The 65,529-nt window shown below is 44.2% G+C and overlaps 2 protein-coding genes across 2 annotated transcripts; both read left to right on the top strand.

Moving 5' to 3' along the window:
- The first annotated feature begins 28,501 nt into the window (after nucleotides 1–28,501).
- On the top strand, nucleotides 28,502–52,225 carry LOC141148271 (microfibril-associated glycoprotein 4-like). The gene is made up of 6 exons (XM_073635540.1): nucleotides 28,502–28,650; nucleotides 28,892–28,979; nucleotides 34,210–34,355; nucleotides 34,445–34,541; nucleotides 48,454–48,636; nucleotides 51,153–52,225. Exons 1-6 carry the CDS (start codon nucleotides 28,645–28,647, stop codon nucleotides 51,398–51,400), a joined length of 768 nt encoding a protein of 255 aa, XP_073491641.1. The 5' UTR covers nucleotides 28,502–28,644; the 3' UTR covers nucleotides 51,401–52,225.
- A 3,671-nt stretch (nucleotides 52,226–55,896) lies between these two features.
- On the top strand, nucleotides 55,897–59,639 carry LOC141147937 (microfibril-associated glycoprotein 4-like; the record flags this gene model as incomplete). Its single annotated transcript, XM_073635097.1, has 3 exons — nucleotides 55,897–56,073; nucleotides 58,217–58,313; nucleotides 59,202–59,639. Coding segments are annotated over 3 exons (492 nt in total), but the record flags the coding sequence as incomplete, so codon positions are not given.
- Between the last annotated feature and the right edge of the window lie 5,890 nt (nucleotides 59,640–65,529).

The raw sequence follows: 65,529 nt of genomic DNA on the forward strand, positions 1-65,529 counted from the left end.
GCAAGAGTATGAAGAAAAGTCCAAAAGCCAAGAAAGTGATCGGGGGGTATAGCTCAGTGTCAGAGCTGCAGCCTCATCTCTTAAAGTGCCACTAAACCCAGGTAGCGGGGCCGATGTTCTGCTCATCCCGCTCATGCAGCGCCGCTGCCACGGGAGGACACACACATAGGCGGCGGCACTGAGGGACACTACAGCCGCCGCTGCTGACTTTTCTTCCCCTCCCTCTCCTCCTTGCATTCCCGTTCTGTCCCTCCCCCCCCATTTGACAGAGGGGAGGAGGACCAATCAAAAGGAAGGGCTGCAGGAGTAAGGGATCTTGGGACATGTAGTCCTGAAGCCAGGTGGCCCCATTGCAATGGATGGGCAGTGGACTGCAGTCCCCAGCAGGCAAGAATGGGGGGGGGGGGCAGAGTAACTCAGTTTGCTGGTGAGAGGAGACCACAAGGAGTCTTGGGCAAACAGGAGGAGACCACAAGGTATCGCGGGTGGATGTGAGTTTCTTATGCCGCGTACACACGAGCTGACTTTATGGCAGACTTTGCCTGGCGGGCGGGATTTGGTCGGACAATTCGATCGTGTGTGGGCTCCAGCGGACTTTGCTCAAAAGTTGGACGGACTTAGATTTGAAACATGTTTTAAATCAATCCGTCGAAATCGAGTCCGGTCGAAAAGTCTGCTCGTCTGTGTGCTAGTCCGACGAACAAAAAGCCACGCTAGGGCAGCTATTGGCTACTGGCTATGAACTTCCTTGTTTTAGTCCGGTCGTACGTCATCACGTACGAATTCGACGGACTTTGGTGGATTGTGTGTAGGCAAGTCCGTTCATTCAGAAAGTCCGTCGAAAAGTCCGCCGGGCAAAGTCTGCCGTAAAGTCCGACCGTGTGTACGCGGCATAAATGTTGAACCTTCATTAAATGTAACCACACTGCTACACTTAGAGGCGCCTCTCTTCTCTTTTAGTAGGTGTATGGGGGTAAATCCGCGCAATGAATGGGGTATTTTAGTTGTGGATATGGCTGCTGCCTCTACACATACAATACCACCTAAGTGGAAAGTATTAGAAAATGGTAAAAAAGCAGGAGTAGTATGGCGCTGCCCTTATGGAGACAAAAAGATATTTTTCTTCTTTGTAGTAAATGTGTTACCTAGTGACCTTATTCCTAAAGAATTGCTTCTAAAACCCGTATGTGTCAAAAGGTTGAATAGAAACTGTGACTGGTGACGGATTTTTTTCTATTAAAAGTGAAAAATGCAACATAGGGTGCTCCAATTATTCAGCAAAGGTGCATTGTGCGCTTTAAATTAGGTAATAAATTAGGTAAATAGTTGTGGATATGGATACAATACCACCTAATTTATTACCTAATTCTCTTTTATTCTCAGTTGTGATGTGACGCTACTTGTATATCAAGACATCGCTTGTATATCAAGTCAAAATTTATCAAAAAATTTTGCTTGTCTTGCAAAACGCTCTTAAACCAAGTTACTCTCAAACCAGGGTATTACTGTATTGGCATTTTTTTTTTTTTATGTAAGGGGAATCTAAAATGTAAAAAAAAATTTAAAAAAATACATATGGAAAAAAAACTCCTTAGTTCACCTCCCTTATTGCCTTCAATGCATTTTGCCAAAATGGCTAAATTTGGCAGAACCCCCCCCCCCCCCCCTCCAACTTTTTGCAGAAGGCTCACTCATCTCTCATTGTCAGCGGGTTGGATGGTGAAGTCTGGATCCACGCTATACAATGGCCAGCTAACATTTTCTGGAAGTATCCAGCCGACATCTGGATTACATTACGGGGCACACAGCGCCTCCGTGTTCTGTACGGCTTGGCAACCATTAAATTGTACCTATGCAGACAACAATGGGTCCCTACAATCACCAACCACTGCATGTGTACTTCATTAGAGAGAACTTCTTGTAGGACTTCTACAAACATGAAGTCAAAGTAGATAACAGGAATAGAACAATGTTACATTGTAGCCGGGACTTCCTATAGAGAACGCACCAACTGGTACCATACTGACAACGCAGAATGCTGATCTGAAGAGCGTCGCCCTCTTCTGGAAGGAATGGAAACGCGTCAGTAGAAGACCTCAGCTTGTAGATCACATGGGGGGGGGGGGGGGGGGGGTCAATATTTCCTTCAAAGTGTCTGAGAAAAAAGAAAACGCACACTCCCCACCATTGTCATTACATTTTTCAGGATTCCTGCAGAATTTTGCTTACATTACAATTTTGCTTACATTAAAGTTAGACTTTATAAAGAAAGTTGCTCTGGATTTTTAATGACCTCCTTTATATTTACAGCTCCGACATACACCTCAGTGTTAGACACAGAGCTAGTCACATTGGTCTCTGTACACGAGGAGCTTACACTCTCATGTCCCCCCACAGTCATATACTATTATTATCGTAGCGCGATCCCCTAAGGCAGGGATCTCCAAACTACGGCCCTCCAGCTGTTGGGAAACTACACGTCCCATGGGGCATTGAAAAACTCTGACATTCACAGACACGACTAGGCATGATGGGAATTGTAGTTCATGAACAACTGGAGGGCCGTAGTTTGGAGACCCCCTGCCCTAAGGGACTTCCTGGAATTACCTGCTCATCTGCACTGCCATGACCTCAACCCACCTGACACTCTGGGTTCCTACATCCTTGCACCACCTTACAGTAACAAGTCACACAACTCTGTGTTTTTATGTTCAGATAATATTTACTAGAACAGTTCAAAAAGGATATTGTCACAAAGAGGGGGTAATAGATCTGCAGAGTTTTGGGCAGCAGCGCCAACTCAGCAAAAGGAATTCCTCCGGCTAACACAAGACAAGATATTTAGAGATAAAACAGTCTATTATATACACTTACACAATGAAGTACTGCTGGCACCTCTAAGGGTAAACACAGTTAACTGGTTATACTGACAACATCTAAAGGGTTAACCTTGGCCAGCCTATTAACTGTTACCTTAATGAGAGGTCAGACTTAATGGAAATGGTATAAGGGCCCCTATAGCGGTATTGACAGCAAAGTCCTCATTGCAGATCTGATGGTCTTCACCGGCAGGTAGGAGCTGGTTAACTGTATCCAATAAGGTGTAAAGGTTTCTTGAAATAGTGGATGCTAAAGGTGTCTATGCACAGTGTTCAAAGTAGGTTCAATAAAGTATTCCTAATGCCGCGTACACACGGGCGGACTTTTCGACGGATTAGGTCTGGCGGACTTTTCTACGGACCTTCTGAACGAACGGACTTGCGTACACATGATCACACCAAAGTCTAACGGATTCGTACGTGATGACGTATGACCGGACTAAAACAAAGAAGTTCATAGCCAGTAGCCAATAGCTGCCCTAGCGTCATTTTTTTGTCCGTTGGACTAGCATACAGACGAGCGGACTTTTCGACCGGACTCGAGTCTGTCGGAAAGATTTGAAACATGTTTTATTTCTAGGATCGTCGGACTTTTGGGGAAAAAAAGTCCGCTGGAGCCCCCAAACGATCAAATTGTCCGACGGAGTCCGGTCCGCCAGACCTAGTCCGTCGAAAAGTCCGCTCGTGTGTACGCGGCATAAGGTAGAGATGACTGTGCAAAGTGTCCCAGTAAAACCTTGAGAAAGGATTTGTAAAGATTGGGCGATTGCCCTCTCACCAACAACCAGGCCGATTCGATGCCTTCCGGACAGTGGCTCATGTAGCGACACTCGTGCAGCGGATCCGCCGTATCGATCTTCCGATGTGAAGCTCAGTACACAGGTTGGCAGATGACCGGAGTGGTGCTGGATGGATGTCAGAAGAACAGCAAACAGAGCGAGGTTCCTCTCATACGAGCTGGAATGTGGTACACCGCGTGGTAGGCCGCGACTTCTCTCTCCGTGCACGGAGAGGTCCGTTTCACATCAGCCCCAGGAGGAAGAGAGCTCCGCGCACGCTTCTGCTTCTTTATAGCTACTCCCGATGGTAGCAAAGATCCCTGGGATATGTAGTCCAGGTGCATAGTCATGTGAAGCAATTATCAGTCTGAGGAACTAATCATCCTGCAATCCCCTTTTTGGCTCACAAATATGATGTCAGTTGATAACACTGAGCACTAGAGGGAAATGCGATGTCCCCCCCACAGTCACACACATATTATTATACATTTATATAGCTCTGACATATACTGCAGTGCTGTACAGGGATCACTAAGCCAGTCACTTCAGTCTCTGCGCCAGAGGAACTTACACTCTAATGCTCCCCCACATTTTCACACTATTATTATTATTATACATTTATATACTGTAGCTCTGACATATACCGCAGTGTTGTACAGAGATCACTAAGCCAATCGATACAGTCTCCACGCCAGAGGAGCTTACACTCTAATGTCCCCCCCCCACAGTCACACACTGATTATCCTTCATTTATATAGCTCTGACATATACCGCAGTGCTGTACACAGATCTCTAAGCCAGTCAGTTCAGTCTCTGCACCAGAGGAGCTTACGCTCTAATGTCCCCCCACAGTCACACACATATTATTATACATTTATATAGCTCTGACATATACCGCCATGCTGTACAGAGATCCCTAAGCCAGTCATTTCAGTCTCTGCACCAGAGGAGCTTACATTCTAATGCTCCCCCACAGTTACACACTATTATTATTATACATTTATTTAGCTCTGACATATACCGTAGTGTTGTACAGAGATCACTAAGCCAATCGATACAGTCTCCGCGCCAGAGGAGCTTACACTCTAATGTCCCCCCCCCCCCAGTCACACATTTATTATTCTTCATTTATATAGCTCTGACATATACCGCAGTGCTGTACGGAGAACACTGTGCCAGTCACATCAGTTGCACGTATGGCTTTTATTACCGTGATGGATCGCCTCCTCACAGTCTGTTTTAACCCTTAAAATGGACAAGCCCCTAAAGTGTGCTGCAACCCTTTCGGTTTGGAATATATACTGTGTACTGTATATTTCCATATGTATAAAATGGCCAATGTTACAGCAGTTACAGTTGCTGCCATCCTGATCACTTTCAATAATCTACCTATTCCGATAGCAAATCCTCCATTGTCCATTTTACCATTAGTTTGACGTCTTGTCTAAAATCCTCATATTCCCACGTTAGCCCACAACCCCCACATGGCACAATGTTATAATAAAAGGCGGAAAACGAGGTTGAATCTCGGCTGAGAATGTCTTTGGATACTTTTTAATAAAATATACCCCTATGGGTTCATTTGTCAGATGGCGTCTTTGATTGGATGTCCATGTACTAATGTATGGAGTGATGGTGTGTCCATGTACAAATGTATGGAGTGATGGTGTGTCCATGTACTAATGTATAGAGTGATGATGTAACCATGTACTAATGTATGGAGTGATGGTGTGTCCATGTACTAATGTATGGAGTGATGGTGTGTCCATGTACTAATGTATAGAGTGATGGTGTGTCCATGTACTAATGTATAGAGTGATGGTGTGTCCATGTACTAATGTATGGAGTGATGGTGTGTCCATGTACTAATGTATAGAGTGATGGTGTGTCCATGTACTAATGTATGGAGTGATGGTGTGTCCATGTACTAATGTATAAAGTGATGGTGTGTCCATGTACTAATGTATAAAGTGATGGTGTGTCCATGTACTAATGTATGGAGTGATGGTGTGTCCATGTACTAATGTATAAAGTGATGGTGTGTCCATGTACTAATGTATGGAGTGATGGTGTGTCCATGTACTAATGTATGGAGTGATGGTGTGTCCATGTACTAATGTATGGAGTGATGGTGTGTCCATGTACTAATGTATGGAGTGATGGTGTGTCCATGTACTAATGTATGGAGTGATGGTGTGTCCATGTACAAATGTATAGAGTGATGGTGTGTCCATGTACTAATGTATGGAGTGATGATGTGTCCATGTACTAATGTATGGAGTGATGGTGTGTCCATGTACTAATGTATGGAGTGATGGTGTGTCCATGTACTAATGTATAGAGTGATGGTGTGTCCATGTACTAATGTATGGAGTGATGGTGTGTCCATGTACTAATGTATGGAGTGATGGTGTGTCCATGTACTAATGTATAGAGTGATGGTGTGTCCATGTACTAATGTATAGAGTGATGGTGTGTCCATGTACTAATGTATAGAGTGATGGTGTGTCCATGTACTAATGTATGGAGTGATGGTGTGTCCATGTACTAATGTATAGAGTGATGATGTAACCATGTACTAATGTATGGAGTGATGGTGTGTCCATGTACTAATGTATGGAGTGATGGTGTGTCCATGTACTAATGTATAGAGTGATGGTGTGTCCATGTACTAATGTATAGAGTGATGGTGTGTCCATGTACTAATGTATGGAGTGATGGTGTGTCCATGTACTAATGTATAGAGTGATGGTGTGTCCATGTACTAATGTATGGAGTGATGGTGTGTCCATGTACTAATGTATAAAGTGATGGTGTGTCCATGTACTAATGTATAAAGTGATGGTGTGTCCATGTACTAATGTATGGAGTGATGGTGTGTCCATGTACTAATGTATAAAGTGATGGTGTGTCCATGTACTAATGTATGGAGTGATGGTGTGTCCATGTACTAATGTATGGAGTGATGGTGTGTCCATGTACTAATGTATGGAGTGATGGTGTGTCCATGTACTAATGTATGGAGTGATGGTGTGTCCATGTACTAATGTATGGAGTGATGGTGTGTCCATGTACAAATGTATAGAGTGATGGTGTGTCCATGTACTAATGTATGGAGTGATGATGTGTCCATGTACTAATGTATGGAGTGATGGTGTGTCCATGTACTAATGTATGGAGTGATGGTGTGTCCATGTACTAATGTATAGAGTGATGGTGTGTCCATGTACTAATGTATGGAGTGATGGTGTGTCCATGTACTAATGTATGGAGTGATGGTGTGTCCATGTACTAATGTATAGAGTGATGGTGTGTCCATGTACTAATGTATAGAGTGATGGTGTGTCCATGTACTAATGTATAGAGTGATGGTGTGTCCATGTACTAATGTATGGAGTGATGGTGTGTCCATGTACTAATGTATGGAGTGATGGTGTGTCCGTGTACTAATGTATGGAGTGATGGTGTGTCCGTGTACTAATGTATAGAGTGATGGTGTGTCCATGTACTAATGTATAGAGTGATGGTGTGTCCATGTACTAATGTATGGAGTGATGGTGTGTCCATGTACTAATGTATAAAGTCATGGTGTGTCCATGTACTAATGTATAGAGTGATGGTGTGTCCATGTACTAATGTATGGAGTGATGGTGTGTCCATGTACTAATGTATAAAGTGATGGTGTGTCCATGTACTAATGTATAGAGTGATGGTGTGTCCATGTACTAATGTATGGAGTGATGGTGTGTCCATGTACTAATGTATAAAGTGATGGTGTGTCCATGTACTAATGTATAGAGTGATGGTGTGTCCATGTACTAATGTATAGAGTGATGGTGTGTCCATGTACTAATGTATGGAGTGATGGTGTGTCCATGTACTAATGTATAAAGTGATGGTGTGTCCATGTACTAATGTATAGAGTGATGGTGTGTCCATGTACTAATGTATGGAGTGATGGTGTGTCCATGTACTAATGTATGGAGTGATGGTGTGTCCATGTACTAATGTATGGAGTGATGGTGTGTCCATGTACTAATGTATGGAGTGATGGTGTGTCCATGTACTAATGTATGGAGTGATGGTGTGTCCATGTACTAATGTATGGAGTGATGGTGTGTCAATGTACTAATGTATGGAGTGATGGTGTGTCCATGTACTAATGTATAAAGTGATGGTGTGTCCATGTACTAATGTATAGAGTGATGGTGTAACCATGTACTAATGTATGGAGTGATGGTGTGTCAATGTACTAATGTATGGAGTGATGGTGTGTCCATGTACTAATGTATGGAGTGATGGTGTGTCCATGTACTAATGTATAAAGTGATGGTGTGTCCATGTACTAATGTATGGAGTGATGGTGTGTCCATGTACTAATGTATGGAGTGATGGTGTGTCCATGTACTAATGTATAGAGTGATGGTGTAACCATGTACTAATGTATGGAGTGATGGTGTGTCAATGTACTAATGTATGGAGTGATGGTGTGTCCATGTACTAATGTATGGAGTGATGGTGTGTCCATGTACTAATGTATGGAGTGATGGTGTGTCCATGTACTAATGTATAGAGTGATGGTGTGTCCATGTACTAATGTATGGAGTGATGGTGTGTCCATGTACTAATGTATGGAGTGATGGTGTGTCCATGTACTAATGTATGGAGTGATGGTGTGTCCATGTACTAATGTATGGAGTGATGGTGTGTCCATGTACTAATGTATGGAGTGATGGTGTGTCCATGTACTAATGTATGGAGTGATGGTGTGTCCATGTACTAATGTATGGAGTGATGGTGTGTCAATGTACTAATGTATGGAGTGATGGTGTGTCCATGTACTAATGTATAAAGTGATGGTGTGTCCATGTACTAATGTATGGAGTGATGGTGTGTCCATGTACTAATGTATGGAGTGATGGTGTGTCCATGTACTAATGTATAGAGTGATGGTGTGTCCATGTACTAATGTATAGAGTGATGGTGTGTCCATGTACTAATGTATGGAGTGATGGTGTGTCCATGTACTAATGTATGGAGTGATGGTGTGTCCATGTACTAATGTATGGAGTGATGGTGTGTCCATGTACTAATGTATAGAGTGATGGTGTAACCATGTACTAATGTATGGAGTGATGGTGTGTCAATGTACTAATGTATGGAGTGATGGTGTGTCCATGTACTAATGTATGGAGTGATGGTGTGTCCATGTACTAATGTATGGAGTGATGGTGTGTCCATGTACTAATGTATAGAGTGATGGTGTAACCATGTACTAATGTATAGAGTGATGGTGTGTCCATGTACTAATGTATAGAGTGATGGTGTGTCCATGTACTAATGTATAGAGTGATGGTGTGTCCATGTACTAATGTATAGAGTGATGGTGTAACCATGTACTAATGTATGGAGTGATGGTGTGTCCATGTACTAATGTATGGAGTGATGGTGTGTCAATGTACTAATGTATGGAGTGATGGTGTGTCAATGTACTAATGTATGGAGTGATGGTGTGTCCATGTACTAATCTATAGAGTGATGGTGTGTCCATGTACTAATGTATGGAGTGATGGTGTGTCCATGTACTAATGTATGGAGTGATGGTGTGTCCATGTACTAATGTATAGAGTGATGGTGTGTCTGTGCTCAGACTTGGCCCCGGTGTTTAGTCTGTGGACGCTGGGCTGCCTTCCCAGACATTTGGATTCTTGAATCTCATTACATCATATAGTACGGAGGGGGATCAGCCTCTCCCCCCTTTTGCTCTCCTGAGCCTGTAATGTGTTATTCCATTAACTGTGTGCCTACCGGACATATGATACTCGTGTTGTGTGCTTAACATGTCAGTCCATCTTAAGTTCTTGGTGGATGCTGAAGAGTTAAACCACCTGGCTGGTTTCCGGTGATGAGAGGCGATGATGAGATCCTGGTGCTGAGTTCCCAGGTTCACACACCCATTCAGACCTTTACAAGGGGGTCCCGCCACCCCTGCTGGATTTGGGATTTGTTTTATGTTATGGGGAATGTAACAGGTGCAGTAGGAAGGCCCCACCAGGGAGTGGAGCACGGCCTAGAGCTAGGGTGGGGATATCCGGCTGATGGAGTCCATGAGATCCATAGAGAAGCCAGAGAGATACCTACATGACTTCACCCATAACCGCAGTCTGACTTTCGGGTGGAATGACCTCAAAAGCAAAGTTTTACTTTCTTCATAGCACAATCCTGTGGAGTAGGTTCTACATCACTGCCTTAAGATTCTGGACTTTTGTAAGGTTCACCCTTCTTGTTCTCATATTTTATCTTATGTTTTCAGGGAGTGAAGGTTGACTGTTCATGAATAGTGGGCACCTGAAATACCAGTATGTATGGTCACTTACCATGTAGAGGTCCTTGGGAGCCCCAAAGTTCAGGGAGCTCTAACATGCAAACAGTGATTTCAGAGGAGAAACCAGTAAAGTAAAATAAAGGAGAAGAGTGGAAGGAAAGGGAGAAAAGAGGAGTGGAAGAGAGAGGTGAAGGAGAGAGGAGAAAAGAAGAAGGAGAGAGAAGGTGAACGGAGAAGGAAAGGAGAAGTAGACAGGAGAGCAGAAGGAGACAGAGAGAGTAGAGGAGAAGGAGAAGAAGAGAGGAGAAGGGGAGAAGAGAAGGAAAAAAAGAGAGAAGAAGAGAGATAAAGGGAAGGGGAGAGGAGAGGAAAAGGAAAGAGGAGAGGAGGAGAAGGAGGAGTTGAAAGGAGAGGAAAGGATAAGGAGGAATGGGGGGAAGAGACAGAGAGAGGAGAAGGAGCGAGAAGGAGGGAAGAGAAGGAGAGGAGAAAGAATAGGGGAAGGAGAAGAGAAGGAGAAAAGAGAAGGAGAGAGGAAAGAAGGAGGAGAGGAGAAGGAGAGAGAAGAGGAAAAGGAGAGAGGAGAGGAGAGATAAGAGGAGATGGAGAGAGGAGAAAAGAGAGTGGAAAAGAGAAGGAGAGAGGAGAATGGGGAGAGGAGAGGAGGAGGAGAGTGGGGAAGAGAAGGAGAGAGAAGAGGAGAAGGAGAGATAAGAGGAGAAGGAGAGAGGAGAAGAGAAGGAGAGAGGAGAAGGAGAGAGGAGAGGAGAAGGAGAGAGGAGAGAAGAGAGTGGAAAAGAGAAGGAGAGAAGAGAAACTGGAGAGGAGAGGAGGAGGAGAGTGGGGAAGCGAAGTAGAGAGGAGAGGAGAATGGAGAGTGGGGAAGATAAGGAGAGAGGAGGAGAAGAAAAGGAGAGTGGGAGGAGAGGAGAATGGAGAGATGAGAGGAAAAGGAGAGAGAAGAGAAGGCGAGGAGAGAAGATGAGGAGAGTGGGGAAGAGAAGGAGAGAGGAGAGGAGGAGGAGAGTGGGGAAGAGAAGGAGAGGAGGAGGAGAGTGGGGAAGAGAAGGAGATAGGGAAGGAGATGAGGAGGAGAGTGGGGAAGAGACGGAGAGAGGAGAGGAGGAGGAGAGTGGGGAAGAGAAGGAGAAAGGGAAGGAGAGGAGGAGGAGAGTGGGGAAGAGAAGGAGAGAGGAGAGGAGGAGGAGAGTGGGGAAGAGAAGGAGAGAGGAGAGGAGGAGCAGAGTGGGGAAGAGAAGGAGAGAGGGAAGGAGAGGAGAGGAGGAGGAGAGTGGGGAAAAGAAGGAGAGAGGGAAGGAGAGGAGAGGAGGAGGAGAGTGGCGAAGAGAAGGAGAGAGAGGAGGAGGAGAGTGGGGAAGAGAAGGAGAGAGGGAATGAGGAGGAGGAGAGTGGGGAAGAGAAGAAGAGAGAGGAGGAGGAGAGTGGGGAAGAGAAGGAGAGAGGGAAAAAGGAGGAGGAGAGTGGGGAAGAGAAGAAGAGAGAGGAGGAGGAGAGTGGGGAGGAGAGGAGAATGGAAAGAGGAGAGGAAAAGGAGAAAGAAGAGAAGGAGAGGAGAGAAGATGAGAGTGGGGAAGAGAAGGAGAGAGGGGAAGAGAGGAGAGGAGGAGGAGAGAGGAGTGGAGAGAGAAGAGGAGGAGGAGAGAGGAGAGAGGAAAAAGAGAGAGGAGAGGGAGATAGGAGAAATTAGGGAGAGCAGAAAAAGAGAGAGGAGAAGGAGATAGGAGAAGTGAAGGAGAGAGGAGAGAGAAAAATGAGAGGGGAGAGGAGTGGAGAAGGAGAGAGAAAGGAAAGGAAAAGGAGCAAGTTTCAGTGAACTTCGATTTTTCGAAGTTCAGATGTCAAACCTGAACCCCACTGAAATCGATGGGAGTCAAAGTTGTCAAATCAAAAAAAAGTTTTTTTTTGGGCTAATAAACAAAATGTTGTAAAAAAAAAAAGCATGGGGGGGGTGGGGGGGTAGGTGGGCAAAACCCTGGGAAACAAGTACCAGTGCAAGTAAAACATTTTAGAATTGCATTTAGCCGAGGGCAATGATTCCTTTTAAAGTGCTGACAATTACAAAGAAAAATTGTTCAGTTTAAATTGCTGGGAAATTACATTTCCCTTCTGGCTTCTATTTAAAAAATGGCCCACAGACCCACAGATTATTTAATAATAATAATATTATTACTGGACTCTATTCCAAGTAACGTCTGCCGGTCAGTGTCCATGGCTCTGGTCATTATGGACTATACTCACCTGTTCTTCTCGGAGGAGACTTGCTCATAAATGACATTTCCTGGCCGGCTCTCAGCTCTCCTATATGACACCGATGTCTCACATCACTAACATTAGTATTAGACGGGGCTTGGATGCAATTACTGTACACTGAATTTAGGAGATAGGCGCACTCTGCAGCCAAAGAAGGAGGCCAAAAATGGGGAAGTTGGAAAGAATGAGGGACGGAGGGGGGGGGGTGGGTTGAGGGGTCCAAATACTGCATATTTGCATCCTTTTCCCTGACTCCCCCGAGTTATTCTCCTGCTTGGCTTTTCCTACAGCTGATGTCAGTTTTCAGAGGAACCAAGCACATTCTATAGGGGCCCTGCTACGTGTGAGATCTTTAAAGGGGATCTCTCACCAAAAAAAGTACATGGACACGCAGCATTCCACCAATTCCCTAAAGTAATATACTTTAGGTGGACTCTGGATTAAAGTGGAGCTTTACTCAAAATATTAACATTTTCTACATTTTGAACAGAACAGAGAATGTTTTGGGATGTCTTTTTTTTTTTTTTTTTTTTGTGAGTGTTTGTTTTTTGTTTACAAACTATTTTTATTTGGTACAAAAGAGGGTACAAAAAAAGCTTCGTCATATGCCAGATGAAAGTTTGTGAGTGTTTGTTTCATAGGAAAGGCTTCTTTACAGTAAGAGCTTTGAAAAGGTGTTAGAGACATCCACAGGAGCTTTGTCTAACCAACCCTGACTCAAAATTCAGGAAACTATTAATTTCACCGTAGTTTGAACCGGCTTCAGACGACTAAAGGTGCAGCTCCAAGCTCCTTGATCCCAATTCGGTGGCTCACACCTGGTGCATTAACTTCAGCAAAAGATATGTCCTGAACACAGCAGCACACCAACATACCCCGCAGTTGTTTGGGTAAAAGTAGCTTTAGCCCAGCTCCATTCATGCCACGCCCCAACATGTTTCGTCCATTGGGCATAGTCCATGACTAAAGAAAAAAAAAAGATATACCTGTGCTCAGATCCCTATAGCTTGTACATGCATATAATCTATCAGGTGCTAAAGGGGTGTGACCACGTGAACACTAAAAATACTGGGTGAACCCTCTGCACACTGCTATACACTTTCCAGCAAACTATGCAATAAAAAAATAGGGATTTTTAGTTTGCACTTATTGCAATACATGTTTAAAGTGATTGTAAAGGCAGGGTTTTTTTTTTTCATCCTAATGCATTCTATGCATTATTAATAGCCTTGTGCATGCAGCAGCCCCCCTAATACCTACCTAAGCCCCATCTCGATCCAGTGATGTCTACAAGTCCCTCGGCCGTCCAGGACTCTCCCTCCTAAGTTGGCTGAGACACCGCAGCGACGCCATTGGCTCCCGCTTCTGTCAATCAAAGTCAGTTAGCCAATGAGGAGTGAGAGGGGGCGGGGCTTCATGTCTGAATGGATTGTCAGAAACCATGAAATCAGACCGAGACAGAAGTACAGTTAAATTACACGTGTTTAATAATAAAGGTAAATAGAACAAACATGGTCAAAACATAGCCAAAGTTCAGTAACCAGAACGGATAGTCAGCCAAGCCAGAAGTCAGGGATCAAAGTAGTGGAACAGCATGCAGGATCTGGAGCCAGAAGGGATGTCAATCAAGCAAGTCTTTAAACAGGAACGCAGGAGATGTGATGTTGACCAAGGCAAAGGCAGAGATCCTCTGGGCTGGACGGCTTAAGTAGGCAGGACTGACGAGCAGGATATCATCAACAGGTGAGTTCCTGTAGAGAGATAGGATCTGGCAATTAGCCGACAGCTTAGCGGCCAGCTCAGGGAAGGAAGGGCTGAGCCCAGCCCTGACATGGATACATGGAGCTGCGGCTCGGCTCGGGTGCCCCCATAGCAAGCTGCTTGCTGTGGGGGCCTTCAACAGGAGGGAGGGGCCAGGAGCACCGAAGAGGGACCCGAGAAGAGGAGGATCGGGGCTGCTCTGTGCAAAACCACTACACAGAGCAGGTAAGTATAACATGCGTGTTGCTGTATTTTTATAGAAAAAAAACTAAAACTTTACAATCACTTTTAAGCTGACCAGCTGTGTCAAAGTAATCCCTCTACTGTCCAGTCCTACTTTGCTCTGCCACTTCAAATGCTACTGTGGGCACAATGCCAACCTGGGGCAAACACACACAGAATAGGGGAGAGCTACAAGGTATAGCTCTGGCCACTGACCTGCAATACAACTAAGCAAGATATACCTGTGCTCAGATCCCAATAGCTTGTACATGCATATAATCTACCGGGTGCTAAAGGAGTGTGACCACGTGAACACTAAAAATACTGGATGAACCCTCTGCACACTGCTATACACCCTTTCTAGCAAACTTTGCAGATATTTAGTTTACACAACTTTGTAGCTCTTCCCCATTGTGTGTCTGTTTGCTAGAAAGGGTATACAGCAGTGTGCAGAGGTTTCATCCAGTACTTTATGTCCACGGCTAAGCCCCTTGGGCAGGCCGAAACGCGTCGGAAGCGCAGCCTCGAAGCCGCGCTAAGGCTGCTTTTACGAAAAGGAAAGTCGGGCATGTAGGCGTACTGCGTTTTGGACATCTCCTTTACTGAACCATTTTTTTATATGGTTTTTTTTTTTTTTGCCTTTCTCTGTATCAACCATGGGTTTTGGATTTTGAATGTGTAATTTTTTTTTTACATTTTTTTCTCTTTTTTTTTTTTTTGAAGTTGGTGGATTTATTTGAATTGTGCGAGCAAAATTTGCAAATTTCACCAAATGTAGTGGAACTGGTGCTTCAATGTCTTGTGGAACTGCAAGTCCCAGCGATCGTCCTCCTAGACGTGACATTCAGGAACAAGTCCCAGCGATCGTCCTCCTAGATATGACATTCAGGAACAAGTCCCAGCGATCGTCACCCTAGATGTGACATTCAGGAACAAGTCCCAGCGATCGTCACCCTAGATGTGACATTCAGGAACAAGTCCCAGCGATCGTCCTCCTAGACGTGACATTCAGGAACAAGTCCCAGCGATCGTCCTCCTAGATATGACATTCAGGAACAAGTCCCAGCGATCGTCACCCTAGACGTGACATTCAGGAACAAGTCCCAGCGATCGTCCTCCTAGACGTGACATTCAGGAACAAGTCCCAGCGATCGTCCTCCTAGATATGACATTCAGGAACAAGTCCCAGCGATCGTCACCCTAGATGTGACATTCAGGAACACGTCACAGCGATCGTCCTCCCAGACGTGACATTCAGGAACAAGTCCCAGCGATTGTCCTCCTAGATGTGACATTCAGGAACAAGTCCCAGCGATCGTCACCCTAGATGTGACATTCAGGAACAAGTCCCAGCAATCGTCACCCTAGATGTGACATTCAGGAACAAGTCCCAGCGATCGTCCTCCTAGATGTGACATTCAGGAACAAGTCCCAGCGATCGTCCTCCTAGATGTGACATTCAGGAACAAGTCCCAGCAATCGTCACCCTAGATGTGACATTCAGGAACAAGTCCCAGCGATCGTCCTCCTAGATGTGACATTCAGGAACAAGTCCCAGCGATCGTCACCCTAGATGTGACATTCAGGAACAAGTCCCAGCGATCGTCACCCTAGATGTGACATTCAGGAACAAGTCCCAGCGATCGTCACCCTAGACGTTGACATTCAGGAACAAGTCCCAGCGATCGTCACCCTAGACGTTGACATTCAGGAACACGTCCCAGCGATCGTCACCCTAGATGTGACATTCAGGAACAAGTCCCAGCGATCGTCACCCTAGACGTTGACATTCAGGAACAAGTCCCAGCGATCGTCACCCTAGATGTGACATTCAGGAACAAGTCCCAGCGATCGTCACCCTAGACGTTGACATTCAGGAACAAGTCCCAGCGATCGTCACCCTAGATGTGACATTCAGGAACAAGTCCCAGCGATCGTCACCCTAGACGTTGACATTCAGGAACAAGTCCCAGCGATCGTCACCCTAGACGTTGACATTCAGGAACAAGTCCCAGCGATCGTCACCCTAGATGTGACATTCAGGAACAAGTCCCAGCGATCGTCACCCTAGATGTGACATTCAGGAACAAGTCCCAGCGATCGTCCTCCCAGACATGACATTCAGGAACAAGTCCCAGCGATCGTCATCCTAGATGTGACATTCAGGAACAAGTCCCAGCGATCGTCCTCCTAAATGTGACATTCAGGAACAAGTCCCAGCGATCGTCCTCCTAGATGTGACATTCAGGAACAAGTCCCAGCGATCGTCACCCTAGACGTTGACATTCAGGAACAAGTCCCAGCGATCGTCACCCTAGATGTGACATTCAGGAACAAGTCCCAGCGATCGTCCTCCTAGATGTGACATTCAGGAACAAGTCCCAGCGATCGTCCTCCCAGACATGACATTCAGGAACAAGTCCCAGCGATCGTCATCCTAGATGTGACATTCAGGAACAAGTCCCAGCGATCGTCACCCTAGATGTGACATTCAGGAACAAGTCCCAGCGATCGTCCTCCTAGATGTGACATTCAGGAACAAGTCCCAGCGATCGTCCTCCTAGACGTGACATTCAGGAACAAGTCCCAGCGATCGTCCTCCTAGACGTGACATTCAGGAACAAGTCCCAGCGATCGTCACCCTAGACGTTGACATTCAGGAACAAGTCCCAGCGATCGTCACCCTAGACGTTGACATTCAGGAACAAGTCCCAGCGATCGTCCTCCTAGACGTGACATTCAGGAACAAGTCCCAGCGATCGTCACCCTAGATGTGACATTCAGGAACAAGTCCCAGCGATCGTCACCCTAGATGTGACATTCAGGAACAAGTCCCAGCGATCGTCACCCTAGACGTGACATTCAGGAACAAGTCCCAGCGATCGTCACCCTAGACGTTGACATTCAGGAACAAGTCCCAGCGATCGTCCTCCTAGACGTGACATTCAGGAACAAGTCCCAGCGATCGTCACCCTAGACGTTGACATTCAGGAACAAGTCCCAGCGATCGTCCTCCTAGACGTGACATTCAGGAACAAGTCCCAGCGATCGTCACCCTAGACGTTGACATTCAGGAACAAGTCCCAGCGATCGTCACCCTAGACGTTGACATTCAGGAACAAGTCCCAGCGATCGTCACCCTAGACGTTGACATTCAGGAACAAGTCCCAGCGATCGTCCTCCTAGACGTGACATTCAGGAACAAGTCCCAGCGATCGTCACCCTAGACGTTGACATTCAGGAACAAGTCCCAGCGATCGTCACCCTAGACGTTGACATTCAGGAACAAGTCCCAGCGATCGTCCCCCTAGATGTGACATTCAGGAACAAGTCCCAGCGATCGTCACCCTAGATGTGACATTCAGGAACAAGTCCCAGCGATTGTCACCCTAGACGTTGACATTCAGGAACAAGTCCCAGCGATCGTCACCCTAGATGTGACATTCAGGAACAAGTCCCAGCGATCGTCACCCTAGACGTTGACATTCAGGAACAAGTCCCAGCGATTGTCACCCTAGACGTGACATTCAGGAACAAGTCCCAGCGATCGTCCTCCTAGATGTGACATTCAGGAACAAGTCCCAGCGATCGTCCTCCTAGATGTGACATTCAGGAACAAGTCCCAGCGATCGTCACCCTAGATGTGACATTCAGGAACAAGTCCCAGCGATCGTCCTCCTAGATGTGACATTCAGGAACAAGTCCCAGCGATCGTCCTCCTAGATGTGACATTCAGGAACAAGTCCCAGCGATCGTCACCCTAGATGTGACATTCAGGAACAAGTCCCAGCGATCGTCACCCTAGACGTTGATATTCAGGAACAAGTCCCAGCGATCGTCACCCTAGATGTGACATTCAGGAACAAGTCCCAGCGATCGTCACCCTAGACGTGACATTCAGGAACAAGTCCCAGCGATCGTCACCCTAGACGTTGACATTCAGGAACAAGTCCCAGCGATCGTCCTCCTAGATGTGACATTCAGGAACAAGTCCCAGCGATCGTCACCCTAGACGTTGACATTCAGGAACAAGTCCCAGCGATCGTCACCCTAGATGTGACATTCAGGAACAAGTCCCAGCGATCGTCACCCTAGACGTGACATTCAGGAACAAGTCCCAGCGATCGTCACCCTAGATGTGACATTCAGGAACAAGTCCCAGCGATCGTCACCCTAGACGTGACATTCAGGAACAAGTCCCAGCGATCGTCACCCTAGACGTGACATTCAGGAACAAGTCCCAGCGATCGTCCTCCTAGATGTGACATTCAGGAACAAGTCCCAGCGATCGTCCTCCTAGACGTGACATTCAGGAACAAGTCCCAGCGATCGTCCTCCTAGATGTGACATTCAGGAACAAGTCCCAGCGATTGTCACCCTAGACGTTGACATTCAGGAACAAGTCCCAGCGATCGTCACCCTAGACGTGACATTCAGGAACAAGTCCCAGCGATCGTCACCCTAGACGTGACATTCAGGAACAAGTCCCAGCGATCGTCACCCTAGATGTGACATTCAGGAACAAGTCCCAGCGATCGTCACCCTAGATGTGACATTCAGGAACAAGTCCCAGCGATCGTCCTCCTAGATGTGACATTCAGGAACAAGTCCCAGCGATCGTCCTCCCAGACGTGACATTCAGGAACAAGTCCCAGCGATCGTCACCCTAGATGTGACATTCAGGAACAAGTCCCAGCGATCGTCACCCTAGATGTGACATTCAGGAACAAGTCCCAGCGATCGTCCTCCTAGATGTGACATTCAGGAACAAGTCCCAGCGATCGTCCTCCCAGACGTGACATTCAGGAACAAGTCCCAGCGATCGTCACCCTAGACGTGACATTCAGGAACAAGTCCCAGCGATCGTCACCCTAGATGTGACATTCAGGAACAAGTCCCAGCGATCGTCACCCTAGACGTGACATTCAGGAACAAGTCCCAGCGATCGTCACCCTAGACGTGACATTCAGGAACAAGTCCCAGCGATCGTCACCCTAGATGTGACATTCAGGAACAAGTCCCAGCGATCGTCCTCCTAGATGTGACATTCAGGAACAAGTCCCAGCGATCGTCACCCTAGACGTTGACATTCAGGAACAAGTCCCAGCAACATTTTTGACATTAGGAAAAATCTGTAAATTCGATTCGATTCGATTCACTCAAACATGTTACCTTTTTTGCAGAACTACAAATCCCAGCACAGCTTACAAAAGTTTTCTTCTTTTTTTTTTTTTTACTCCATTGCCTCGGCCGAGGGACCACAAGTTGCGGCAGTCACTGTAAGTCAAACTTTCAGACTCTGCCGCTGCTTTTTTATAATCCCAGACCACTCCGAGGGGGGAGACGAATGTTTTCATTTCTAAAATTATTTCTGCTGTTTAAACACAGCGGAAGCCTATTACTCAACATTTGTATTAACCCCCCCTCCCCACCCCCCCACCCCTCGGGGGCAGCATTACAGCACTATGATATCTGGGATGGATTTGTTCTTCTAGCCTTTCCAAGTTTTAACCTTCGCACTGCCAAGTGCCACTCCTGTGCCAATGTTTCATTCAGCAAACCAGAGCTCATATAATGGGGGAAAAGGCAATAGATGACAGCGGCCAATGATGATATCAGGTAACTGGTTATGGAACCATCCTTATCAATGGGCTTATCACTGTTCTTCTGAGTAACGATAATCCTAAATGTGTATTTATAAAAAATAAAAAAAACTGCAGAGCTATTCATCCTGTAAAACTGCATGTACGTTCATTCTCTGTGAATGGGGGCAAAATAAGAATGTTTTTATGTTGATTTCCTTCAAGGTTAATGAACTCAATATTGAACCCTACGGACTAAGACTGGGATGCCATTAAAGAGGAAGTAAACCCTGGTTGGGTTTACTTCCTCTTTATTTCCCTGCAAAGGTAAAGCATAATGGGCTACTATGCATCGCATCGCATCGCATCACATAGTAACCCATTATGTGTCACTTACCTGAAATCGAAGCCCGCGATGTCACCGCTGTCCCCACTAGCAGCGAGCGTCTATCTTCACCCCTCTTCCTTCCGGGGGGCCGCGAACTCCGGCTCTGTGACTGGCCGGAGTCGCGTGACGTCACTCCCGCGCATGTGCGTGGGAGCTGGCAGTCACGGCATGACCCCTATTAGAAGCGGCATGCGCCGTAGTCACCGGCGCTCGGCTTTTTAGGAAATATCTCCTAAACCGTGGAGGTTTAGGAGATATTTCAAGCACCTACAGGTAAGCCTTAATATAGGCTTACCTGTAGGTAAAAGTGGTTGTACAGGGTGTAAAACCACTTTAAGGTTCATGTGCGTGTAAAGGCAGGCGTCCCAATACTTTTGACAATAGAGTGTATCTGTTAAAGATGCACTCACGGTATGTCCACAAACAGTATCTCACAAAAGTGTGTACACCCCTCACATTTTTGTAAATATTTTATTCTATCTTTTCATGTGACAACACTGAAGAAATGACACTTGTCTACAATGTAAAGTAGTGAGTGTACAGCTTGTATAACTGTGTAAATTTGCTGTCCCCTCAAAATAACTCAACACACAGCCATTAATGTCTAAACCGCTGGCAACAAAAGTGAGTACACCCCTACGTGAAAATGTCCAAATTGGGCACAATTAGCCATTTTCCCTCCCTGGTGTCATGTGACTCGTTAGTGTTACAAGGTCTCAGGTGTGAATGTTGAGCAGGTGTGTTAAATTTGGTGTTATCGCTCTCACTCTCTCATACTGGTCACCATGGAAGTTCAACATGGAACCTCATGGCAAAGAACTCTCTGAGGATCTGAAAAAAGAATTGTTGCTCTACATAAAGATGGCCTAGGCTATAAGAAGATTGCCAAGACCCTGAAACTGAGCTGCAGCACGGTGGCCAAGACCATACAGCGGTTTAACTGGACAAGGCGCTGTGATTAGAAAGTGCATAAGATCATTGTAATAATCATACAAACAAGTGAAAAAAGAGAAAGTATGTGATTTAAAACATATGTGCAAGTAATAAAAAAAATCCATAAAGTCCAGGAAATAAAGTGCTTCAGTGCAAAAGAAGTTCATATAAACATTTAAGTTTTAACAAAATCCAGTGCTCCAAAAGTGAATGAAGAAGGATCCTTCACACCCAGACAGTGCACACCCCACCCACTCACTAGCCGCTTACCAGCTATTAGGACCCCAGGATGGAGGTCAGGCTGTGCCTTATCCCAATATCTCTATGGGATGGATGGATGCCATAAGCCAGGATTCCAAAATAGACAAAACCAAGCAAACAAGATGATCCACAATCAACTGGTGGGACCCAAGGTGGAAGTAGAACTGCACCTAAACCCAATATTCCTATGGGATGGATGGATGCCATAAGCCAGGATTCCAAAATAGACAAAACCAAGCAAACAAGATGATCCACAATCAACCGCTGTGACCCAAGGTGGAAGTAGAACTGTGCCTAAACCCAATATTCCTATGGGATGAATGCCAGGAGCCAGGATTCCAAAATGGACAAAACCAAGCAAACAAGATGATCCACAATTAACCGCTGTGACCCAAGGTGGAAGTAGAACTGTGCCTAAACCCAATATTCCTATGGGATGAATGCCAGGAGCCAGGATTCCAAAATGGACAAAACCAAGCAAACGGGATGATCCACAATCAACCGGTGGGACTCAAGGTGGAAATAGAACTGCACCTAAACCCAATATTCCTATGGGATGGATGCCAGGAGCCAAGATTTCAAAAATGGATAAAACCAATCAAACAAGATGATCCACAATCAACCGCTGGGAGCCAAGGTGGAAGTAGAACTGCACCTGAACCCAATATTCCTATGGGATGGATGCCAGGAGCCAGGATTCCAAAATGGACAAAACCAAGCAAACGGGATGATCCACAATCAACCGCAGGGAACCAAGGTGGAAGTATACCTGTGCCTAAACCCAATATCCCTATAAGACGGATGGATGCCAGGAGCAAGCGTTTCAAGATGGATAGACCATGTAGTCAAAAAGGTAGAGCAGTGCACTTAATGACAAGGGGAAACAGAGGAGGAACTCATAGTGTAGTTTTAAAAGTTCAAGTTTTTAATAAAGGTTAAAACTACTTACATCAAGCAGAAGTAAACTCGCATTAAAATACAGTCAAACACATGCATCACCCTGGTGGGCGTGACAGCATTACTGCTGTAGCCCCCCCAGACGCGTTTCGTTATCAAGGGGTAATCAAGGGGTAAAGGAGTATTGACTATGATTATCAGCTGCTCCATCTAGTCTTCCTTGGTCATTTTAAAGAAGCATTTGACCTGGAGAGAAATGAGCCTAAAAACATTCCTTTTTTTCACCATTAGCACAGAACGAATGTACACACATTAGATTGAAGGCTCCTTGAGGGCAGAGACTGATATAAATGTAAAATATATATGTAAAGCACTACGTAAATTGATGGCACTATTTAAGCACCAGAAATAAATTTTTTCTGTCTGCTCTTCCTCATTTTGTAGACTGCATTTTGACATCACAAGTTTCCAGGTTAAACTTTTATAAAGCGGAGGGAAGTTTTGTAGTGAATAGGAATGAGTAGAGTGACTAAAGCAAACACATACATGCAGCAAAATAACATAAACAAATTACCCTTTAAGCCCAACTTTGGGCTATTTTTTTTTTTTAAAAAGTCTCTGTGAGCCCCCTAAAAGAGAAACAAATCTGCTTAGCCTGCAATAATTACCCTCAACCCAAAACTATCCCCTGCAGTACCTCTTCTTCCCCACAAGATGTCCTCAGTGTTTCCAGGTTGAATGACACCCAGCATCACTTAACCAAAGGACAATGGAAAGACTGAGTGCAGGGTGTCATGATTCCGTTCCTTGAGCCCAGCGCTTTGCACTTACTGTACATCAGAAAGTGGTAAGTTTAGAAAACCATGAAATACTCCTCTGGGGAAAGGGACAGTAAAAGGGGGCCTACAGGCCACGGGAGGTGTACAAAGCTCCCATTGCTGGCCTCCTGTAGTTGATTGACTGTGTCTGAAATCCAACTCTGTGTGATGTGATTTTATTGATAAACAAAGCCATGTGATCACACACCAGGGGGTCTATTCATAAAAAAATGCAAAGCCATTCATCTAGCGCACATGTGTAAAACTCAAGGCCCGTGGGCCGAATGCAGCACACCAGGCCATTTTATGTGGCCTTCACACCTCCTGCCGCTGCAGCACCCTTCTCATCTTCTTATCTTCGCCCCCACCTTGTCTCAGAAGTTGGCAGAAGAGAGGAGGACAGAACTCCTCCACCAGATCATGCGCTTCTCCATGCAGCCGCAGAGAGGCTTGATGCTTCACTCTCCCCCCCCCCTCCAATTCTCAGCAGTGGGCAGCAGAGAGGAGGACAGAACCCCTCCTACAGATCCTGCACCTCTCTGTGCAACTGCAGTACCCCCTTGTCTCCACGTCCCTTGGTCTCAGCATTCAGCAGGCTCCAGCCCTCCTCTGGTCCTCCTCCAGACCCTGCACTTTCTGCTTCCCAGCTCCACCCCCAGCTTCTTCCTGGCAGCAGCACAAGGAGACCAGGTACACTGTGATGTAAGGGAAGGTGGGGAACTCTTGACTTCTGATTGTGGGGACGGGGGCTCTTGACATCTGATGTAAGGGATGGGGTGCTCTGGACATCTAGTCTTACACATACAACCGGCCCTTTAAGAGCAACCATAATGTCCATGATGCCTGTGAATAAATTTAGTTTGTTGCGGGGGGGGGGGGTTGTAGCAAAGAGAAAATTAGCAAGTAAATATAACCCATAGCTATATTTATTTGCTAATTCCCTCTAGCATTCTCTAAAATTGTTACATTGTATTTCTTGTTACAGAGACATATGTACTTTCTAACTTTCTATACTCCTCAGCTCCATCTAGTGGCCATATATTACTACTGCCCCTAATAAAAGAGCATTAAGAAGAGAGATTTCCCTACATTTTGGAGAGGCAAAGACTGTCAAATTCACTCATCTCATTGCAACTATCATTTTTTTTTTAATTAGTATTACATGCTTACCAACATTTCAGCCTTGGTCCCCGGAACACAGCTAACCCCACCAACAGTCCACCCCCCAGGACCCTTGCCCACTTACCAGAGTGGATCACCCAATCCCTGCCTCTAATTATGTAAGGACTGCCCACTTGCAGCCCCTGATCACCGTATTGAATGCCTTATTGAGTTACTGGCCATATGGGGTAACTCAAGTAAGGGTGACACTGTGATCCCGAGACATGGCCCTGGACAGGGTGATTGGGACCGAGGTCCAAGACGTTGGACTGCCCAGACCAATATATGGCATCTGTGGTATTATAATTTTCTTCTCTTTGTTTGTCTACAGCATTTTTTTTCTTTCCTTCTGTGGTATGAAGTTTCATGATTCAGGGTTATCCTCTGTAGCAGTCAACAGAAAGGATCAGAACACAAGAGCCAACTACAAGCCAAGAACCCTTGTGGTGTTATAATAAGATCACCATTGTTTTCATATTTAATGTGCGCTTTTCTTAGGGGGGGGGAAGCTTGGAGCAGGTTGAACTTTTCCCATGGTTGGCCGTGTTCACCTGGGAGTCTGGGAGGCAGCATGATACAGTCCAGAGTTCCTCCACCTATCAGGGTTACGGCCATGTCCCACGTCTCTGGGGGATCCCAGTCTACAAGAAATCTGAGTTCCAGCCAAGCTTGTCACTTGTGATTTATGGAGCTGTGTTCTGGGTGGGAAGGGGTCCCATATGAGGCTGAGCCAGGAGCTAAGAGGTCACCCTAATCAAAAATATCCAACTTTCCCTCCACCCAACTAAAGGATTGCTGTTTACTCTGCACTCTTCATCAGTCCAACCCAAGATCTCTTCGCACATCGATCTCTAACCCTTCACTGCCTTGTTAACTCCACCTTCTTATCATTCCTTTCCCCAAAATTATTAGTCTGCTTTGAATCTGACCTCCGGCCTCCCATTCAGTCTTCCACGGTTGTACTGGCTCCCCTCCCATATGGAAATGGCTTACTCTGATTTCACTGATGTTTCATCCCACATTACACTGACAGGGTCCATTATCGTCACCTTTAGGAAGACTGCCTATGGAAATACCAAGCAGCTATCCCTGGAGTTCATGTATATAGGAAGTGGCTACAAAGAGGGTGAAGAAGATCAGCAGCACTAAAATGCAACTAATGAAGAATACATGTGAAAATGTTTTTATTAAGGTTTTATGAAAAAAGGGAGAGGATACAACTCAGTACACAAACAATAGTATCAAAATAGAGATAAGATTTTACCTATATAAACCCTACTGTAAAACAATGAGCTTACTTTATAGATCCTTGTAAACTTACTTTATGTATCTTTATAACATTGTATACTCAATAAACTTCTTTTGACAAGGAAAATAGAGATAAGATAAGTTCCCACAGCGCAGGTGGGTGATATCAATATATCAATGGCAGGCTAAACCAGCAAAATAGTGTATCATAATATCAACTTTAGTCAATAATCAAATATGAAAACTTGTATGTCACAAATAAACCTTCCTGTCAGGGCGCTCGGAAAACCCACGCAGGGGACATAAAAAATGAAAATAGCTCAGCATTTCCGTAACCCACCAGCCAGCTGACATGGGTCACTTCCAAGTACTCCATACCAAATAGCAAATATGGAAACCATAGAAGTCTAAAGTAGAAAAGAAAAAGGGAAGAGAGAAAAGAAAGAAAAAAAGGAAGTGGGGGGGGGGGGTAGGCAAGGGAAAACTGCCCATGAGGTCCATCAGAGTTGGGCCGAACACCCCACCCCGGTTCGGTTTGCGGCAGAACATTGCATTTAAAGTCTATGGGACCCGAACTTGAAAATTCAAAAGTCCCCATTTTGAATGCTTTTATGCAAGTTATTGGCCATAAAAAGGGTATGGGGGCCCAGGTACTGTCCTGGGGGACATGTATCAATGCAATTTAAAAAAAAAAAAGATTGTTTTTACAGGAGCAGTGATTTTAATGATGCTTAAAGTGAAACAATAAAAATGAAAAGTTCCTTTAAATATAGTGCTTGGGGGGTCCCCTTAGTCTGCCTGTAAAGTGGCTCATTTGTACCATGTATAGAACCTGCTGCAGCAAAACTGACATATACAAAGAAAAAAACAAAATTTAAACTGCGGCCAACACCATTGTAAGCAATACAAAAATATATAAATAATGGCGTGCCCCCCCCACGCCAAAATTTAAAAAAGAGCAGTGTGGGGTCCCCCCCGGACTCTATGCCAGACCCTTATTCGAGCATGCAGCCCAGCAGGTCAGGAAAGGGGGGGGTGAACCATACCAGACCACATGCCCTCAACATGGGGGGGTTCTTTGGAGCAGGGAGTCCGCCCCCCCACCCCAAAGCACCTTGTCCCTATGTTGATGGGGACAAGGGCCTCTTCCTGACAACCCTGGGTTGTGGTTGTCTGGGTCTGCGGGCAAGGGGCTTATCGGAATCTGGAAGCCCCCAGATCCCAGCCCCCTTCCTATGTGAATGAGTAGGGGTACATTGTACCCCTACTCATTCACCAAAAAAGTATCAAAAATAAATAAAGACAGGAGGCAGTTTTTGACAACTCTTTTATTTAAAGAAAAAAAACTGCCCCCCCATGTAGATCCATGGTCAATCACGACGCTCACCGCACCACCAGACCCGGAAAAAAAAGAAATGATCCACGCACAAGGAAGGCTAACCACTGAATGCCTGCTAGGCCATTTGACAGTTCTTAAAAAGGTAAGGGGCGGGGCCACTTGGTGACGTCCCCTGGTGGCACCATCCCCTTGGGACGTCACCAACTGGTGAATGCTGAACATTTAGAAGTTCAGTAGGAGAAGGAGAGCTTCTAAGCATCGGGACAGTGTGATTGTATTCTCTGTCTGTGGGCCAGGATTGGAGCAACAGCTAGGTAGGAAGCCATCTCTATGTAGCTCCACCTTAGAGGGGAAGCTAGAGGACTTTTGTACATGGGATTATATGCATTTCCCTTCAATGGATACTGGGCCTGTGGGATGCCCTTCTTTAGGTAACAGGTCTCCATCTCGTATCTCTAGATTTTTACCGGGACAGGTTCGCCCAGCGTCCATGGCAAGGATGGAAAACTGTGCCCCCCTCACCGACTGCTAATGCATGACATAGATTGGGTGTATCGCCCTGCGCCAATTTTCTACTCCTTTTGCTCTGGCTGCCCATGGTTGGCATAGAATGTGCACTGCATGTGCATGGTCAATTGCTTGCTTCCTTGCATTTAGAAGGTAGTTGTGTTTTTTGTCAATCCCAGGTGCTTACCCAAAAAGACTAATTTAATATATACTAACAGAAGAAGTATTGGGTGGCACCATATCATCAAAAACACATAAAAAGTTGAACAAAGCTTTATTGTTCCAAGGTTGAAACCAAATCACAGTCAGTGTTGATGGGGGAATGCCTCCCGCAGAGCTAGTGTTCTGCCGGCTGGGGGGCACGGGGAGCCTTCCCAGCTGGCAGAACACAAGGATTAATACTAGCGGTTGTAATTGCATGTAAGAGATCCAACAGGCTGGTTGTTCCCAAGTCAATCGATGGATCAACTTAGGTATAATCAGCCTGCCGATACAGAGATTGAATCTCAGCCGGTCCCTGCTGAACCGACTGAATTTCTATCCATGCATGGCCAGCTTTAGGGGGTTTTTTTGCCTTCGTGTGGATATAGAGTTCTGTAAATGGAGGTTTTCTATTTATTTATTTATATCTCTGTTGGTTCAGTTCAATGGGCTTGTATTTTTTTTTTTTTTCAACTAATGTATACATCTTTATTTATTGCTTTGCACGCCAAGGGTTTTGTAAGTTTGTTCAGCCTGTTTTGCGATTTAAACACTTAACCAGAAAGATCAATCCACTGCTTCCTTGGATCACAGTCCTGCCAACAGGACAAAAGGGCAATTGCAGATTCTTTGTCCAACCTGAATGGACGTGCTGCCTTGGCTGATGTGTATAAATCACAAGACCGGCTGACCGGAATTACTAATTCTTCTGGGCGGGTGAAAACAAATATATTTCAACTGTGTAGATTGCACCCGATGCTTGGAGCCTCCAATTCTGGATCATCTCCTCTCTTTCTGTCTCTCTTCCCCCTTGTCCATCAGCTTCTTTAACGTCTTCCTATCTTCTCTCCATAGGCAGCCTTGTGCGTCTTGTTGTCCGCTGCAGCCTCACGATCCTGCATCCTGTGCACACAATTTGCACATTCCCCCCCCCCCCCCCTTTTTCTCATTCCTCCCCTCACATTAGAAACCCGGAGCAGCGAAGGCTCAGAAAGGAGGGATTCTCTGGACTAGACGCAACATATAAATACAAGACCTTAAATAGCAAACTCACACTCTGCAGACTGCAGGCATGGAGGTAAGGAGTCCAGGGGCTCACGCTTGCCAAATGTCCCTCCCGTTTCCAAGTTTTTCCAGCTGTTGTGGGGACGGTGGGGGAAGAATGACTTGGAATTAAGGAAGCCCGGGGGTTGCAGCGAGGATCCCTTTCACAAGGGTCATGTCAGGACTGATAGAGTAGCCGCGGCTCTTTAAAATGAAGGGGGATTTGAGGTTCCATCATAACTTTTTGGCTTTTTTTTTTTTTTTTTTTTTTGCAGGTTCCAGGACGCCTGGGTCTCCTCTTCCTTCTGTTGGTGGTCCTGAACCCGGCACAAAGTCAAACTTTAAAGACGGACCATGAGAACGGTGAGTGGGGTCCAACATTCCCTGCAAAACAGCTGGATAGTCATTGCTCTAAAAATCAAACCAAACAAAACATACAAAGCAGGTTTCTTGGGATGAGATTTTGGATTGTTTTTGAGTTGTGACATCTGCACTATAGCTGAACTACACTCCTGCTCTCTCCCCCAATCCAAGCGCAGCCAAAGACGAGCGCTCTGGCTATCGTTTTTCCATCATTAACCCCTCTGTCCTCTTCTTTCGTATTGTTTTCTTCAAATGCATTTGTAACTAAACATTCCAACATGTGTGACATTAACATTCGGAGCAGACTGAGTTTACAGAATCACTTCCCTCTGCTATGTGTGTACACGGCTGGTTATGTTTGGGGAACGGGCAGTAATTCGATATCTAAATGACTCAATGCTTCTCGCTCACATCTGCACGGGTAAAGTCACTTTCTGGCCAAATTCCTCCGCAACAGCCAACCTTGTAGGTTTAGTGACACTCTGTTCTTTCTCCTGGTGAACTAGCGTTGACATTGGGCTTACCCCACCTGCGCACCGACGTCTCGTCACTCCTGACGCAGACTTTCCGAAATTCACCTGACCTCGCCAGAACTAAATGTTCCCTATAACATAGCAAATCCTCACTTCCGTTCCATTTTTAATCCGGCAACGAGATGATGCTAAAATAACCATTCATCTTGTTTAGTTTTATTGAGAGGTAACAAGTTTGTGGGTGCAGCGTGGTGCGGGAACAATAACACACACTTAGTCCATATCGAATTGAAAGAACTTGTAAAGAAGTCAAAGTAAAGAAGATTACAACAAGTCTGGTAGGAGGAGGCCCAACCGGGAACACTCACAGATGACAACAGCATGTAGTGGAGCATGTCTCAGCCAAACTGACAGAGCCTGGCTGGTCCACGCCCAAGTGGGGAGGTTTCCACTAAGAGTGGCCAATCCCTATGCTTTCCCTACTCATCTGGAATCTCTCTGTGCCACTAATACAGATAGGCAGATAGGTATCCTGTCCCTACACTATCCACATGCTAAAAACGCTTCAAACCCAGGAGCCAGGGTCTTAAAGCGGAGTTCCACCCAGAAATGGAATTTCCACTGATTCGGTTCCTCCCCCCCCTCCGGTGTCACATTTGGCCCCTTTCAGGGGGGAGCAGATATCTGTCTAATCCAGGTATTTGCTCCCACTTCCGGCGAAAGACCGCCGCAGTATCCATGGCGATCTATGCCATGTCCAGCCCCCCCCCCCCCCTTGCTGTCTTTTGGGAGACACACAGGTGCCAGAAGACAGCAGGGACCACTCAGAATGCGCAGTAGGGAACCAGGATGTGACGCCGCAAGGCTTCACTTCCTTGATTACCTTACTGAAGATGCCAACGCCTCCACCCAGAGCCGAGGGACTGGGTCGGCTTCGGGTGAGGACATTGCGGGCTCCCTGGACAGGTAAATGTCCTTATTTTAAAAGTTATCAGCTACAGTATTTGTAGCTGCTGACTTTTAATTTTTTCTTTTTCAGGCGGAACTCCGCTTTAAATTGGGGAAGGAAGACCCTCACCTTGCCAACATCCAAATTATAACAAAAAGAGAGAGAAGCTAACTTAGCTTCTCGAAACACTGATTTTGTAGGCACAGCATGAGGTGATATTGTTTAAAAAATAACAAATTTTATTAGATATACATTAAAATACAACAATCATAAAACGGGGGAGGGGGGGTATTAAAAAGGCACCCTCCGTCTACAAAGAGTCAACAGAAACCCAATCCTATAGTATAAAGACAAAAAAGTCACAGTGTTAAAAGGTATGTTGAGGTCAAAATTCAACGAGATTCACAAATTTGCTGTTAGTGTGTTGCTCCATACTCAAATGTCAACGCATTTTGCAAGATATGCTTGCTTCTTCAGGACTGATTGGGTGGGTGCTGAGTGACTTTGGATGCAGAGGAGAGGACGGTGACGACCAGAAAGGGAGAAGACACACATGGGGTATCAACAAGGGAAGGAGACGCGGGGAAAATGGAATTCCCCCGGAATAGGGAAACCCCCTCATGACAGCAACAGGAGCCAGCCAAAAATATCAAGATGTGCATCTAAAGTATATATTGCTGTATTACATAGCAGGTTCCTGTATCTGACTGGAGAAGGATAGGTATAGCGTAATCAATAAAAAGTGCTGAGAACTATATGGGATCACATGATAGTGGACGTAGGTCCCACCACGAATGGAAATACAGGGTGCCTTCCTTTTGTATTCTGTATACATTGGAGTGACACCAATGACCCCAATATTGTATATACAAGCTGGTATGCGTCAAAGGTGGAAACCATAAGAATAGACCACCATGGCCCTTTAAGGCAGACTAAACCTTCTAGCTAGAGAATAGGGATGAGCCGAACACCCCCCTGTTCGGTTCGCACCAGAACATGCGAACAGGCAAAAAATTTGTTTGAACACGCGAACACCGTTAAAGTCTATGGGACACGAACATGAATAATCAAAAGTGCTGATTTTAAAGGCTTATATGCAAGTTATTGTCATAAAAAGTGTTTGGGGACCTGGGTCCTGCCCCAGGGGACATGGATCAATGCAAAAAAAAGTTTTAAAAACGGACGTTTTTTCAGGAGCAGTGATTTTAATAATGCTTAAAGTGAAACAATAAAAGTGTAATATTCCTTTAAATTTCGTACCTGGGAGGTGTCTATAGTATGCCTGTAAAGGGGCGCATGTTTACCGTGTTTAGAACAGTCTGACAGCAAAATGACATTTCAAAGGAAAAAAAGTCATTTAAAACTACTCGCGGCTATTAATGAATTGCCGGTCAGACAATACACATAAAAGTTCATTGATACAAATGGCATGGGAATTCCCCACAGGGGAACCCCGAACCAAAATTTAAAAAAAAAAATGACGTGGGGGGTCCCCCTAAATTCCATACCAGGCCCTTCAGGTCTGGTATGGATATTAAGGGGAACCCAGGCCAAAATTTTGTTAAAAAATGGCGTGGGGTCCCCCTCAAAATCTATACCAGACCCTTCAGGTCTGGTATGGATTTTAAGGGGAACCCCACGCCAAAATTTTTTTTAAAAATGGCGTGGTGTCCCCCCAAAAATCCATACCAGACCCTTATCCGAGCACGCAACCTGGCAGGCTGCAGGAAAAGACGGGGAGATGAGAGAGCGCCCCCCCCCCATGTTGATGGGGACAAGGGCCTCATCCCCATAACCCTTGCCCGGTGGTTATGGAGGTCTGCGGGTGGGGGGCTTATCAGAATCTGGAAGCCCCCTTTAACAAGGGGACCCCCAGATCCCGGCCCTCCCCCCTGTGTGAGATGGTAAGGGGGTACAAAAGTACCCGTACCATTTCACTAAAAAACTGTCAAAAATGTTAAAAATGACAAGAGACAGTTTTTGACAATTCCTTTATTTAAATGCTTCTTCTTTCTTCTATCTTCCTTCGGTTTCTTCCTCCATCTTCTTCTTCTTCTGGTTCTTCTGGTTCTTCCTTCTGTGTTCTTGTCTGGCATCTTCCTCTGCGGCGTCGGCGTCTTCTTCCCTTCTTCTCCTCGGGCCGATCCGCATCCATGATGGCATGATGGGAGGCTCCCGCTGTGTGACGCTTCTCCTCTTCTGATGGTTCTTAAATAAGGGAGGGTGGGGCCACCCCGTAACCCTGCCCCCCTCTGACGCACAGGGCCTTGATGGGGACTTCCCTGTGGCATTCCCCGTGACGTCAGAGGGGGCGGGGTCACCCGATACGTAACCCCGCCCCCTTATGACATCACACCCCCTTCTGACATACACTTCTAGCACACTACACTAGAGGGTGCTACGAATACATATAGCAAGTTCATGCTTGTGCGAAGACTGTGTATAAACGACAATGCCTTAGGGGTTATTACTGCTAGGAAAAAGGGCTGGAGAATTACTCCCCTCATTAGGTCATTTAGTAGTCTGCTCTTACTCTTCTTACCACCTACTAGCTGTGAGGACTAAATATGAAAAGGTTGTATGTCCATAATTAAAAATGAAGTAAATACAAAATAATAGTGAGTGTAATAAATAATAATAAAGAAAATATGACAAAATGAGGGGGAAAACACTTTACATTCTCTTTAAAAGAATAGTGCATGTCTCCCACCACAAAGTTTGTAGCACACGTTCCCCTACAATGGTTCTGTACTGTACATCATATACAGTCCCAATTAATTTTAAGCAAAAGGAGGCTCACCTGTCTGGGTTAATGTTATGTAACATTGATTCAAGGCCATGTCAGTCCTTTCCAGTCACTACAACTGTTCCTGGAGAACTTATGGCACAAGCAACTGAAGCTGCACAACATCTTTGCTTCTCTCTCTCTCCAGGTCCACATTATGTAGGTAGCTAACCTTGTTTTCCCTTTGCCTTTAGAACCTAAGAGGTTCCTAGGTACAACTCACCTACAAAAGCCCACCTGTACTTTTTTGAGCATCTGTCTTCACAGTTAGTCCCCTCTTTCTTGCATTGTTTAGTGCACCCCTTTCTCTGCTTGTTGTTCCTTCAGAAGGTGATTTCATCTCCCACCTGGAGCGATAACACCCAATATGGCTGGCAATTGCCTCAAGTCACTTCCCAACGCCAACCTTTTCGTTCAACAACTGACTTGCATTTTGTTAGGCCAGAGTACACCCACAGGAGCTCCTGCCCTGGAAAGAGGTTCATTGCCAAGTAATCTGCCTTATCACCTACTGAGCATTAAAGTTGACCCCAAGATTCAGAAAGGGTAACATTTGGACAGAGTATCTGAGGTTGGATGTCCCAAGCCAAAACTGCCTCTCAGTGTTATTTTTTTTGGTGGTGTGGCAGCTTATGCTGTTTGTGCATCTTTGCTTACTGCTCTATTTACCATGCCACCCCATGGCTCATGCCACATACCAGGCCCAACTCTTAGCACCCCTTTGCACCACTGAAGGTTCTTGACTTCAGTGGGACTTACTTTTCAGTAACTCCCAATTTCAGAGACCGACAAGCTTTTAAAAACTTCATCTGAACCACAACTGATCAAAAATTTCAAAAGATTGTTTATCTCTGTTGGTTATGAATTCCAGTTACAGCAAAAAGCAATATAAATGATATTGGGCCTCCCAATAGTGACCAATATGTTCAATATGGACATTCTATCTATTGTCCGTATTGTTAGTTGCGTATTAAGTTGTATTATAATGACCGCACAAGATTTTCTTCTGGTGTCTTTGAACAGGTTCAGACACTCAATATCCAATAGACTGTGAGGACGTCCATGACCTAGGGGCAGATGCCGATGGAGTCTATGTGATATACCCATCGGGGCCATCCAGCGCTGTGCCAGTATATTGTGATATGACTACTGATGATGGGAAATGGACGGTGAGATTCATTGATTTGCTAACTATATATAAAGGCCATTTTCTCAACTTTTTGCCGACTAATTTATTGTCTTCAAACTGTCCCCTCAGGTGATCCAAAAGAGGTCCAATGGTACTATAAGCTTCTTCCGTGGCTACTCCGACTATAAGACAGGGTTTGGCCGAGCAGATGGAGAGTACTGGTTAGGTGAGTGTGGAAGTACAAGTAAAAGCAAAATTTACACTATATGGCTAAAGTTTGTGGACACCTGACCAACACACCAACCTCTATATTACCAAAAGTACGTGGACCACTCTTCGAATGATGGAGTTCAGGAGAATATAGTGAAGATTACTATTAATGCTACAGCATACAAAAGCATTATACACAATTGTGCTCCACCAACCTTGTGGAAACATTATGGAGAAGACCCTTTTCTGTTGCAGCATGATGGTGGCCTGTGTACAAAGCCAGCTCCATAAAGGCATGGTTTGATGAGTTTGGTGTGGAGGAACTCAAATGGGCTAGATTATCTCAACTCTGTTGAATACTTTTGAGATGAACTGGAACACTAATTGTGAGCTAACGTACATGACCTCACAAATGCTCTTTTGGCTGAATGAACACAAATTCCCCAAATTCCCACAGACACACTCCAAAATCTTGTAGAAAGCCTTCCCAGAAGAGTGTTATAGTCACAAATGGGGTCAAACTCCACATTAAAGGGCATGGTTTCGAAATGAGATGTCCAACAAGCTCATAAAGATATGATGGCCAAATGTCCACAACATTTTGGCCATATTGTGTATTTTGTTTTGGGTAGAGTGGGGAAACTGTAGAAGCTGTTTCAGTTTTTTATTGTTGTACAAGAATTGTACCTAGAGGCCCCTTGTTGTACATGAGAACGTGAAGGGCCAAAGGTGTAAAGACGCTGCTTGAGTGAGGTGTAATGTAAGTATTCATGTTTATTACTTATGTTTTTTTCTGAATAGGGCACTATTTTTTTGGGATCCTAAGATCCCAATGGAAACACAAAGCCTCATTTTCATTCATGGAAAAATGTCAGCTTAGAAATAAACAATTTAATTTGCTTATCAAGTGAATCAGTGAACTGTGAATATTTGGATTTGCCTGAATATAGCCCAGCAAATTTGTCCAGAGTTACATAGTTTATATAGTAGGAAAGGTTGAATAAAGACACCACTCCATCCAGTTCCACCTGTGTAGGTGTGCATGTTCATAATCATTTCCCATATCCCTGTATACTGTGCTCGCTAAGATATACGTCAAAGCATTTTTTTTTATTATCAATACTTAGTGCTGATGCCACCAATTGTGGAATTCACTTCCACATCCTTACTGCCCTGGCAGTGAAAACCCCCCTATGCAGTTTAAGGTTAAACTGCTTCTCCTCCAGTTTAATTGAGTGGCCCCGTGTCTTCTTACACTCCCTGAGACTGAATCATTAATTCCCTATGCCAGAATCACCATTAAGGTATTTTGTATATCGATATCATATCTTCTCTCGAGCATCTCTTCTCCAGAGAGAATAGGTTTAGTGCTAGTAGTTGTTCCTCTTAACTGAGGTCCTCCAGTCCCTTTAATAACTTTGATGCCCTTCTATGAACTCTCTCCAGTTCCAGCACATCCTTCCTGAGGATTGGTGACCAGAACTGGACGGAATACTCCAGATGTGGCTGACCCAGAGTTTTATAAAGTGTCAGGGTTATCGTTTTATCTCTGGAGTAGATCCTCCTTTTTATGCAGACTAATATTCTACTAGCTTTGCTTGCTACAGCTTGACATCGCATGCCATTGCTGAGTCTGAGATCTACTAGGAACCCCAAATCTTTCTCCATCCTGGATTCCCCCAAAGGTTTTCCCCCTAGCGAGTAACTTACATTAGCATTTTTAGCCCCCAAGTGCTCTACCTTACATTTTTTGGCATTAAAATTCATTTGCCATGTTGTTGCCCAGCCCATTCTTTTATTGAGGTCCTCTTATAAAATGTCTTTCTGTGAAGTTATTTCCCTACTTAGCTTTGTGTCCTCAGCAAACACTGAGATTGAGCTATTTATACCATCCTCTATATCATTCATGAATAAATTAAAGTCCAGTCTGCAGAGAATCATACATTTCATGAATCTTGATGGCCCAGATCCCTACTTAATTCTCTGCAGATCAGTCAAATCTACCTAGAAATATGCAGGTGGATATCATTGTCTGATGTCATCTGTGTGTTCAAATCTCTTATTGTATCCAATATCCCAATGCCAATAAACATAGTTACAAAAAGGCAATCACAAAAAAACATATTTCAATACATTGTCCAAATTTTGGTCCTTCTTTGGCTCCCAACAATGTATTAACTGTGAACTGGGATACAGCCTCCACTGAAGGAAATACTTTACTTTTATAAATGTCATTCTTTCATATTTCCTATTATAGTGTACATGGGAAGCTGCTGGACATAAAACCTAACTCCATATAAGGAAATCTTCACTTTTGGAGCTGCCTGCTACTTTAGATACATATACTGTGCATGCTGTTTAGCAATGGAAATGGTTGAAAAGTTGGAAAGTTGTTAATGCAGTCTTACAAATTTTGGTAGAATTAAGAGAAAGGCAGCATAATTCATACCTCCCAACTTTCTGAGATGAGAAAGAGGGACACATTTTAGTACAATGTAAATAGGCAAAGGACACGCCCCTGCCACGTCCCACATTTTTGTGGGCAACAATGTGCATAAAACTAATGGTTACCCCTACAATTGAGTTTTTTTTACCACTACTTACTTACTAATTATATTACCTTTTCAAAATGTCAAATTCAATCATTTAGATGTAGAATGAAAGGTTTTAGTGTAGTATAATACTTTTTATAGTTAAATAGTACATTTTTAATAAAGGTCCATACATCAGACCAAAAAGGGGGACACCTTAGGTGGAAACAGGGACAGAGGGATTTCTAACAGAACAAACGACCAGATTTGGCCCTTTCATTGCATTTTTGCGACCCTTGGAGGACTATTCTTCCTCCCACTGATACGAGGCACTACTGACTCCAAAAATGTGGGACATTCCTCCCCTGACACCAATGATGGGCATGGTTTCTCCCACTGATATAAACAATGGAACACTCCCACTGATACCAAGGATGGGACACTAGCCCTCCCACTGACACCAACAATGGGTTACTACTCCTCCCACTGACACCAGCAATGGAGGCACTATTCCTTCCACTGACACCAACAATAGGGCAACATTCCTTCCACTGACACCAACAGTGGGGTACTATAATTTCCACTGAGACCAACAATGGGGGCACTAATCCTTCCACTAATATCAACAATAGGGCACTTTTCCTGCCACTGACACCAACAGTGTGGCTTATTGCCTTACACTGACACCAACGATAGGGCACAATTAATAATTTTTTTTTTTACTAGACATTTTCCACTCCCAGTGGCCATAGTTCAGACTCCCTAAAGTCTGGAAGACAGTACATGTGCTCTTTGTTTTGAAAGTTTGGAGACCCCAGCAATAAAGGGACAGTCCTTCCAATTGAGGGGCAGTTAGGAGGTATGTCAGATTGTACCCACTGGTGTGTCCCTAAAGTGTGCAGTGTGTGCAGTGCACACAGGACCAAGGTGGAGGGGCCCACTGTGTTATTACTGCACACTTTGAGGTTCCGATTCGAGAAGCATTTCTCACTGCGATTCCATTCTTTGATGGCCACAGCCCAAAGGAGATCCATGTATTTTTTTTTATATTCTTTATTTACTTATTTTACATTGCCAAGAATAATATACAACTCTTGACAATTTTTAAAACAAAATACATGTTATTTACGCTTCCCCCCCTCCCACCCTACCCCTACCACCGGGGAAAAAAAAAACAAAAAAAAAACACAGCATTCACCCCTTCCCTCCCCCCCCCCTCTCTCTCCACTCCTATAGCTCCATCAACAACACACACCTCTCTGTTGCCCTAAATTCCACCCATTTCCCCCATTTCCTTTGATATATCCCCCCTAAGTCTTCTATCTGGTATATTGACTCTTCCATGGCTCTTACCCACTCTACTCTTGCTATCCAATCCTTTAACCTTGGGGCTTCCTGGGATTTCCAGTAGCATGGGATCAAAGCTTTAGTAGCGTTCAGAAGATGTGGGACTAATGATTTCCTATATTGGGGTACATCCTTCTCTGTATCATGAAACAAACATATCCACAGGTTTCTTTTAACCCGCTCACCCGTTATCTGAAATATCGCTTCTATAATATCCTCCCAATAGGATTGTATTTTGGGGCACCCCCACCAGAGATGCGCAAAGGTTCCCAAACCTCCACAACCCCTCCAACAAGTTGGGGAGTTCCCTGACGTGAACTCATGCGCCCTCTGGGGGGTCACGTACCATCTTGCCATTAACTTATACCCCATTTCATATGTCTGCTTATCTCTTGCTATTACGTATGCCAATTTAAGAATCTTTGCTCTGTGCTCTCCATCTCTCAAGCACCCTATTTCTCCCTCCCATTTCTTCAGATAAGATGGAGGGCTACTTCCTACTTCTCCCCTGAGTATTTTATATATTTTAGATATGCTTCTAGTTATGCACAAAGGGGAGCTTAAAAGTTTTTCTATTGCTCTCAGCTGGTCTCTGCCCCACAGTGGTTGTGGAAGTGATCGCACAAAGTGTTGTAGCTGGGCATACCTCCATTTATCCAGTGGTTTGTTTCCCCCTTTCTGTGTAATTTCTGTGTACGTGTAAAGCCTACTTCCCATCATTATGTCTTGTAATTGTATCACTTCTTTTTTTAGCCCACCTTGTAAAGTATAAGTGCTCTTCTTTCCCTGGTTTGAAATAATTAGTGTCAATGAGTGAAATTAAAGGTGAATTGTAGTCCCAGTGAAACCTCTTACTTAATCTATCCCAAATCTTAAATGTGTTCCTTGTCAAAAAATTAGTGTGCTGTTCTAAATCGCGAAATTGTGATGGGATCCATATAATTTTTTCAATATCAACACTACTTTGCGCAATTTCTATATTAACCCAACTTTTATCTTCTTTATTATATAGCCAGTCTGCGATTCTGGAAATGGAAATCGTTTGATAGTACATTATGAAATCAGGTGCTGCTAACCCCCCCTGCTTTTTTTTTTCCATAGTCAGAATGTCATACGCAATTCTGGGGAGATAACGTGCCCAGATATACTTTAATACCATTGTTTGCAATTTTCTAAAGAAAACCGGAGGGAGCGCAATTGGAATCATCTGAAAAATGTGGATTAAAATTGGCAGTATAAACATTTTTACATCGTTTATCCTGCCGGTCCATGATAGAGCTTTATATCTCATCTTGTTAAATAGGTCCTTAATCTTATTAAGTAGGGGGATATAGTTAGCTTTGAACAGAACCTGGGTTGGATTGCTTTTTGCTCACTCATAGAGAGTGTTATATTTAGGAGCTCTGATTTAGCCATATTTATTTTAAGATTTGTCAATTCCCCATAGCTTTTCAACTCCTTCATTACTATAGGGATTGTTGTTCTAGGATTGGCCATACAGCAAAGCAGATCGTCTGCAAATGCCGCTACTTTATACTCCCTTTCTCCTACCCGGATTCCCCTAATGTCTGGATTCTTACGGATCACTGCTAGTAGTGGCTCCAGTGTTACTCTAAACAGAATTGGGGACAAGGGGCAACCCTGTCTTGTCCCATTGAATAATTCAAGGGGAGAAGACAGGGTCCCATTAACTCTAATTTTAGCTTTGGGGTGATGGTAGAGGGAGGCAATCCACCACATCATCCTCTCCCCAATCTCCAAGTGCTTCAATGTTTCAAACATAAACCACCAGTCAACTCTATCAAAAGCCTTTTCGGCATCAATTGACGTGAGGACCATCGGGGTATCTTTCCTAACCCCACCTGATCATTGTGTACCCACCTAGGTAACCAAGCCTTCAGCCTATCTGCCAAAATTTTGGCAAAGATTTTTATGTCCGTGTTTAATAACGAGATAGGCCTATAGCTTCCAGGAGCTGCTGGGTCCTTCCCTTCTTTCAATATGAGAGTAATATGAGCCAATAGTGACTCCTCTCAGGGCATCTCGCCTTCTCCCAGGGAATTCAAATAATTACACAATTTGGGTACTAGAAGTTTAGAATTTTTTTAATAATATAATATAGAGTATCCGTCGTGACCCGGGCTTTTTCCCAAGGCGGTATTCCTTATCGCTCTTTCCACTTCCTCCTGCGAGATAGGGGCCTCTAGGGCCTCTACCTCCTCCTTCTTCGCCCTGGGAAGATCTAGGTCCCGCAGGTACTCTCTCATGGCTTCCTTCCTCCTCTCACCCTCTTCCTGGCCCACCTTATATAGAGAACTATAGTAGGAGTGAAATATTTTAGAGATGCCAGGGGAGGAAAATTCCAATCCTCCCCTATCATCTCTGATCTTAGGTATAAAAGCCCTATTCTTTTTTTCCTTCACCTTTCTCGCCATCCATTTCCCTGATTTGTTACCCCCCCCGTATACTTTTCCTTATTTATAGTATGGAAGGCACATTTCCTTTCTTGTTCCAACAGTTCATCTATTTCTCTTCTTTTCCCTATTAGTTCATGCCTTTCAGGGATCCCTCTAGGACGCGTGCCCTGCTCAAGTTCCTGGATTTCCCTATAGAGAAGTGCCATTTTTTCCCCCCTCTCTTTCTTTTTCCCAGCTCCTATCCCAATCAAGATCCCCCTTATATAGGCCTTTATGTGATTCCCATAAAATGGCCCTAGATATTTCCGTTGTATCATTTATCTCAAAATATTCCTTCAATTCCTGTTCTATTTTACTAATCGTGTCAGGGTCCTGTATCAGGGAATCATTCAGTTTCCAGTTCCTCCCAGTCAGAGCAGCTCCCGTTATCACCAACTGGATTTTCACCGGGGCATGATCCGACAGGGTAATGGCTTTAATTTCAGCAGCCTGCAGGCATGGGACTAGCTGATGTTCAATCAGGATATAATCCCCGCTCAAACATGCACTGGTTACCCCCATACTCAAAAAACCCTCACTAGACCCCACCTGTTTGAATAACTTAAGACCTATCTCCCTGCTCCCATTTGCCTCCAAGCTCATCGAACGCCTTGTTCATGACCAAATGAGTCGCTACCTCATGGACAACCACCTTCTCGACCCCCTACAGTCTGGCTTCTGCCCACAACATTCCACTGAAACTGCCCTAAAAAAAACTCACCAATGACCTAATAACTGCCAAAACCAATGGCCACTACTCCATACTCATACTTTTAGACCTCTCTGCTGCCTTTGACACAGTTGACCACCTGCTCCTCCTCAGCAAATTACACTCCCTTGGCCTCCGTGATTCTGCATTATCTTGGTTCTCCTCCTACCTATCTCAGCGCACTTTCAGTGTCACTTACAACTCCATCTCCTCCGCTCCTCTTCCTCTTTCTGTTGGAGTACCCCAAGGCTCCGTCCTTAGGTATCTCCTTTTCTCACTCTATACCTCTTCCCTGGGCCAGTTGATAACCTCCCATGGCTTCCAATACCACCTCTATGCTGATGACACCCAGATCTATCTCTCCACTCTTCAACTCACCCCCTCTATCTCCTCACGGATCTCAAACTTGCTGAATGACATATCGGTATGGATGTCACACCACGTCCTCAAACTTAATCTTTCTAAAACTGAGCTTGTTATATTTCCTCCTTCACGGTCCCCCTCCTGTGACTTCGCCATTAATATCAACAACACAACCATTGATCCCTCCACACATGCCAGGGTCCTCGGTGTAATCCTTGACTCTGACCTCTTCTTCAGCCCCCATATCCAATCACTGGCTAAATCATGCCGCCTTAACCTCCGCAACATCTCCAGAATTCGACCCTTCCTGACTAATGCACCACAAAGCAACTTATTCACTCCTTGATTATTTCCCGCCTCGACTACTCCAACTCTCTCTTTAATGGCCTACCCTTAAGCAGGCTATCCTCCCTTCAGCCTATTATGAATGCTGCTGCTAGACTAATACACCTCACTAATCAATCCGTGACTGCTGCTCCTCTCTGCCAATCCCTTCACTGGCTTCCCCTACCCCACCGTAGGCCATCCACAACATCGCCCCCATCTACATCACCAACCTCATCTGCAGATATCTCCCAAATCGCCCCCTCCGCTCCTCCCAGGACCTCCTGCTCTCTAGCTCCCTTATTACCTCCTCCCATGCTCGCCTTCAGGACTTCTCCAGAGCCTCTCCCATCCTCTGGAACTCCCTTCCCCAGTATGTCCGATCAGCCCCTACACTGTCCACCTTTAGGAGATCCCTGAAAACTCATTTATTCAGGGAAGCCTATCCCACACCCACATAACTGTCCCTGAGCCACCCCCATCAAATCATTCTTTGCAGCTGTTACCTTTTGTATCACCACCCCCTCCCTTTAGAATGTAAGCTCTACGAGCAGGGCCCTCCTGTACCTTTTGTATTGTACTGTAATTGTGTTGTCACCCTTATACATTGTAAAGCGCTGCGTAAACTGTTGGCGCTATATAAATCTTGTATAATAATACATGAAGATTCATGAGCGTTTTTTTAAATGCCTCATATTTATGAGTTATAGATCTAGGGGTACCTCCTGAGGTATCTATACTTGGGTCCATACTCCAATTAAAGTCCCCTGCAATCATCAATTTACCTTCTTTAAAGGTTTCAAGCTTTTTTAATACTTTCTTCAAAAATTTATCGGGGTCTCGATTTGGAGCATAAATATTTGCTATTGTACACAACATATTGAACAATCTACCCTTTATAAAAAGAAACCCTCCCTCTGGATCGGTCAGGAGCTCTCCTTCAACGAACATCATCATTTTATCGAATCCAATAGCACCCCCCCCTGGAGTGTGTTGATCCTGTGTCTCCATAAAACCATTTTGGAAATTGATATGACGCCAAGCTAGCCCCTGATGCGTGTGTAATATAAGTTTCCTGAAGACACACCACATTTGCTCCCAAGAGCTGCAATTCCTTATTAATTTTATCCCTTTTTTTTGCTGTGTTTAGTCCCCTTACATTATATGTAACCAAATTCACTACTACCCCCATACTTCATCCCAAAAAGGAGTGTCTGATCGGTCCAAGAAGGTACCCCATAAAGGGAGATAGAGAGACACCTGCAGGAGGGAGAGAGAGAAAAAAAAAAGTCTCCACCCCCCCCATGCCCTCCCAAAAATCCCCCAGGGACCTTCCTTCTGCCTTCCCACCCCCCCTCCCCCCCCCCATCTCTGGAACAAAACGCCTTAAAGAGGCCAGACAGACCCCCTTATTTATTCAAAAATATGGTCTCAGCCGACATCTTCCTGATGCCGCCTTGTCACCATATTACCCAATGGGCTCACGTCCCCAACCCCTCCGAGAGCGCTTCAGACCCCCCAGCCCCCCTCCCCTACCCCGCTCAGCTCTCCCAATCTTGTTACTTCAGATAGACTACTAATTAATACCTAACTCCCCATCACCCCCCCACTCCACCTCAACTCTTTTAGAGGAGCAGCCGGCCCTTTCACCTCCTCCCAGCCCGGAATGGAAGTAGGGGATGCCCAACCCTCCACAAAAGTTCCCCAAGTCCTCAAGGAATCTCAGAACTACAGTTTGGGAGATTTTTTTCCCAATCAAACATGCAGGGAACCCTCAACCCTCATTGGTAAGGTATCCTGGATGCCCTCAGCAACTCTGTAAGAGGTTTTAAAAGTCTCCTTCTTGTTAAAGTCTCTGCCGACAAATCTGAATAAACTTGTAGTTCTGCACCTTCATAGCCTATTCCTGGCAAGTTACGTGTCTTTTCCATGTTTTTGATTTATCTTCTGCATAGTGGAATCTCACTATCACATCTCTCGGACTCTCTGACCTATAAGAAGAGTAGCGTGCAATCCTGTGTATTCTATCCAGCTTCAGGGGTTCTGACGTTTCTCTCTCTAGTAAGGGATTAAATAGTTGCTGTATAACTGTTGTCAATTCCTCATTTTTATATTTCTCCGGGAGCCCTTTAATTCGTATATTTTTACGCCGGCTGTGATTTTCTCGGTCTTCTATTTTATAAAGGAGGCTTCTATTTGTACTTTGTAGATGTTTGATTTGTTTACTAATGTCCTCTAATCTTTAGTCGTGATCATCCAATCTCCTTCACCCTTCCAAGCACTTGCCCGATATCCGTTCTTACTGCAGCTATATCCACTTTCAATGATGCCTCCATTTTTGACAACATCTCTGCTAATATCTCTTTAATCTGTGGGACTCCCTCCTGAGTTAGGGGCTGCAGGTACTTTCCTCTTGTTAATTCATCCTCTCCTCCACTTTTCCTCTGAGTCCCTTCTTGGCACTTCAAACCTCCTTGGGGGATACTCCCGTTACTTCTTGGCCCTGAGGTTTTTCCCTCCTGCCCTCTCCCAGTTTTGTTCTCTTCTTCTGTCAATTTCTGTCTATTTGATCCTGCGCGCATTGGAGCCCCCTGCCTAGGGCTCCCCTGCTCTTCCTCTGCAATACTTGAATCCGCAGACATATAGCGCTGTATGCCTCCCGGGCTTAGCGCAGCCGTGCCCCCTTTACTTGCTTTTGTTGATTTCCCCCTTATTGCTAGATCTAACCCGCCAGATAGGGACAATTCTAGTTCAATATTTAATGAAGTACGGATATCTATAAAGAGAATTATTTCTTGAAGTATATATACTGTGGGCAAGCCAAATAAAAAAAAGGGATAGGCAACCACAGATCCTCTTCTAGGTTATCGTGCCCAATCTATCTTCCCAATCCCACCCGCACTCCAGCTAAGGTGAGCATGGGGGGTAATATAGTCCTGAGTTATACTCGGTTTAAACTTCAGGTATCTTGGAAGGTGGGCTCATGCAATTCATCAGGTGCAAACGGGGGGAGGGGAGCAATCCTGTAGTCACCTCTGCAACAAACTACACAGCTCACAGTTCATCACCTAGCATAGGCTTATGCTCCCTTGTATCATAGCCTAGAGGTGTTACATGAGAAAGATCCCCCCAATCACAGTCTCATTATGCAGAGTATAAGAGTATATTGTACAAAGCTCCAGGATATAGCACAGTCTTAGATAGTTTACCACTGGCCCCCTGCGAACTGGTATCTTGATTCTAGGGGCGGGCTCTCTGACAGACCCCAGTTAATATCAGCTATGTGCCCCTCCTCTCTCCAGAGCACATTCGCTAACCTTGTCACAGCTGATATATGTGGCCGATTTCCTGGGGCGCTTGGATGGCTTCCTTCTATTCAGGGATAGAGGAACACTCTCACCTCCTCCACCTCCAAGAATCACAGCGTCCTCAGTGTGTCTCCCTCTTCCAGCTGAAGTGTCTTTCCCCGTCAGGTCAGTCAAAGCAGCTCCAGCGGCACACCTCCTCCACGATTCTGCTGTTAGGTCCCCTCTGCTGATAAGAGATCAAGAGGCTTCCAATTCTGTGGGGCATACCCAAGAGGTGATCCTATACCTCCGCTATTCACGGCGGGGGTCGATGAGCCGGCCAACAGGACGCTAGCAAGCGGCTAACGATCGGCTCCACGCTCGCGGCCAGTAAATCCCTTATACAGCCCACTTCCTGTTTCTTGTCTGGTCATTAGCCTAGGCTTATGACATCATGCACAGCTCTCTCTCTAACTCTCGTGAGAGTTTGCCAGGAAGGGGGGGGGGGTGAGACATAAGAGGGCCAATGAGAGATGCAGAGCTGGAGGTGTGCCTCTGTGTGTGTCTGTGTAAACCCAGGAAGTGAACAGGGAGCAGCTTCAGCTGCCCACAGTTAAAATGGTTGCAGCCAGACTCAGCGGAGGGAGATTTCTGCAGCATTATTTGGCAAGTACAGAATCACAGTATATATAAAATAATATGCAAAGTGGTTGGAGGGAAGTTTCGGAATGGCAAAGATGGTTTTATTACAGATTATGTGAGCAGACTGCAGTTCCTCTTTAAAGGATTGGGCCCAACTTAAGATCTTGGACACAAGCCCCCGGAATTCAGAATGCCCCCTCCGATTGGGCAGATATGAAGTTATATATAAGAGAAACAAGAGCAACTAAGCAGATTTTAGCAGAACATGATTGATGATCTACTTTTAAAAAAGTGGCCTTAAAAATAGAAAACAAAATGGGATTGTTTTTTAATAGAACAATTCCACAGTGATGACATGCTGAAAATGTTCCTGCCAGAACATGCTTGGAATTGAAGTTCTGAATTTGTTATTTCATTGTTTTTCTGCCCTATTTTAGGTTTGTTTGTAAATGGCATACCAGTGTTGTAGATTATGTTCTTGCTTTAGGCATTCTGTCCTCACAGCTTGTCCTCCATTAATTGTGGCTGGTACTGTTATATACTGTACACTAAATTGTGTTTTTCATATATATATATCATATAGAAATGTACGGTAAGTGCTGTGACTTTTTCCTTTTACTCTGCTGAGCTCCACACTTACCATTTACTTACTCAAGACCAGCCTTTTCTTAACCTTCTATCCACAGAGGAACCCTTAAAATAATTTTCAGGTCTCAGGAAACCTCTGCTAAGATGAATACATCGGAGGTCATTGGGAAAATGCCCCCTACGTTGGTGGTCAGTGTGAAGAATGCCCCCCTCCCTTACAGTGGTGGTGAGAATGCCACCCTTACAGACAGCTTAACAGATCATTGGGGTCATGCTGCTGGTTCTACCAAGTGGCACTGGACCCAAAACTCTGCAGGAACCATCAGATGGGAGATTAATCAGCCACAGTTCAAGGTAACCCTAGAAACATCTGGAGGAACCCTTGGGTTCCACAGAACCGTGGTTGAGAAAGGCTTCTCTAGGCCATACCCACAATAAATTACCAATCCTTCCCTAGTGATACTATACATACTCTACCATTGGCCAGTTTATGGTATTCTGAGGACTATGATACATCAGCACCATGGAGATGTGGAATTGTAAACCAGAACAGTATTGCTTATTGGGCCAATTAGACAAAATCTTTTTTATTTAGGGGATTTTTGTGTGGGGCTTATTGGATAAGTTTAATTTATTTAAGATCGTAGCAAATCCTGAAGAAGAAAGAAAAAAACACTTTTGTGCCCCCCTGCAAGGTAATGGCATAATGTGTTAGTAGGCATTGCATACTAGCACAGTATGAAAGACTTATCAGTAAAACAAAACCATCCAGTGGCGAGCTGTCACCATTGACAGGACTTCCATCTTCACCCAGTCTTACTTCCAGATTGGCGGGCTCTGGCCGTTTGAATGGCCAAGCCGTGAGGATGTCACTCCCGTACATGCAATAACCCAAAAAAAGTCAGGCTATACAATATGAACCAGAGAGGTATAAAATATAAGGTCACACATTGTGAATCAATTATACACAACAGTGATTATACACAACAATAAACTACCGTATTTACCGGCATATAACACGCACCCCAAGTTTAGGAGGGAAGTTTAAGAAAAAACTTACAATTTAAATGCCCATCAATGCAGCCTTATCAGCGTCCATCTGCAGCCTTGCCCAAAATTGCCCAAAATTGCAGCATGATGGGTTTTTAAATTTAGCGCCGCCGAGAAACACAGATGTCCTGTGTATTCGGCTCCTCTCGGCTCCTCCCCACATCATAATCCACCCTCCACCAAATGATTTGGACCAGTGCACAAAGCAAGGTACATAAAGACATGGATGAGCGAGTTTGGGGTGGAGGAACTCAAATGGCCTGCACAGAGTCCTGACCTCAACCCAATAGAACACCTTTGGAAAGAATTGGAGTGGAGACTGCAAGCCAGGCCTTCTCGTAGACAGCCTTCCCAGAAGGGTTGAAGCTGTTATAGCTGCAAAGGGTGGGCCAACTCAATACTGAACCCTACGGATGAAGACTGGGATGCCATTAAAGTTCATGTGCGTGTAAAGGCAGGCGTCCCAATACTTTTGACAATATAGTGGGATGTGTAGACGTGTGGGACATGTAGAGGGTTTGTAGATCCTTTAGAGTTTGCCCAGAAAATATGTCCTATTTCCTCTTCTAGAGGCAGTATTGAACTTTATTCCTTCATACATCATCTCCTTTATATTTTATTTCCTCTCCAGGACTGCACAATATTTATCAGCTGACTCTAAGGAAAAAGTATGAGCTGAGAGTAGACCTGGGTGATTTTGAAGGCAACAGGACCTACGCCAAGTACGCCGATTTTGCTCTTTCCCCCAACGCTATCAACCCAGAGGAGGATGGGTACACCTTATACGTGGAGGGGTTCAGTGATGGTGGGGCAGGTAAGTAAGCACTCAGGCTAAAAATATGTCCGTCCAAAAAGTCTAGCACTTCAAATATCCAAGACAATCACTTCAATCCCCTAACACAGGGATGTGCAATTAGCAGACCTCCAGCTGTTGCAAAACTACAAGTCCCATCATGCCTCTGCCTCTGGGTGTCATGTTTGTGGCTGTCAGAGTCTTGCTATGTCTCATGGGACTTGTAGTTCTGCAACAGCTGGAGGTCCGCTAATTGCATATCCCTGCCCTAACAGATCACTTCAATCTCCTAACAGGTAATTATGTCCAAAGATTCCAATCTCTCAGACTCTTACCAGATCAGCTGACCCAAACATAAGTAAATGGGTTCAATAAAGCTTTAATCCCCAACCCTGCTGTGTCTTCTTTATTATGTAATTGCTTGTAATCCAAAGCACTCGCATATCAAAGCGAGTTTCCCCATAGAAGTTAATGGAAACTAAGATAATTTGTTCCGCATTGACTTCTATTACATGCAATACTGCATGTGGCCAGAGGTGGGGGGGGGGCGCCAGAGAGCCTCGGAAATACTCGGGGACAGCTCGGAAAGGCTCAGAAACACTCGGGAATAGAGTATTTCCGAGTCATTCCAAGTATTTCCGAACGGCTCCTAACCGCTCCGAGTGTCCCCGGTGCCCCAGCACCAGTGGCCAAATGCAGTACTGCACCGCCCATTAGCTTGAATTCTGCTCATTTTGTGAGACAACACTTGTAAACCGAGTCAGAATTTAAGAAAAAAAAAGTTGCTCGTCTTTCAAAACGCTCGTTAACCGCGTTATTCGTAAACCAAGGTTCCACTGTATGTGTGTGTATTTAATGTGATGCATGTAAAATCACCAATGACTCGTGACCTGTTCTCCCTTCTGCCTATATTGTTACCAGAAAACAAACTTTGTAGCACAAAATCAATTCTTTCTCCAAACCACCTTTAAGTCCTGAATCTTCCTCTTGGCAATATCTCCCAAGAAAAGAAAAATTCAATAGTGTAGTACATCCAAAAAAAAAAAAACATAAACCCTCACATGCTCACATAAACCCGTGCTTTTATAAGTGCCAAACAAGTGACCCAATTCATTTAACTAAAGTGCACCTTTCCCCATATACCAAACACCTTCCCCGAACAACAAATATGACACGGGGGTGGTGATCCTGCCTATATAACTTCATTGTTTATGAACTTGCTTCTCTGGTGAGGAAATACTCAGCTCCTTATAAACAGTTAAAAAGAAAAATTAAACTAATAGTGCAGAAAATCCCATCCAAATGGCATTTAATAAAGTGAAAATTCTCACATAGGCAGGTAGTGTAATGTTTCCAATAACCAAGATGGCGTAATGGCCACTTCTGGTTCTGACGTAAGCGCGTTGACGTCACTCCCTGGTGCGTTTCATCGAGATGACTTTCTGCACTACTCCTTTTCTTTTTTAATGGAAATGGAAATGGAAGAGTTGGGGAATAAAGCTTTGTTGAACCCATTTACTTATGTTTGGGTCAGCGGATCTGGTAAGAGTCTGGGAGATTGGACATTTTTGGAAATACTTACCTGTTGGGGGATTAACGTAATCATCATGGATATTCAAAGCAATGGACTTTTTGGACTGATATCTCCTGGAACAATGCCATGGTTATATTGTCTGGCTGCTGGCGAGTTACTTTGGGACACTTGTGCGCTAGTCAATATTTGAACTAATATGACGAATTAATGTATGGAATAAATGTGCCTTCTCTTCTTTCCTTTTCCTTCATCTCCTCCCCTCTGTCCTCCTCTCCTTCCTTTCCCATTCATCTCATCTCCATTCCGCCCCCCTCATTTTCACTCTTTCCTTCTATTTTCCTCTCCTCATCACTATTCTGCAAACCCTGCCCTCCATTCTTTTGATCTCTCCTTCCCTTCATCTCCTTTTCACTCCTTCCCTTCATCTCCCCTCATCCTCTTTTCCTTGATCTCTTCTCCTCCCTCCTCCCCTCCTTTCCTCTGATTCCTTCTCCTTTCCTCTCTACAACACTATTGCTCCAACTCCTCCCCTTCCTTCCTTTGAGTTCTCTTTTCCCTTTCTCTCCTATTGTCTCCTCTGTCCCATCTGCTCTTCTCCTCCTCTTCCTTCTTTCCTCTCAACTTTTCTTCCCTCAGCCCACTTTCTCCTTCTCTCTCCTATCCTCCTCCTTCTCTCCTCTCTTCTCCTCTCCCCCACCGCTTTCACTTCTCTCCCACTCTTCTTTCATTTCTCCTTTCTTCTCTATACCTTTTCTTTCTCTTTCCCAAACTCTTTTCTCCACCTCCTCTCATGTTCTTTTCTATCCCCTCTCCTCCCTCTCGCCTCCCCTCTTTTCATCCATCATTACCTCCGATCCCCTTTTATTTGTCATTTCCTCTCTATACTTCTCCTTTCCTATTGTCTACCCTTTCCTTTCAATAAAACAAAGCATCAACATATCAATAACTGGCCATCCACACTGATTTCTGAATGATTTACTTAAGACGTGCCGTTCTCCTACAGGGGATTCTTTGACCTACCACAATGGAATGAAGTTCTCTACCTACGACAATGACCGTGATGTCTACCTGCAGAACTGTGCCTCCCTCGCAGCGGGAGGGTTCTGGTACCGAGCTTGCCACCTGGCTAACTTGAATGGGCCCTATCTGCGTGGGGCCCACCTGTCCTATGGCAGCGGAGTCATCTGGTCTCAGTGGCGAGGTCTTTATTATTCCCTGAAGTCCACCGAGATGAAGATACGTCGTGTGTGAAATCCCTTGGTTTGGTCCAAGACCTGTGATGTCTACTGCCTGTAGGACCTATGACTTCCTTTCTGTTTTATCTTATTGTCCTCCAAACACAGGCGACCACAAACCATCCCATGAGATATTTAATCTTTGACCTTTTCCCAAAAAACTGTAATATTTTCCATGCCTTGATGTATCTCAAGAAAGACCCTGATGATGGAACTTCATCTTGATTCCAAATCTTAGCCAGTTATATTCCTCAAAGCACAAGTGGTTAGGAAACTCAAAGGCAAGTAAGGGGCAGGAGGTCTGGGATTCACGCCTGAGTGCAGGTTCTCCCCTAGAGGAAACAATGACATGTTTCCCCAAATGATTCAAAGAAAATGGAGCCAATGAGTAAATTGACCTGTCTTGCAGATCCTGTTTGATACAGGCCAAATTTTGGTTTGTGTGGATCGATTTACTCATCTCCAGTGGACATTCATTATGGCAAGTTCCTTCAGTGCCATATTTCAGTGTTGCTGGTACCATCACTCAACCATCCCTTGTTACAATAATGTTAATCTATTTCTTGAACATTCTTGCTAACTTTATGGTGCTACTAAGATTCACTTGTGGGAAAGAACTGACCCTTACTCTTTGAGATGAAGTTCCATTAGACAGTATTCTTTGTCTATTGTTTGCTTAGTAATCCCCTCTGCATGCCTTCATCCCTAATGTCCTCAGTGTCCAGTAGTTACCACTGCCATATAAAAGTATTTTTTCCCAAAATGTGTATTTAAAAACTCATACAGGAACAAAAAGATTTGCACAGCATTACCTTCACATTAAAATCTTGTTTATACATGAGACTGACGTTTCATTTTTTTTTTTTTTACATTTTAAAATGAAGAACATGTGCTTAGCTTAGCCCTTGCAAGACAAAGCAACAGATTCGCCTAAAGCAGCATTTCCCCCAGCAGCACCTGCATGTGCATCTCAAAAAATTAGAATATCATAAACAAATGACTTTATTTCAGTAATCCAATTCAAAAAATGAAACTCATATATTTTAATATGATATATTTCAGAGTATTTCTTTTTTTAAATTTTGATGTTTATGGCTTACAGCAATTAAAAACCCAAATTTAAGTATCTCAGAAAATTAGAATATTACATAAGTGTAGCAAGGTCTTTTACCTCTTTTGGTCTAATGAGAACCTCCAAGGCCAAAGATAGCTGACATCCTTTAATAGGTGGTGGATTGTGAGGCATAATGGGTGCAAAGATGGTGAAAGTCATTGGGCGTCAGGCACTTCTTGGATGTAAGAGAGGTTTTATTTCTTTTGACAGTCCTTTTTATATATTTTTTGGGGAAAGAGGGTTAGGGCCAGGACACCCTTAGATAGTTGCAAACTCAATTGGCAGACTCCGAGACCTCAATAGTCTCGGTCTTGGGTGGCTGCAGGGGGTAAGTATTGTTCTAGGAGGAGAAATTTGGGGGGGGGTTGCTAAGAGGTAATTTAGGGGAATTTGTGTTGTAAGGGGGGATTTGAATTAAGGTGGAGAAGATGTGTACTTGGAGAGGAGATTTTAGGGGTAGAGGATTTGTGCTAGGAGTGGTGTTTTTTTTTGGGTGGGGGGCACTTGAGCTGGGGGGATTTGGGGGATGGAGGGAGGGACAAAGATTTTTGCTGAGATGGAGGAATTCAGCAAGGGGGGCATATTTGTACTGGGAAGATTAGTGTCCAATCTTTTTGTGTAGGGGGGGGGGGTTTACAGACACATAATGCTCAGACATCTTGGGGGAGGGGGCAGTTTGGCATGATCGCCTTGGGGTTTAGATGACCTTGTCCCGTTACTGCTGACAGCTTGGTGGCAGATACCAGATACCTCAGCGTCCATGTCTCAACAAGTCAAGGCTGTTTTGGCAGCAAAAGGGAGAACCTACTCAATATTGGGTGGGTGAAGTTATGGCTAATCGGTATATTCCCTTCACCTGTACATTTAGCTTTTTGCTGGGAGTTCAGCTTTAAATATTCGATACTTTTTGATTGTCTTGCTGTGATGCAAATAATGTTATGATAAAGACAATAGGATTTAGCCTGGCATAGAATAAAATGCATTTTGGTGCTGATGGAACATCTGTGGACTAATTGGTACATTGTATTCCATCACTGATCAGTAGAATAAATGATTAACTTTTTTTTAATTAATTGAAAATCGAATTCTCCAATTTTTTATGATCTTTTAAATGCACAGGACACGGATGTCATGTACTTGGAGAAAGGATGCGTTTTCTCAAGGTGTGGTGTCCAACCATTGTCTTATTGTGACTAACAGGCTCACACTGTGTATTAGGGATGAGCTTCGAGTTCGAGTGGAACTCATGTTCGACTCGAACATTGGCTGTTCGCAAGTTCGCCGAACAGCGAACAATTTGGGGTGTTCGCGGCAAATTCGAATGCCGCGGAACACTCTTTAAAAGTCTATGGGAGAAATCAAAAGTGCTAATTTTAAAGGCTAATATGCAAGTTATTGTCATAAAAAGAAGAAGAGAAGAGCGGGAGCCTCCCCCCATGCCATGGGTGCGGAGCGGCCCGAGGAGAAGAAGATAGAAGACGCCGCGGAGAAGATGCTGGACGAGAATGCCAGAGGAAGAACCAGAAGAGCCAGAAGAACCAGAAGAACCAGAAGATGAAGGAAGATAGAAGAAAGAAGAAGTATTTAAATAAAGGAATTGTCAAAAACTGTCTCTTGTCATTTTTAACATTTTTGACAGTTTTTTAGTGAAATGGTAGGGGTAAGTACCCCCTTACCATTTCACACAGGGGGGGGGGATCAGGATCTGGGGGTCCCCTTGTTAAAGGGGGCTTCCAGATTCCGATAAGCCCCCCGCCCGCAGACCCCCACAACCACCGGCCAGGGTTGTGGGGATGAGGCCCTTGTCCTCATCAACATGGGGACAAGGTGTTTTGGGGGGCTACCCCAAAGCACCCTCCCAATGTTGAGGGCATGTGGCCTGGTACGGTTCAGGAGGGGGGGGGGGCCGCACTCTCGTCCCCCCTCTTTTCCTGCGGCCTGCCAGGTTGCGTGCTCAGATAAGGGTCTGGTATGGATTTTTGGGGGGACCCCACGCTGTTTTTTTTTTTTTTTTTTGGCGCGGGGTTCCGGGGGAACCCCACGTCATTTTTTTTTTTTTAATTTTGGCCGGGGTTCCCCTTAATATCCATATCAGACCTGAAGGGCCTGGTATGGAATTTAGGGGGACTCCCACGTCATTTTTTTTTTAAATTTTGGTTCGGGGTTCCCCTTTGGGGAATTCCCATGCCGTTTTTATCAATGAACTTCTATGTGTATTGTCGGCAATGCAATAGCCGCGGGTAGTTTTAAATGAGTTTTTTCCTTCAAAATGTCATTTTGCTGTCAGACTGTTCTAAACACAGGAAACATGCGCCCCTTTACAGGCATACTATAGACACCCCCCAGGTACGAAATTTAAAGGGATATTACACTTTTATTGTTTGACTTTAAGCATTATTAAAATCACTGCTCCTGAAAAAACGTCCGTTTTTAAAACTTTTTTTTGCATTGATCCATGTCCCCTGGGGCAGGACCCGGGTCCCCAAACACTTTTTATGACAATAACTTGCATATTAGCCTTTAAAATTAGCACTTTTGATTATTCATGTTCGTGTCCCATAGACTTTAACGGTGTTCGCGTGTTCGAACGAAATTTTTTCCTGTTCGCATGTTCTGGTGCGAACCGAACAGGGGGGTGTTCGGCTCAACCCTACTGTGTATATATATGACTTGTGTTCGCTGCTAGAGTTCAGACCCAGGACACAACCCAACATATCGACTGACCCAGACCCAGAACTAGCACACAACCCAAGGTACCAACTGACCCCAACCCAGAACCAGGACACGACCCAACATACTGACTTATAGAGTCTCACACACGTTGCAGGACGTAGATTTTAAGGAAACTACACCTTGTTTTCTGTGAGTATTTGCAGTTATTATTATTGGCTTCCATTATGACAGGCACAGTACTAAACATGTAATTTCTCACCAGGTCAAAAATGGGTCTAAGGGGGTCATTTCTCACCCCCTTTACTGTGCTCCTGGTCATACGCATAGCCTACCAGGCTGCTGAAAAGGTGCCAAGGAACCTAGACAACAGTATGTACAATCAGATATTTATGATATGGTCTTTATTACATTTGCCAGCATCTCCTTTAAACATTTGCTTCCTTCAATTATTAAATAGGTCATCTACAACATGGCTGATTTTCTAAAACTCAACAACCACAATCATTTGTTGTCTATGTGTGTTACATTTAAAAAACCCAAATATAGCCAAAAGTTTTTAACCAAAGAAGAAGCCCCATAGTATCTCAATGGGAATATTATTTAAACTGTACATAAAGCCAACATTTACATGTTTCTCAGGGTACAGCTTACGCACAATAAATGTATCAAATGTTCCATATAACTCAGAAAATCTTTACTTTTTGAGTTCAGGTCTACTTTAATGCATTCTGTATCCTCTGTTTCCATTTAACATTTGTACCGAAAGTTGTTACCCTCATGACTGCTCGGATGTGTGGGCTCAAGATCTGAGGACAGATGGAGTATATCTCATCTACCCCGGGGGGCTCAAAACCCCAATACCTGCGTACTGTGATATGACCGGAAAAGATGGACCCTGGACAGTGAGGACTCACAAACCCAACTCTGATCCCAATCATTATCATCCTCTCAACTATTTGAAAAAATGTTGACTTTGCTGAATGTCTGGGAAGGTACTCACTCCTCCAGGTCACAATATAGGTAGCATTGGTTATTCACATTCAACTAGACTTTTTCTGTAATGTTGACGATTCTCTGCTCATCCAAATGTCTTCCTTGGTGTTAATGACTGTCCAGAACAAACCTCAGTATTAAAGCCAACACACTGCCAAACCTCAAATGTTTTATGTGGTCATAGTGAAAAAATTGAGACAAAACAGTAAAGAAAAACCTAATTCACCAGGTGGATTATGTTTTTTATTTATGCCGCGTACACAGGAGTGGAATGTCCGACAGAAAAAGTCCGACGGAAGCTTTTAATCGTCTATTCCGTTCGTGTGTATGCCTCATCTGACTTTTTTTTTTTGAACATTCTGACGGACCTAGAAATGGAACATGTTCTATTTCCGACGGAACCAATTCCTATCGGGAAAACCGCTCGTCTGTATGCTGTTCCGACGTACCAAAAACGATGCATGCTTTGAAGCAAGACGGAAGCTATTGGCTACTGGCTATTGTACTTCCTTTTTCTAGTCCCGTCGTAAGTGTTGTACGTCACCTCGTTCTGGACAGTCAGACTTTGGTGTGACCGTGTGTAGGCAAGACCGCTTGAGCGGAATTCCTTCGGAGTTCCGTCTGAGAAACCTTCGGAGTTTATTCCGACGGCAAAACTGGTCCTGTGTACAGGGCATTACTCTTTTGCCATGATTTTTGCAATATGACCGCATTAAACATTTGAGGTTTATTAGTGGTGCAATGGCTATTTCCTAACTGACTTCTTGTAGCGCCATTGTGAAACAGACAGACACATTTTAAAGGAATATGACGCTTCAGCTACCCATATACTACATTACAAATGTCTCAGACTCACTTACTTGGTAATAAATGTAACAGGCACATTGCTCCCAGGGTGAAGTTCATGTCCTCAGGTTAGTTAGAATAATGGCACCAGTCACTTTTCTTTAGGTTTTGAAAGTTTATTGCACATGTGCATGAAGAAATGGATAGGAGGGTGACGTTCTCCAGTCTTCCTGCTGGTCTTTATAGCTTTCAGGGTCCAAATTTTATTGGGCGACGTTGGCTGGACACAGATTCTTTAGGTTGTCTCCTTAACATGTGAAGTTCTAGTGGTATCTCAGAATTGTAGTACAACGTAGGACATTTGGGAGGTTCCTGTATTACTCTTCTACTCGGAAGTCTCACACCACCTCTATCTGCAGTCTGCTTCCAACGGGCCTCTAGCACACCATAGCAGCAAATATCTTCAGGAAGGCCTCCCAGAAGGGAAGATCCCAGTAGTTCTCAGCACCCTTGACCCCAAGGCCTAAAGAAAGACTAGTGTCACAGCAGCAGCAGCCTCTCGGGGTGAAACCGGGGAGGGAGGGGAAGAATATATGCCAGGAAGTGCCTCAGGTATTTAGTATCTCTCGCATCATGCAAAGCAGGCCCTCCCAAGCCTGATGACGGGCCGGGTGTTAAATATCCTTAACACAGAAAGTTAACTTTTTTTTTAGAGTAAGGAAGGCTTCTTCTAATATTGATCTGTGAAGTAACTGGGTATCTGAGTCCATCCTAATCCCATCCCGCACTGAGCCCTCTTGGAACATCTAGACTGTTTTATATGATTTTTTTCCCAACAATTAAAATGATCTTAGACTCTTTCAACTGATTTTGGCCTGGTGCTCCTTGCTATATTTTTATGGTTTAGGCTACAGTCTGGTGCCTATTGAGGGAAGCCTTGCTGTATGGAATCCGCCTCTGCTATTGAGCTTGTTTGAAGTTTTCCTTCATCTGACTACAGATGCAAATCACAAAATTCCCAGAACCTCTTTGAGTATAATGTTCTGGAATTTTTTAATCGCTGTCTGTGTTCCCTCACTTCCTGTCTAGTAAAACCATTGTCATTGGGACAGAAAGTGAGGGGAAATCTCTTTAAAGAAGCCCCAGATAGAAGTAAAAACCCAGCAGGAATTCTAATCTTTCAATGTCTATTGGCAACTAAAAAAAAGTTTTTTTAGCTTGAAGTCTACTTCCATGTCAATTAGCATGTAAACCGTGTTGTTGCAGGTCTTTCAGAAGAGGTTTGATGGAAAGGTGAACTTTTATCGACGTTGGAAAGAGTATAAAGCCGGATTTGGAAAAGCAGATGGAGAGTATTGGCTGGGTAAAGATTTCAGACTTAATTTTTTAGGTTGCTTAACATTCCTGTGCATCATAAAGCAGCTGACACAGATACATTCAATTTAAACACTGACTTTAGGCAATAAAAACATTCAACTTCAAAGTAGTATCTCAAAATGGTAATTCAGCAAATGCCGCATTATAGCTACTAGATGTCCATTATAGGAAATAAACATTTCCTAAATTTACACATTACAGGGATTATTTGCAAAAGCTACATGAAGTTTGAATTAAGGGCTGTCAGACCACTAAGTTAGACTATGGTGTCAAAAGTTTGTGGACACTTGACCAGAACACCTACAGTATATGAGCTTGTTGGGCATCCCATTCCAAAACAATGGACAGTAATATGGAGTTGCCCCTCTCCACTATAATAGCCTTCACTCTTCTCTAAAGGCTTTTTCAGAAGTGTGTCTATAGAAATTTGTGCCTATTTGTGAGGTCAGGTACTGATGTGATCAAGAAGACTTGGTTTACCATCAGTGCACCAATTCTTACCAAAGATATTGAGTAGGGTTGAGGTCAAGGCTCTGTAGAGGCCACTCAAGTTGCTCCACACAAATCTGATCAAACCACGTCATTATGGAGCTGGCTTTGTGCAGGAGGATACAGTCATGATGGAACAGAAAGGGCCTTCACCAAACTGCTGTCACAATTTTTTACAATGTCTTTGAATACTGTAGGAATAATAGTACTCTTTACTGGAAACACCTGAACTCCATTATTGGGAGGGATGTCCTTATGCTTTGGGCCGTGTAGTTATGCAACTCCATGACAATAAATAAAATCCCTAGACTTGTAGGCTAAGTCAACCCATGTATTTTCAGATGACCAATTCTTAGGGTAACCGCTTGTGGTTTTTCCACTTCAGGTCTGCAGAACATTTACCTCCTAACCCTGAAGAGGTCCTATCGTCTTAGGATTGATCTGGAGGATTGGAAAAATGTTGCTCGTCATGTAACCTATGAAAACTTCTCTCTCGCCCGCCTGGCCATAGACCCTGAGGAAGATGGCTACAAACTGCACATCGAGGGGTTTACAGAGGGAGATCCAACCAAACCCGTTGGGATGAAAAATACTTTTTCATGATCAGATTGTACATTGTTACTGATTCCTCAGCTCACACGGGGCTCAACCAATCCTAGGATACATTTCCACCAAAACACCGGCTGCGTGGAGGGTGTTATTTTTATCTGCAATATAGACATCACCAGATACACAATACAAATGACCTCTAATGGGGCAGGGAGCCCTAATTTTATTGCTCAGATTTTGAGCCTAAAAGCACTTTTTTTAGTTTTGGATGGAATGTGGAAGATGTTCTGCTTGTAATTGTTCAGCTACTTTGCAGTAAAGCAATGAAGTGAAAACCCTGTATTTTGTTAATGTGCTTTTACTAAACAAAAATGGTGCAAGTACAAACAACTTACAGTTTTTGAAAAAACAATAGGGGATATACAGAGTCTTGCAAGCATGAATACACACACACAAGCTAACTAGTCTTTCCTTACAAATAAATATTGCCAATAATATGTATGTGATAAGGGCCCACTAAAATCATTTAGCTTTTTTATAGCTAGTCCACAATACCCTCTATGTACAGGACTCCAGGCATTTAGAGTTCCAAGGAAAGCGGCATGTTGATACCAGGGCCGGTGCTACCACTAGGCGAACTAGGCAGTCAGATAGGATATACTGCTGCCTAGAGCGCAGCCACAGCCCCTGGGAGGGAGGAGGTGGGGAAGCATCCGGTAAAAGTGACAAGCTGGCAGGAGAAGGTAGTGAGGGGTGCATAAATTAGTTCCCGTCCCCCGGAAAACCCATCCACCTGCTCCTCTCCTCTCCCTCCCTCCTCCGATGGCCACTCCCTGCCCTTTGTGTGTCGCTGTGTGCAGGTGACGGCTTGAGAAGTGCAACTGTCCTAGGTGAGGAGGATCCATTCCCCCCACTGCTCCTTCCACTCCACCTCCAGTATGCCTGCAGCCTGCCCTGAGCTTCAAACACACATCCCTTCTCCCTTCCTTCCCTCCCCGCCTGTGTGCTCCGTCTGTTTCATCTGTAAAGGAAAGGTGGGCGGGAAGATTAAAAAGAAGCAGCTGAGCTGACAGCCACACTGAAAAGAACTGCTGAATGAGCCAGAGAGCCCCCGGGACCATTCCAAGTGAGTGAGCACGTTCACGGACCAGACCCTGCTCCCTCTCTCCCTGACCCCTCACAGTTAGAGGGTTGAATCAAACCATTTAACACTGGCAAAAAGGGGTGGGGTCAAGGGCGCAAAATGACGTTTCACCTAGGGTGTCAAAAATCCTTGCAGTCCTGGTTGATATTTTTTTCTTACAGTGTAGATTTAGCATCATTCCCAGGTGAATTTTGCCTTCCAGTTTGTGCAGCTGGCTTCTTATTGTGAGCATTTTTCAACTATTTCCATATTGGCGTACCCTTATCTACTTCCATCAACTTCTTACATCAGTTTTTTGTTTTTTTTTAGGATCTGCTCCCAACTCCAAACTCTAGATTGCATTGTACTATCATACCACGGGTCGAATATGCCAAAAGGTCAAGCTATTGTTTATACTTTTTGACATATCTTGGGTCCAGTGTTTGACATGAGCTCCTCTAAGACTACTTTCACACTTGTGCAGACATAACAACCAGCAACTGTTAAGACATTAAACACTGTGGTCAGGAGTATGAAATATCCAGCACAGATTACAGAGTGTCACAGTCAGGAGTATATAACGCACCGCACAGATTACAGAGTGAATATAATATACAGGACAGATTACAGAGTGCAGTGGTCAGGAGGATGCAATGTAAAGTGTAGATTACAGAGTGCAGTGGTCAGGGGTATGTAATATACAGCCCAGATTACAAAGTGCAGCGGCCAGGAGAATGTAATATACAGACAGATTACAGAGTGCAGTGGTCAGGAGGATGCAATGTACAGTGTAGATTACAGAGTGCAGTGGTCAGGAGGATGCAATGTACAGTACAGATTGCAGAGTGCAGTGGTCAGGAGTATGCAATGTACAGTACAGATTACCCAATCTTCACATCTAGAACAACACCCAGAATGACCAGGTTTACCAAATCTTGCTGTGTTTCATCACAGTATCCAGTCAATAGCATACTAAACAGCACCTCTGCCTGCCACTCACCCCACATCCCCTATCTTCAAGAAAACCGCTGCTGGCTGTAACCAAACTGCACAGAGGGCCAAAGGGAGCCAAGAAGGAGTGCTCCCACATTGTGCCCTGGGACCCAACTGAGATCAAGGGACACCAGAATTTGTTGAAGGCCTAGGGCAGTTCCACGGAATCCTCAGATGGTTGGGAGGTATGCTCTACTGTACAGTTCATTGGGAAGGGGGGGGGGGTCTATCTTTTACTTTTTTAGTTATCTTTAAATTATTTTCTATTTTTTTAATTGTTATTTTTTAATTACATGCACACACTGTACATAGAGCTGCACGCGTGTTTGAACGGGCTACTGAAAACGTTTTGATTGGTCTGCTGGTATCTCTACATCTGCATTGTCCCTTTAAATACATGCAGGAAAAGGAAGACCCCCACCATGCCAACATCCAAATATTTAGAAAAAAAGATTGAGAAAGTCAGTTAGGCTTTCTCAAAAAAATAGCGGACTTTGTGGGCACAACATGAGGCTTTTTTTTTAAATGTTGCATTTTTTTCCTGTAGGAAATGCAATGCGAGATCACGTTGGCATGAATTTTTCCACGTATGACAATGACAGAGATATACACAGCGGCAATTGTGCACAGATGTATCATGGAGGATTCTGGTACAGCAAATGTCACGGCGCCAACCTAAATGGGAAATATCAGAATGGTACCACCAAGAAGTACGCTACAGGTCTAGTCTGGAACAGTGCTAAAGGATAGCGCTATTCTGTCAAGAAGACGGTGATGAAGATAGCGCCATCTGTGCCGGCAGCCTGAAATGGTTCTGTCTATGCAAAGGTTTTTAAGATGGTGCTGCTTTTGTCAACATTTGAAAAACAAATAGTAGGTATCGTTGATCCATCAGCACCACATCTCCATTATGGATGGAATGGATAGTATGGATGATATCCCATATAATGTTCAGTACAGTGAACCCCAAAGCACGGGTGTCCTTACCAAAGAGAGGACACCTTCCTTCTGTACCATCTAATCCAGTTTCTCAACCTTTTTTCAGTCAAGGCACCCTTTAAAATTCTGTACAATCTCAAGGAACCCTATTATAAAGTTTAAAAACTAATCTAATAGTTCTACATAATGCAGCAACAACCACACACGTAGGACACCCAACGTTAGAGGAGATTTATTCTGCCAAAGCAAACACACCTTTGCACACTGGTACTGATTAGTATTCCAATGTTTCTTTTCTCCCTCAGTTTCTCTCCATTAGCCAGCTAATGTGACCCCAGAGCTGATGGAGAGGGGCAGGGGAGGGGCAAACAAGGATGCTACGGTATGCAAGTGCCCAACATCCTCCTAATCAACTGTTGACATCATTTGCTGTTAGGACAATGGCGGCTAGAAGGTTGTAATGGTGCACAATGAAAACTTGTGGCTTTGTGTAACTACTGAAGATAGCAAGAGTTTGCCTCAAAGTTGAAACCTTATACAAAGGCAGAATAAAAGTACCATCATCCAAAAATTCTATGCAAAAACGAGGGAGGTAGGTACAGTTGCTGAGGCTGTCTTCCTACGAAAACAGGGGAAAATGGACTATCTCGGTACCCATGAGCACAATTTTACTTTGAATAAAAATTATTATTTATTACAAATGAAAAACACACACATATGATTGCAAAGAATCAATACATAAAAGAAAGCAAGTCGATACAGTATACATATACTTATACTTAGATTTCTCTTTGAGGATTATATAATCTGTGAGAAATTTCCATAACCAGAAAGTCACCGGGAAGTCTACAAGTATATGTATACTGCATCGACTTTCTTTCTTTCTTTTATGTATTGATCCTTTGTAATCATATGTGTGTTTTTTATATGTAATAAATAATAATTTTTATTCAAAGTCTAATTGTGCTCATGGGTACAGAGATAGTCCATTTTCCCCTGTTTTCGTAGGAAGACAGCCTCAGGAACTGTCCCTGCCTCCCTCCTTTTTGCTTTGTGTAACTAATAGGCAGGCTTGATCCACCCACTGGCTTGTATACAATTTGTGGGCAATTTCTAGGCATTTTGCCAAGGCACCCCTGAAGGTAACCCAGGGTGCATGGGCACCCAGGTTGAAAAAGGCTGATCTAATCGAATATATTATTATTAGTACATGCTATATATGCAATTTTTAGATTGAGGAAGGTGTTTTGGGGTTCACTGTACTGAACATTTTACTGTATGTGATATCATCCATTCATTTGTTTTTATGGGTTTATTCCCTGGTTTTAATCAAATTTTGGAATAAAACTTTATATGTATTATGTAAAGTTGCATATGGGATATTTCTTCCTGAGGGTGAGAGAGCACCTTTAAAGTCCCACCTACTTTGATTTTTCCTTTTTACAATATATCATTTTAAAAACCATGGGATTTGAGTGAACATAATTGCATTAGTGGAATAAATAAATAAGCTCTCACATGACTTCCTATCACATCTATCAACAAACAACTCCACTGCTTGGGTCTTACACATGTTCGATGACTCTCTCTCCACCACCCATGTTGGAGGGGCCAATAACCAAGTCCCAGAGCTGTCTTGCGAAAGCATTGGGGGTCAATTTACTGTATTCTTGATAAGGGGGCCTCAATTGCGGCTCTTGACATCACCAATGGGGACATCATTTTCAGTGAATGTTATACTAAAGAAGGTCATCAGAGACTGCAGACATGCTATAGGAACATTGGAGACTGGGGATATCCTTCAAGAGACTCATAGACTGGAGACTGCCATGGCTATTGCCAACCCTTTACAAATCGATGTTTCCAAATTTTTTTGCTCCCACAACCCCTTAGAATTAGGTGCAAAAGGACCTGATGTAGCCCCTGGGCTGCCAGTTGGATACTAGGGCGTTAGAGGAAAGAGAGGGCACTTTCTGCTATCCATACCTAGATGTGCCCAATATTTTGGGCTGCCTGGAGCTGCCTGGAGCCCATAGCGGAGAACAATTGGTCCTTAATAGTCTCCTGCCAACCCGAAGTAATGACATATTGCCACCTTCAGGCTAGTGGATATACTGAAGCACACCCCCACCTACACACTATATAAAAGCCTCTTTTAATTCAATTCAAACCACTATTTGATGGGTGAACCAGACAAAATCAGATTCATGGATTTTTAAGATGGGTGGTCTCCCAGAATGATACTACAACAACTCACAAACAAACAGCTTTATTTGTATAAATGTTTGCTATAAAAACATTTGAGGGATATAACAAAATCCCCATCATCGATTTAAAACGTATGACATTTTGGTTTTGGAAAGTAATACAGAACAACAACCCCTAAGAAGCTGTGATGTTTGATTTATAAATGTATAATAAAATACCAAATGTATGGCTGTTCCAGCTTGCACCCAAAGGGTGTTAATAGAACCAGAAATAATCCAGAGTCACAATACCAACATGTTTCACCCAGATGGGCTTCTTTAGGAGAACAGTAGGGTTTATGTTCTGTCAAAAACAAAAAACAACAAAATATAAGAACAGTAATGAAATACATGACATTGTCTTGAGATATGCATGTAAACCGTGCATGGCGAATGGGGAGGAAGAAAAACAATAATTGAATAAACATAATAAAGAGCTTTTTTTCAAATCAAATAATGTTGTTATTATATAAATCTGTAACTTCCAAATGGCCAAAGATAAATCCACCCTTGCCAGATTAGATCTTACACATCAGCCACAACAAAGTTGTCCAATTATCATGAAGAACAGCCTAAATAGAACAGCAATGCACCTCAAGCTCCCAATAGCCAAAAAAATAGCCAGCCCACCACACGTGAAATGCACAAATAGATAGAGCCATAGGAAACCCAAAAGAGTCTGTTTTGAACACACCTACCGCTCCTATTGTTATCCATGCGCCAAGTATTTAGGCCCTCTCTTGTAAATCGATAAATCTCCAGAGCATTGTGTTAAACAAAATCTCCAAATCATCAAGGGGAACAACAGAAGGGGGCAGACAATCAGTTTCCCTGCATGATCATACCAAACCATGTGGTCTGAG

Source organism: Aquarana catesbeiana, linkage group LG06 (genome assembly GCF_042186555.1).
Source record: "Aquarana catesbeiana isolate 2022-GZ linkage group LG06, ASM4218655v1, whole genome shotgun sequence".
Classification (NCBI taxonomy): Eukaryota; Metazoa; Chordata; class Amphibia; order Anura; family Ranidae; genus Aquarana; species Aquarana catesbeiana.

Excerpts from the sequence above, each read along its gene's own strand:
- LOC141148271 (XM_073635540.1), top strand. Across the intron at positions 28,980-34,209 it reads AAAGACGGACCATGAGAACG|GTTCAGACACTCAATATCCA; the intron begins GTGAGTGGGGTC and ends GTCTTTGAACAG. Across the intron at positions 34,542-48,453 it reads AGATGGAGAGTACTGGTTAG|GACTGCACAATATTTATCAG; the intron begins GTGAGTGTGGAA and ends TTTCCTCTCCAG.